The sequence below is a fragment of the Phaseolus vulgaris genome, chromosome 5, assembly GCF_051622355.1.
Source record: "Phaseolus vulgaris cultivar YP4 chromosome 5, ASM5162235v1, whole genome shotgun sequence".
NCBI lineage: Eukaryota > Viridiplantae > Streptophyta > Magnoliopsida > Fabales > Fabaceae > Phaseolus > Phaseolus vulgaris.
In genome coordinates this window covers 4,074,510-4,141,584 of record NC_143502.1, presented here as the reverse complement: position 1 = coordinate 4,141,584, position 67,075 = coordinate 4,074,510, and the positions used below count along the sequence as shown (strand labels likewise).

The 67,075-nt window shown below is 33.6% G+C and overlaps 5 protein-coding genes and 3 non-coding genes across 11 annotated transcripts; 2 read left to right on the top strand and 6 right to left on the bottom strand.

Moving 5' to 3' along the window:
* Positions 1 to 6,773: 6,773 nt before the first annotated feature.
* On the bottom strand, positions 6,774 to 14,766 carry LOC137834904 (proline-rich family protein). 2 transcript variants are annotated; one of them, XM_068643133.2, is made up of 7 exons: positions 14,193 to 14,766; positions 13,893 to 13,948; positions 13,751 to 13,796; positions 12,931 to 13,008; positions 9,361 to 9,474; positions 9,052 to 9,131; positions 6,774 to 7,288 (listed from the first exon to the last, which is right to left on the bottom strand). In XM_068643133.2, exons 1-7 carry the CDS (start codon positions 14,568 to 14,570, stop codon positions 7,183 to 7,185), a joined length of 858 nt encoding a protein of 285 aa, XP_068499234.1. In that variant the 5' UTR covers positions 14,571 to 14,766; the 3' UTR covers positions 6,774 to 7,182. The 2 variants fall into 2 exon arrangements, with proteins under 2 accessions (XP_068499234.1, XP_068499236.1); XM_068643135.2 differs by lacking the exon at positions 9,052 to 9,131 and having other exon boundaries at positions 6,940 to 7,288; positions 14,193 to 14,760.
* A 2,798-nt stretch (positions 14,767 to 17,564) lies between these two features.
* On the top strand, positions 17,565 to 22,882 carry LOC137834903 (structural maintenance of chromosomes domain protein). Its single transcript, XM_068643132.2, has 4 exons — positions 17,565 to 18,369; positions 18,859 to 19,022; positions 19,211 to 19,293; positions 22,596 to 22,882. Exons 1-4 carry the CDS (start codon positions 17,738 to 17,740, stop codon positions 22,686 to 22,688), a joined length of 972 nt encoding a protein of 323 aa, XP_068499233.2. The 5' UTR covers positions 17,565 to 17,737; the 3' UTR covers positions 22,689 to 22,882.
* A 4,309-nt stretch (positions 22,883 to 27,191) lies between these two features.
* Positions 27,192 to 29,292, bottom strand: LOC137836218 (polygalacturonase). Its single transcript, XM_068645062.2, has 4 exons — positions 29,108 to 29,292; positions 28,675 to 28,974; positions 27,658 to 28,182; positions 27,192 to 27,461 (listed from the first exon to the last, which is right to left on the bottom strand). The coding sequence occupies exons 1-4, from the start codon at positions 29,225 to 29,227 to the stop codon at positions 27,192 to 27,194; spliced, it is 1,215 nt and encodes a 404-aa protein (XP_068501163.1). The 5' UTR covers positions 29,228 to 29,292.
* Positions 29,293 to 34,353: 5,061 nt separating this feature from the next.
* Positions 34,354 to 34,433, bottom strand: TRNAL-UAG (transfer RNA leucine (anticodon UAG)). Its single transcript has one exon. It is a non-coding gene; the product is annotated as a tRNA-Leu (tRNA).
* Positions 34,434 to 41,081: 6,648 nt separating this feature from the next.
* TRNAL-UAG (transfer RNA leucine (anticodon UAG)) lies at positions 41,082 to 41,161 on the bottom strand. The gene has a single exon. It is a non-coding gene; the product is annotated as a tRNA-Leu (tRNA).
* A 3,425-nt stretch (positions 41,162 to 44,586) lies between these two features.
* Positions 44,587 to 44,666, bottom strand: TRNAL-UAG (transfer RNA leucine (anticodon UAG)). The gene has a single exon. It is a non-coding gene; the product is annotated as a tRNA-Leu (tRNA).
* A 3,745-nt stretch (positions 44,667 to 48,411) lies between these two features.
* LOC137834902 (protein N-terminal asparagine amidohydrolase family protein) lies at positions 48,412 to 53,980 on the bottom strand. Of its 3 annotated transcripts, none has more exons than XR_016521022.1 (9): positions 53,736 to 53,932; positions 52,220 to 52,396; positions 51,224 to 51,288; positions 51,025 to 51,124; positions 50,865 to 50,903; positions 50,576 to 50,767; positions 49,859 to 50,140; positions 49,556 to 49,675; positions 48,412 to 48,917 (listed from the first exon to the last, which is right to left on the bottom strand). XR_016521022.1 is itself a non-coding variant. In XM_068643131.2 (9 exons), exons 1-9 carry the CDS (start codon positions 53,793 to 53,795, stop codon positions 48,812 to 48,814), a joined length of 1,038 nt encoding a protein of 345 aa, XP_068499232.1. In that variant the 5' UTR covers positions 53,796 to 53,980; the 3' UTR covers positions 48,412 to 48,811. The 3 variants fall into 3 exon arrangements, 2 of the variants coding, with proteins under 2 accessions (XP_068499232.1, XP_090158580.1); XM_068643131.2 differs by having other exon boundaries at positions 49,962 to 50,140; positions 53,736 to 53,980; XM_090302454.1 differs by lacking the exon at positions 53,736 to 53,932 and adding an exon at positions 52,041 to 52,062 and having other exon boundaries at positions 49,962 to 50,140; positions 52,220 to 52,359.
* Positions 53,981 to 58,631: 4,651 nt separating this feature from the next.
* LOC137836148 (uncharacterized) lies at positions 58,632 to 59,123 on the top strand. The gene has a single exon (XM_068645003.2). It carries the CDS (start codon positions 58,632 to 58,634, stop codon positions 59,121 to 59,123), a length of 492 nt encoding a protein of 163 aa, XP_068501104.2.
* Positions 59,124 to 67,075: the final 7,952 nt, after the last annotated feature.

Here is a 67,075-nt window from a genome sequence, read left to right as displayed (position 1 = left end):
ATGCATCACTTCAAAAAATTAAAGAAATAGACACTCACCTCATTGTGTTTTCATTAGCTGCAAAATCAAATTACTTTTCATAATTGGTATAATCCTTTAAGGAAAGAAAACTAAAATAATTTTGTTATAAATTAAAATTAATTTATATAGAAGATTATTTATATATTTAATATCATCTAAAAATATTAAAAATAAGTTGTTTACAAGTATTATTTTATAAAAAATTTCCTAAAACTTCCTAGAACTTTTCTCTAGGACAGGTTCATATTTTTACTTGCAAAATATATATATATATATATATATATGGAAAAGAGTGATGTGTTTTATTAGGAATGGCAAAGCAGGACCTGTTGAGAAAAAATACATGATGAGTTGTATATTTCAACTTGTTGATTCATTTAGACACGCCCCGTATAACCTGCAGTCCACACAGGGTGGGTGGGGCGAGCTAGTCCAGATAACCCTTATATTTTATCTTTTAAACATTTTCATGGAGGTGTATGAAGAAACTATAAAGTGCAGAAAGTATTTGTTTGATTTAGATTGCTCTATTTATATAATCAAATATCAAACTATTATTATATATTTTAGGAACTTTCTTTTAGCACCCTCGTACTTTCTTCTTAAACCTGCATAGTGTAGGAAAAGTCCAAATTGTCCATGGATTAAAAATATTTTGGATTACATAATCTGAAAATTTATTTTAGATTATACAACTTGAAATATAAAATGTGTTCTGAATTGCATGATCCAAAAACATATTTTGAATTGCATAATCCATAATATGTTTTGAAATTATGTATTTAAAAATATATTTTTGGATTAAATAATCCAAAAATATATTCTACATTCTACAATAAAAAAATACATTTATGAATGTATTCTAGATTACATAAACTAGAAATTCAGAATATATTTATGAATCTATAATGTATTCCACAATCAATAATGTACTTTTGGACCTGTAAATATATTCTATATTGTGTAATCCAAAATATTTTTCAAATTCCACAATCTGAAAATCTAGAAAATTAATATTTTAACTTTTTCAACACCTCATGAAGGTGTATCTAAAAATAATATCGGCGGAGGAAGAAATAACCTATATTTTAAAGGCCAAAAACTAGCACCACTTGACCATACCTTTTAAGCAAAACAAATAAGGCTTGTACTTCTTGCACTATACTACTAACGTGAAATAACGAAAATATCCTTAGTTGTTTTTAAAATAAATTTAGGGATTTAACTCTTCTCTGTTTGTGTCTTTTTTTTTTTTACCATTTTGAGTGTTTTGTGGGAGGCATGAGTGTGGTTGGTTCTTGTTAGGTCCATTTGCAATCGTTGTCCAATGCTTTTTTGGTGTTTGGTTGTTGCTTTCATCAAAGAAGAAAGAAATGTGAGTTTGTGGTTTATTTTCAATTCTAAAATTTGATTTCCATAATGGGGTTTAGGGTGCATGTGAAGAAAACCATTCCGAAAAGGTAATTCTGGAATAAGAATAATAACTTTTGGAAAAGGAATTCCGGAATGTATCTGTTCTAAAAGTCATTATTCTTATTCTAAAATTGTCTTTCCAAAATGGATTTTGCATTTCCCAATTTAACATTGAAATTTTAATTTTGGAATGCACTAAAATAATTGAATGATTGCTTATTCCAAAAAGTCTTTTTGCAAGACGATTTCCAAAAATCTATCTCTTGCCATTTAACCCCATAATTACATCTTTTTACCTGAATTAGCTAGCCCAAGCTTCTAAACACCACCATGACCTCTATCACACCTCTCCACCACCACTAGAAAACACCAACAGCCAACACCTGCACATTTGCACTCATTCCTTTCAAATCAAACGTGCAAGGGAAATTGTGTAACATCCCAAAAATGAATATCTAACCAGATATAAATTTTATTAATTCACTTAATATATGTATAAATTTACTTACTTACAGAAGAAGGAAATAAAAAAATCATTATTTCTATATTTCTCTCCAAATCCGCTCCTGCACCTATATATGCTCATGTACATAATATAATCATTGCAGTTCGTACAAAAATAAACAAAGAGTGAGATTTACCACCGTCTCACTCCTTCCAATACCACAGGTTAAGGATTCATCCTCATCCTTATGAAAGATAAGAATAACCCAATCAAGCGCAAACTTCCTTAACATTAGTTACAATACCCAATGCTACCTCTTTACTATTTTTGTCAAACTGAGATCTCTCACCCAATTATCTGCATAACTTTAATCCTATCATTCCTTTTCAAAGGTAGAATGTGTGTATTCTTTATTACTCACACTAAATCATGTTTCTTTGCTACACGTGACGAGTTGGTGATAAAACCTATGCAAATTTTATTCCACTTCCGTCTTGGGAATATCAAACTATGTTAACATACTTCCTAGTCGTTATTTGTTTGACCTTCGATTTTTTACAAGATAAACTAGTAACTACATACTTGACTATATTTTCCTTTGTACCATGTCACCAATTAAACTTCTAAAAATCTTGATACCCTTGGGTCATAGTTAGATGTAAACTGAGTTGACTTTCATGACTCTTAGATAACTCATTTGCTTCAATTTACCATTCTCTAACACACATATTTTGTTTCTAAATTTCAAGATATCATTCACCTCCCATGTAGAAATCTTTAATTTTACCAATATTTAATAATTTTAGAATATTATTCAAATTCAATTTCACAAATTTCTTTTCTCTCACTTTTTTCTAGAAACTCATTAGTTATAACAAATGTACAACAACTTCCAAATTCAAATTGTTGAAACTTCCACTTAAATCCAACCATCTAATCTTAAGTGTTGATACTTATATTTTCTTGTGACTCTAAACATTTGTTGCAAAAACATTTCCTTTCCTAGGATAGTTCTTCAACTAAAGATCATAATCTTGCAAAACTCCATTCATCTTCTCCGAAAGCAATTATGCATCATTCATTACTCGATCTACCACAATCCAGATTCCATTAGGTACTCTCGTTATTTGTGGAAAAGAATCACATAACAATATTACTTCACTTCTACTTAGCTACGTCCAATTGTTATAACATTATCTCAAATTTTTGATACTCCACTTTAGTCTCTAACAAGTTATATAGACAAGGACTCATTGAGCCACTTCCTCCTTCTGTTAAACCATCAAAAGAACTTCTTCAGATATTACCTTACTTATGTATGGTGCCCATAAAATCATTTTTATAACTTTTATGCTATACTATATTTTCTAACTTTTGCTTGCAAGTACAAAATCTTATCCTAAACTTGGAAATCCCCATTTACTTCCATTATGAAAACTCTAAGTCCACTTAGTGTTAGACACTCCACTAACATGAGTGATTAACCATTACATCTGACATTTGAAATGTATCCTTGCTCGTGACATTTTTAACCTGATTTGCCCTCCTAGAAGATAAATAAACTTGAAATCTTAACCCTTTAACAAATACACCAACCTTTCTTGTCTCGTGTCTATTCACTTCTGATCAAACAAGTACTTATGATTCTTATGATATTAAATATGTCAAACTAAATACTATCGAGTCAGTGGCTCTATATCCTCATGACAACACCAATACCATCCTTTTCGTGTCAAGAGTAGAGTAATTCTTCTCATGAACGTTTAGTTCTCTCCAAACACAATCTAAATTCTTCATCATTCTTCTTTACCAACAATATTGATATTCCTCATGGTAACATACTCGACTCAATAATCTATTTTCTCCATTCAATCGCCAATTTAATTTTTTCAACTTTACTACTCAAATGAAAACATTCTATAAAATGTCATTAACGCCTACCCTGCCCAAGCACCAGACCAAAGAAAATTCAATTTTTATCTTTGAAAACAATCTTGACACTTGTTCTGGTACCAGAATTGTAACACCCTAAAGATGAACGTCAAACCAGATATAAACTTTATTAATTCACTTAATATATGTATAAATTCACCTATTTATAAAAGAAAATGAAAAAAAAAATCATTACTATATTTCTCTCAAAATCTCACTCCTACACCTATACAAATATTTGCTCATGTACATAGTACAATCACTGCAGTTCACACACAAACAAACACATGTCAGGGTAAGCTATCAAAATAAAGTTTTGACATAAAAAAATATAAGTAAAATAACTAATTTGATTAATAATTCATAATTAATTTAGTTTTCTTTTTACTCGAACACAATCATACAAATTCCAAATATCAATCACAATAATTCGATTTCATTTCAATCCGCAGTACTTTGATTTCATTACAATCATACTGACTTAACATAGATTCGTTTGCTTCACAGTACCTTAATTTTCTTTCAACCCTCGGTACCTTTGATTTCATGCTAATCATAGTGATTGCAAATGAATCTATTGTCTTTCGAAAAACTCATTAATCATATTTTGACCACATAAATCCATTTGTTTCACGGTACCTTGATTTTCTTTCAATTCCTAGTACCCTTTTGATTTCATTTCAATCAGTAATGGCATATGGATTTATTTTCTTCCAAAAGACTCATTAAGTATGCCCCTACCAGAGACTAACGGCTAATCCACTCCAATCAGATCTAGGTAAGTCCAAATATTCATATCGTGTGACTACAAGTGGTCATGGTGTGTATGAACTCTCCTTCAACTTTTCACCAACTAGTACCTTAGTTTATGTGACTTAGATCATCAGTGAAGGCAAAGGATCTCTGCTCATAGGTTTTTCATACTTAATATACCAAAACACAATACTTAATATACCAAAACACAACATCTCATACATTACCCCGAATGTATGACATCAAGTTCATACAAGCTTTCATCAATCACATACAACACATATCATTAACATACAATGCAAATCAATCACTCATACATCATTTAAGATCTCAAATCAATTACATATATATCCCAAATTCATACATACAAATTCATAATCAAATTCAACTTAACTATATTTATAACCTAACATGCATACAATTACTAGATTAATTTATTATTTAAATCAATTATATAAAGTTCTGTTAAAAAAATATAAATAACACATTGACATTTCAAAAAAATGGTATAATGCAGGTCACAAATGATATAGTGCAAGAAACAAAAGCAAACAAAATAATTATTCTTACACGGTATAATTTTATAATTTTTTGTACTTTTGTTTTCTGCACCCTCATAATTGCTAACTACACCCTAGGGTTAGAGAAAAAGACCAAACTACCTTTGTCACTGCTTTCTGTTGTTGTTTTTGCAAGAGAAAAGTAAAATTTATATTTTTAAATTCTGAATTAGTTATTATGGAAAATTCTTAGATTGATTATTTTGGAAGCATCCCAAATTTCTATTTCCCAAATGGGTGTGTAGTTATTTTTTTGGATTGGTCATTACACCTTTCTTAGAACATATTTTGGGATTAATCATTCAATAAACAAGTTCCTTTTTATTCCACCAGTGAGCCTCGTTGAAGTTCAAGGATCCTCGACCCTCATACATCTCGGCCCTACATCACATAACACAATAAAATTGCTCTTCAAGCTTCAATTTTTCACCATACACAAAAAAGGGGCAAAAGTGACAAATGGGGAAACAAAAACCCAATTCTGATTTACGTGTGTATGGAGTGTGAAAAAAAGAGATTTAGATAAGGGGTGGAATACCAAACTATGAAGGATTGCCACCAACCTCAATATCTGTGTCTTTAAAGGTAAAATCATTTGCTTGAAAAATTTGCCACATATAACCGAAAAAGGGGGTCAGAACAAGTAGCGTGTGAAGAGAAGAGAAAACACCCTTCAATGAGAACAAGAAGAAAAAACTCACATTGATAGAAATTCAGACTAAAAAATTAAGGGTATGTGTTTTCCTCGACAAACAATAACAACAAGAGGAAAAAATCACAAATCTTTTTCTCTATTTTTCGGGAGAGTTTCTAAAGTAGTTATTCTGGAACATTAATATTACTACTTCAGAATGTGCTTTTTCGAAGTCAAAAATAACCTTCTAAGCAAATTTCTTTTAATAAATACTTTCTAGAATGTCGGAAACCTCTAATTTGAAATCGATGATCCAGAAAACCTGGTGCAGCCATTACAACAAACAAAAACTCCCATCATACTCATTCACAGCTTTTCCACTTACCAAAGGCTACCCAACTTTAAATCACCACCAAAACTCGTCGGAATGGTTGTATTTCAAACTACAATTATGGGATACAAAAACAAAAGCCTTTTCTATCTTATAATAGAATATCTCTAAATTACAATGGACTCTTTCTTCCTACGCTTTAGGATTCTCGACCTTTACCTCCAAAAATATGAAGTGGCTACTAAGTACTTAAACTCAAACCAACCTTACAAAAGTTTCACTTGCTCCCAAAAAATAATTTTCATAAGAATTCAACAATCCTTTCGGAAGTATCACTCCGAAAAGTCCTAAAACAAGTAAGAGAACGGAAAATCTTAACCTATACTTATAATTTGTGAGGTTGAAATTTTAAAAAAATATAAAAGGTTGGAATTAATAAAAAAAATATGGAGATGTAGGAAAATTTCACTACCAATTCATCCAAAGCCCAACATTGGGAAGCTCATTTTCTGTTTGTCCTATTTCGATAAAAAAAAATGTGAAAAGCATTATGCTTTTAACCAAACCATAAAATGCAAATATCTGATGGAAATTTAATCACTTAAATAATTTGAGACTTGGAGCCAGGCATTAAATGCTTATATTACATATCTGGCAACCGATTAATTAAGACTGTTTTTCGAATTAAAAGAATCCGGCTATTAAAATTATTTTTCTTCAAAAACAAGTTAATCCAAATGCATTATCTTCCAAAAAAAATAACTTATAATCTTCCTAGGAGATAGGGACAAGTCATACCTACCCTTAATAGGTTGGTCAAACTATCAGCCCACAAGAACAAACGGAGGTCTAAGCAGACAGTGACTTCTGAGTCATCGCTATTCATTCAACCTCTAACTATTGCAAATTTTCTGGTCAAAGACCACCCAAAGTAGAAATTGTGTAGAAAAGCTGAAAAATCTGTCCATTTTCAGTTAGTTTTATACATTTGCTACTATAAGGAATACGTTTTCAATGAACCACAAATACAATATTGAATCAAGTTCGGTCTGTTAGAGTCCTGCAAACCTTGATGTCTGTAAAGTCAGCAAGGTCAGTTCCCAGCAGCCGGGTCATTTCTACACTGTTCAGTGGCAGGAAGCAAAAGCCTAAGCCTACTTCTGTACTTTGTGATACGGTGTAACCGTTCTTCCCTTAATCTATGTGCAGCAAAAGGAAAGTAATAACATTGTTAATATTTTTATCTCACCCTAAAGCAAAGCATGGTATATCACAAAAAAGAAAAAGAAAAGAAAATAGTTCCATGCTATCCACAAATTGTAAGCCACATGATTGAACTACATTAAATAAGGAGACGTGATATCATTTGGATGGAAAATACCTCACCAATATTTCTCAATATTAAATATTGATTTTATCTCTTATTACTAGATTTCTTCTTCATTATAATATACATTAATTATCGTGTTTATCCAACACACGAAATTTATTATTTTCATTCTCGGGGTTGCTCTCTTCTGAACATGGTACATGAGTCGTATCATCCACCGGGACTTGTTTTATCACTCATCCTTTCAAACATGCAATCAGAATCTAACGAGAAGAAACCCAAATGTGTTTTGCCTATTCCCACTACTTATAAGAGTAAACTTTCTAGAAACCCATGTACGTTTTTCAATTTTTGTTTATTTCCTGCCATCATTATTCACTGCAATCGTAACAGTTCGCTATTATTATGAATGTTTTATTTATTTGCATATTATATCTTAGAAAATACCAAATCTCCTATATTTATTATATTGATTTTTTTTTCTTGATATAAATACAGCACTTGCATTGTCTCAAAAATACAAAATTTTAGTTTAATGTTTCTCTCTTTCCCAAAGTTTAACACTAATAATCCACTATTTACAATACACACATACGTATATATAAAGACTAGCATAACTTGGTACCAAAGTCATGCAAGGTGTAAGGGTCATTGTACCCAACCTTACCTTTGCATATGCAAAATAGTTGTTTCGTAGCTTGAACCCATGAGAAATTAGTTACCAAGGTGTGTGACTTTACCATTAAACCATGGCTTGCCCTCAAGTATAATAATGTGAAAGTGTATTATAATTTAAAAATAGAATAACTCGAGTATGTAATATCAATAATTTAGATACTTATCTTGTAGTATTGTGTCATTAATATCTTAACTCTATTTCATATTTGATAAAGATTATGGATAGAAAAACTATACAAGAGGGGGCTAAAAAAGAAACCAAAATCAGAGATTATTTCAAAATGCCCAGAACAAGCCATTGTGGATTTTAAAAACAACCAAAACACAAACAAAGTGATCTTAGAGACAAGGTTACAGAAAAGAAAAAGAAACAAGACAGAAATGTCGAAAATGGGGGAAAATGAAAAATTGAAACGACGGGTGCCATACAAAGAACAGCGAAGGGTTTGTGGAGTATGGGATAGGAAAGGTGTCACAAGTCAACTGAGTGGGATAAAAGAGGCTTCTCTTGAAAATAAGAGTTAATGGAAAAAACTAATGAAATAGATTTTTTGTACATTGGGATGTGCAACCTGACCTGCAAATTCTGGGTCTTCAACTTGTTAGAACATGACAATCTCCAAAGGCTAGCGCATTTCCCTATGGTCCGACACAGCTATCCTATGCTAAATAAAGCATTGGAAGCCACCCCCAACTCGTAGGATCCAACAATCTTACGAGTAATATCACAATTCTACAACCTTGTTGTCAACTTAGTCTTCCAATGTTCTGACAACAAATCATATGGACTCACAAATTCAAAAGGTGTTTGACCACAAATCTACTATATTGGGTTGTATGCTACAGTTTATAATGCATTATCAACTAGACATGTACTGTTCTTGCCACAACTCAAACATAGATGATGAATAAATAAACCAGAAGGTGAAAGGGAGGGCTACAAGTTAAACATACCGCAATTTAACCTTTTTGGCCCGTTTAATATGTCTCTTTAATAAATCTTGTGGTAACAAGTTCTCAACAGATTGTTCATTCTGAAAGCAAATATGATATGATTAATGGGATAGAAATCTTGACCTAGAATTGAAGTGAAAGAACAAAAATGTCAATAGAAACATCTGCTTGAGAGCAATACTATTCTGCAAAGCTTATGCAACAACACAACTTGTGTCAACAAAATAACTATTTTGGATGAAAATAAAGATTTCAGTTTCGCAAATTTGATTGCTTTAAAATAGGAAGTTAACTAGAAGAAAAGCTAACCTCTTCCGGCTCATCTTCAATTTTTTCATCTTCTTTCTTGTTTGATATATAACCAGCCACCATATATGCAGGCAATGGTTTAGGAAGTGCCTTAATTACATCTTTTTGTTGCGGCTGCCAATACAATGAAACATAAGATAAATAAATAAATAGCACATTGAAATAAATAAATGCATAAAATATTCATCTTCCAAAAGTAAGTCATTGATAGTAAAATCCAGTAAATTCCTGCATATTTGTCACACTATTTGTAACCAATTTTAAGACCACGGGTAAGCATACAAGTCATCCCCACTGTTAGAATATTGTAAGTATGTTAAAATCTCATAGATATAGTAATTGATGATATTAGGATCAATTGATGATATTGGGATCAATGAGATTGATTCGATATTTATGTTATTAGCCTAAACTAGGAAAACTCTGTAATTATGTTCGGTCCCTGTAAATTGATTATCTCTATTGTAGTCTAAACATAAGGATATGCCTTCTCGGTTTCTCTCTTCTCAATATGGTATCAAGAACCTAACAAGAAACGAAGCCTAATTTGTGTTTTGCCTATGGGCCCATTGCTCATAAGTTCAATTTAGAGAAACCATGTACTTTTTTCATTGTTCATTGTTTCATTGTTAACCACCGCTAGTGTAATTGTTCACCACCGCTAGTGTCATTGTTCACTGCGACAACTATGTGAGCTTTTTCCTGTTGACAACCACCCCAGGAACATCACCCTGTTGTGCAACGACCAACCCTGATAATCACTATTCCATTTGACAACTAACACACCCAAACGCTGCTCCTGATTTTTCACTTTCACCATGCATGATGACATATTTGGTGAGTTTTCTAGTAGATCATTTTGCGATCAGACTAACCCTATAGTTTTGGTTTTGGATTTGTGGTCCTTCCATTCTAACCCTATTTGGCTGGCTATTTTGTATTTGGCTAGTTATTTTGTGTTTCACTATTTTTCACAAACTATGACAACCACCCCTCGGTCGCTTGTCGTGCAACGACCAACCCCGATAATCACTACTCTATTTGACAACTCACGCACCCAAACCCTGCTCTTGATTTTTCACTGCCACCATGCATGGTATGGCATGTTTGGTGAGTTTTCCAATAGACCATTTTGCAATCAAACTGACCCTATAGTGTTGGTTTTGGATTTGTGGTCTTTCTTCCATTCCAACCTTGTTTGGCAAGCTATTTTGTATTTGGCTAGTTATTTTGTGTTTTGCTATTTTTCACCAACTATGACTCCCTGCTATCTACAAGTTTGATGGTATTAACGGATTCTTTGGGCCTTAGACATCAAACATTGCCTCAAGCCACATCACTACTAAAGAAATTGCAGCTGAAATTTATCAGCATAAGTGGAGTAAAATTGATGCCCAGTTGTGTATTCATCCTCTGGAAAACAAATTGATGCTCCCATGACACATGTCAACTGGTTTGGACATGCACCAAATTTATTTACACTAATGACCAAGGTTGTCAAACTCGCGAGTCTACGTAGACTCGTGAGAACTTCGTAAACTCGACTTGTAAACTCGCAAGAGTTTACTTTTCATATTAAAAAAAAATTAATAGTAAATAACTACATTTAGTCCTGAATGAACCCGCAATCACCGCAGCCACCGCACGAACCACCTGCAATATCCTTTGAACTGTTATACATGCTCCAATATCCTTTGAAGTCCCTGCTAGATGGTGTTTTAATCTATAAACCCCTCTTGTTAATACATTCTCACAATATTTATATTTTACGTTCCTTGTTTTCCCATCAATAGAAATACGATGTTTCCACACAGGATTCGCAAGCACAATCAAAAACAATAAAATGAAACAAGAGAGAGGAACAACGACAACGGAAGAAGAGAGAGGAACAACAACAACGAGCAACAGAAATCGCGACGGCGAGTGGCGAGCGCGACCTCGAACAACAACAAGCAACAAGCGATGCCAAGCGTGAGCGCAACCGCATGCAATGGCGAATAGGAGTAGCACTGAGAGCAATCTACGAAGAGAACAACCAACAGTGAGCACTATTCGAGAGGCGAGTGGTAGCGATTTATGTGGATGTGGTTCGTTTCAGAGTTGGTTTTTAGGGTTTTGATCTGATTTGCTGCCTACTGCCCCTAGCAAAAGAAGAAACATGTATTGGGCATTTAGAACATTAGGTAAGTTTTTTTTTAATCCCGAGTAACGGATCGTGACAGCCATCGATCCTTCGATCTACTTGCATACTTGCTCTAATCCGCACGGTTGATGATTCGCCATGCGAGTTAGCTCGCTCTCTTCTCCAAAATCGCTTAATTATACAAGTATGCGAGTATACTCACAATTTTCACAACATTATTGTTGACATATTGACCTTCGTTATCCATTTGAAGCGTTAGATCTTTCCTCTTGTTTTGCAAAGAACTAACCCCAAAAGGTTAGCTCAACCAATTGAAAAGAACAAGAGGGTTGGATAGAGCTTTAAATTGCGTTGAAAACGTTTTTGTAAGACACTTGTGAGGATCTAGGGGGATTGTCTACTAATTAAAAAAAACAATTTTTGAAAATTTTTCAAAAGACTTGTGAACATAACAGACACCATCTACTGCAACAATCTCAGTACTATGGCTCTTGCTCATAATCCTTCTTTGCATGCTCACACCAAACACATGGAACGTGACCTTTCTTTGTTCGAGAAAATACCCTTAGCAAACAACTTCAAGCACTACATATCCCTACAGCACATTAGTGTGCTTACATTCTCAAGAACGCCCTCTCCCCCAATAGGTTTGTTGTGTTGAGAACCTAGCTCCCTGTAGCTGATCCTGCTGTCTCCCCCACCCCTTCAGAGCTTGTGGAAGGTATTCTTTACTTTACTGTATTTGTCTACTTTCTCTATTAAGCCTTGGGCCCTTATCAGTCTTTGTGTTCAGATAGTCTATTGAACCTCTGTTTGATAGTTTATCTATATATAGTGGACTCTCTTTTTCTAAAGATGATTAAGATAAAATAATTCAATTACATTACTTAAATTCAGTTCCATTCTCTCTCTTACTCTTTGATTTTCAATAATGCAGAACCCACAGGAAAAGCATAAATGATTACAAACTTCTACTAAAAAACCATTCAATCATTTATCATTCCAAAGATGCTAAATGATAGAAGATATCATGCTTCTTCGTAGAATTAAGATCAATTAATTATTCTGATCAGCTTTTAAAAATCAAAATATTTCATTCAAATTCGACAGAAAAAACTTAACTGTAGTGAGAATCACTTATATTTAGTTTCAAATTAAATATTTGCTATACATGTGAAAAGTTACAACCAAAAATATTCATTCTCAAGTCAACCTTAGTTAAAATGGAAGTTGAATTAAAGTAAAAGTCCAGCAAAAGTTGACGTGGAATATGTAAATTATCAAAGTACACATACATGCATTTAGTATCATTTCTTTAACAACAAGACAGAATTACACGAGAATATTTTCCAGTCTTCATCACACGCTTGAAATCAGTAGCAGATTACAAATCTTAAAAAGGGGGAGTACAAATATATTATTCAAACCTGGCTTTCTTCATTTACACCATTTCGCAACCATGATCTACAAAGTGCATATAGAGAAGCATCCTCTGTTATTCTTACCTAAAAAATGAAATATAAAATAATTACCACAACTAAAAAAAGCTCCAGGGATAAAGCTAAGATATTAACATTAACTACTGCAGTAAAAATAACGAAAGTAAAGTAATCCTTGTATAGCTAGTAATATTATCAAATTTCAATAAACTACACAAGTAAATAGCCAATTCTATTATAGGTTAAGCTCTAAGGAAGAGAGAATGCTGAAACCATGTGTTTCTGAGATAGCTAAAACAAGTTGTATGAGAGAAAGCAGCCAATAATTTTAAATCTGAAGTTTCTAAGCCAAAGTTCTCTAATAAAGAATAGAGAATGAATTTGAGAGTAAATTTCCCTTTCTTAGAATCTCATTTATAATAACTTTGGAGACATATGTATGAGAGGGAACAGAAGAGAATATGAAAAGATATATCTAGGAACTAGTTTCCAAAGACGACTTTAATTCATAAAGAAATTAAAACAATAAAATCAGGATAAGTGTAGGACTTGTATCGATATGGTTAGAACTCACAAGCACATCATATGCTAGAGATGTAATGAAACTGTAAAAGATACTGTTGTAGGCAAAAGACAAAGTGCAGATTCCAATGTATTTAAAGAAGATTAAAAGCACCTACCTTTCTCAGAATGTAACTAAACACACATAATTTAATTTAACTACAACAAATCAATGGATTCATTATAAACAAAAATGTAAGACGTTTACATTGCAAAGGATGTAAACAAAAGAGAAAAAGAGACTCACTTTTCGATCTCTAACAACAATGTAGGTATCCTCTCTGATTTTTTCCCTGAGAAACCAATCAGAGATATCATCAATCCCAGCTCCATAACCAATAAAAAAACACAACAATATATACACCACGTGTTAATGAAAAAAAATTCACCTGGTACTCGAATCTTTACCGCCATTGATATCAGAAACCGCAGACCGAGACGCCGCCTAAAGCCAAACGAAAAGCAACCAAAAAAACAAAGGAACAATTAGAAATCCAGCATAATTTTATTACCACCAAAGATACACTTCAATTCAAACCAATTTGAATCCAATTATTACTATCATTTAACCAGGACAAAATCTGGAGCTCAAAAAAAAGGAAAAAACATAACCAACATTTATTCACTCTAATACACATCACTCGTTCACAAAATTCACAAAAACGCAAAGAGGGCTTCAGATTGGAAACCTTTTTAACGGGAGGCGATGCAGTGGGTGTGGCAGCAGCGTTACCCACGTGCCCGAACGGCACGTGAGGCAGTGGCCTGGTCACGTGCAAGGCATGACTGAGGTAATCCAAGTGCATGCCGCGATTCACGCCGTACACCATAGCCGGAGGCGCGAACGCGCCACCGGCGACCCCGTGGTCAACGGCGGGGTGGCCTCTGACGCCTTTGGGCGCGAACGGGTAGGCAAAGTGCGGTTCGTGGGGTTTGGCCGAGAGAGGGTTCGCTGGAGCGCGAATTGGAAGGGTTTGTTGATGCGGAGAGTAATGGTGGTGCGGCTGAGGGAGAGGCGACACAGGCCGCGATGCAGTGGTTGTAGCAGCGGCGGGATCGAGAGGCATGGTGATAGTGGTGGTGGCGGCGGTGGTGGTGGCGGCGGTGATCTTTGAAGAGTTGTGGGAGTGGATGGGAAAAGGAAGCTGCGAAGTGTGGCGGAAGTTTGGGTTTTTGTTTGGAGAGAGGAAAAAGGGAGGGAAAGGAAATTGTTAATTATTGTGGAAGAAAAGGGGAAAGAAAAATTAATAACAGCTCAGTTTCAATTTGGTATATCATGTGGATTCTTTATGGAAAGAAAAAATAAATAAATATATATATATATATTATTGTTTTTTATAATCAATTTTTTATAACTCCTATCTTCTTTTTTTATTTGACTTTTTACACATGATGTTGTTAGTTGACTTACTACATTTTTAAACATGAGTATGAAGTGTCATTATAGCTTAATTAATCAATATGGTTAGATGGTAATATGGTTAGATGGTCTATATAAGTTGAAAATGTGATGATTTAAAGTACATGAGCACGTTTATATAACATAAATGAGTTTATACATATCGATGGTGTCATCGTGTGCATAGTTTTTCCCACATTCTATAAAGTTTGGGCACTTAAAAGGTTCACCCACCTCCTAGTGTTTCAACACACTGGTAGTTAAGTTCATAATCTACTTTGTAACAAGCCGACCTCCCCACCTAACCTCCATCACATTGGTCAACATCCGTAAAGAAAAAGGTGAGTCACTCTGAGCGTTCATGAAATATTTGGAAATGAGACTCTTAACGCCAACAACTCTTTTTTCGACGGTGTCAAGGAAATGTTAACACCCTTGACAATCTTGAAATTGCTCCCAAGGATTGCAATAGCCGAGTTTGGCCCGACCCTCGTTGGAAAAGGTTGCGATCTCTTCGGCGACCTTTTTAGCGGTCTTAAAGCTCTTCCAAACTTCTCTCTTTGATTATTCTTCTTTTTATCCCCAATAGAAGGAGCATAAGGTCAAGTACCGGTATCGAGACTCACCTCGGATCGATCAACTCTTGCTTGGGAGTTCCGGAACCCTCCCCACCTTTCTTGTTGATGTTATTACAAAGTTGTTTCAATACAAGCTTCACATCAAGTGCAACAAAGTTAAAACCGAATAGTAACCAATGCAAAACAACTACACATATCGTTAAGATCCATCCATCGGTGGGGAGAATTATATGGCAAAGATCTTTTAGGTGGGCAACTTCATCGGTAGTTGATCCCATACCTTAAATACCTCCCGGTCCTCGACAATCATGGATGACCTTGACATGATTGCTAACTGACAAGTTTTTGTGTCCAATAAAAGGGAAATTTCGACTTATTATTGGAATCAAAGAAAAAAATGAAAAATTATTGGTTCTATAATCACTTAAAAAAAATATACCTTTATAAATTCTTATAAGATGAAGTTAATGACGAGAACAAGCAATACCCCAAATGACCAATAAGAGAAAGTCACCCTATTGGGTCGATCAACCGAGAGCTATAGTAGTGAAGAAAACCCTAAGGGTTCAACCTTAACAAGTCGCACACGTGGAACAACATTAAGTATCTACAAAACACCCATAATAAAGTCATAGAAAAGGAAACAAATATGAAGGTGAGAGAAATTAACACATACAAAGAAGAAATCAGACTCAACACCCTTAGAGCCATGGTAACCGTTGTGAATTGTACAACATCTATCGGTCGAGATGATGTCGATTTCAACATTCAGACTCAACATGGGTGCACTCTTCACAACCGACTTAACCATTGACGACCACTTATGCTGAGAAAAGAGCTCGATCACCTTGTTATCTACCCACTTAGCCCTGTTAGGAGCATGAACCCGACACAATCCCATCCTTTACACCCCACTACCTTTGGCCATTGATGATTCCCCAAAACCTACCGAGGACTACCAACTCAAAAAATTCGAAAAACTGATGGAGGAAGACATTACTAACCTGAAGGGTAGGGAAATTCTTGGCATATATCCACTAATTGGATGCAGAATATTGGAGAAAAGTAAAGTGATCCCCTATTTTAAACCCCACTATTTATAGAAAATGAAGAAAGATGGAAACCCAACAATCGTCAATCTACAACAGTAAGATGCTTTCCTATCTAAGGTCATGATAACACATACTAAATCCCAAAACGTTCAAATTCCACCAAAAATAATGGAAGCTTTTAGACTCTTTAGGACTCTGTCCTTCGAACCTGGGGACTAGGTAAGTAACTGAGTATACCTTGACATCCGAGATAATTACCCAAACAATAAGGTAAAATTTTATTGCAAAACTACTAACGACTCAGGAACACCCACAAACACAAAACGACTCTTAGAAAAGTTTGAGGGGCTAATGTAGCGTACATGGCCGTCAACACCTTAACATCCATGACCGAAACCTTATCAGTAACCTAACTGAGCACGTCTTAGAGGAACAAGTTAAACCACCACCTAGACTCTCATTAGCGTAACCCGAATGTACAAAATCATTTCTTAATATTGAGATTAATCTTATAATTTGTGTCAGGACCCACTACTACAAAGACCCACTTTAACCCTATAAATGCATACTCCAAGACAAGGCAAAAGTTGCATTTAATAAAAAATCATTCCTCAAACCACCAATACTAAGTAGTACCGTCTTAAACATCACATAACCTTTAACAGGTACCCCTCTTAACCAAAATCAATGATTAAAGACCTACGAAAAAATGTTATTCCTTTTACAAGATCATTAAACAACAAATGAACACTCTTTTTATAAAGAGATTTTTGGTTAATTTGTTTCCAAATAATTTTATAAATTTGAAAAAGTTGTTCATAATAATTTTAATTTATTCTGGAAAGCTAATTTTGTGATGATTATCTTTATAACGACATAAATGATTAAAATAAAAGGTTGGTTAATACTTAAGTTCTTTGTAGGTAAAAGATGAATTATTTTATTTTGATAGTTCCAGTTAAGAGAAAATGAAATAATTTTAAATGTATTAACTATTAATTAATATTAATATTAATGTATCGTCAATGGAGTGATTTCATTAGAAACTCCCTTTTGTAAGCAATGACGACGTCGTTTCGCATACCCTAGCGCATACTCCCTCCAAATGCTGGTGTTTCCACTATTCTAAGATTGAACTTACCCACGTTCGCAATTTCACTCACTTTCCCTTCTTTCCCTTTTCTTCCACTGTTATTAGTTAAACGATGTCGGGCAGAAACCGCGGGCAACCCCTTCCTCCTCCGCATGCGGTGGGGCTATCGCCGCCGATTCACGATCACCCGTTGTTCGGCGCGCGAGCCCATCACCATCTAGTGGGATCCATTGTCCCGCCCCATCCCCACCCCGCGCTTCTGGAAGACCTCCGGGACTCGCAGCTAGGGCTTGGCCCGCGCGGGCCCATCCAGCTGCACCCAGCGGCGATCATCGAGGAGCGTCTCGCGGCCCAGCACCAGGACATTCAGGCCCTTCTGGGCGACAACCAGAGGCTCGCCGCCACCCACGTGGCCCTCAAGCAGGAGTTAGAGGCAGCGCAGCACGAGCTCCAGCGCGTGGCGCATTTCCGTGACTCGCTCCGGGCAGATACCGAGGCCCGCATGAGGGAGCTCTATGACAAGTCGGCCCAGCTGGAGGCCGAGCTCCGCGGCACCGAGGCCGCCCGGGCCGAGCTCCTCCAGGTCCACGCTGACATCAAGGAGCACACAGCCGTCCGTCAGGACCTGTCCGGACAGGTGCAGGCCATGACACAGGACTTGGCCCACATGACCGCCGATGCCAAACGGCTGCCGGCGCTCAGGGCCGATGTGGAGGCCATGAAACAGGAGTTGCAATGTGCAAGGTAGTGGCTTTATCTCAATCTAGGGCAATGTTGTGGATTGTGCTTAATTTGTGATCAAGGTTTTAAATTACTCGCAGAAAACCTTAGCTGTGGTTATTTTCTAAAGACTTGTGTGTTATTTTTACATAAAATTGTACAACAATTTTTTGACAATAGTGAGAGAGAATGTGAGAAATGAGAAAGGAGATATGAAAGTAGGAGAGGAGATGAATGATGTGATGGACAGTTAGGGATAAAATCAGTTGTTGTTGCATGAATAAGACAACCCTGATTTTGAATTATGTAGCTATTCATTAGAGTTTGTAGTAAAAGTTCAATCCTTTATGTGGCAGTTGACAATACACCGTAATTTTATGAAATGAATATTTTTTTATGATTATAGAATATGGGTTGAATGGTGGATATATGCTAGTGGCGTTAAAGAGAGGTACTGGGATGCTGACCTGTTGATCATGTTGTTATTGTTTATAATTGTCTATTGGCTTTTAGGGCTGCCATTGAGTATGAGAAGAAGGGATTCGCAGAAAACTATGAGCATGGTCAAGTGATGGAGAAGAAGTTAGTTGCCATGGCTCGAGAGATGGAGAAGCTTCGTGCAGAAATTGCAAATGCAGAGAAAAGAGCACGGGCTGCTGCCGCAGCTGGGAATCCAGGTATGCATTTTTTTTGCGTGATGTAGTCTTGATGAGTTAACTGACTGCAATTTGTGACATATAATGGTGTTGGGGCTAGGTCTGGTTCCATTCTTTTGTGACACTTTTGTTTTCGTGTCTCAAGATATCATTGTTTTTGGCCTACTAATGCTCTTCTTTGTTTTCTGTCCTTTGCTTTGATTTTCTAGGTTCAGGGTATAATGCAAATTATGGCAATGCTGATGCTGGATATGTCGGAAACCCTTACCCTGGAATTTATGGCATGAACCCAGTAAGTTTGTTGCATCTCAAATGTGTCTTACCTGAGTGGACCAGTCTGAATTAAAAAGGGTTTTCATTTCTCAGTAAAATCACTTCCATAGTTCCATTTGTGGTTTCTTGGGAAATCTGTATGTTGTTTGTTTGGTGCTTTAGTTGGATTATATTAATGGACATTCGTAACTATTAGTGAAACCTTGAATAAGTTGATTCTTACTCACATGTAGAGGTCGTGCCCATTATCATTGAACATTATGATATTTTAATTAGGTACGTAGTTATCAATCCAGGACAGTGGAGTTGGAGGGGCTGATCCCAAAAATGCTCTTGTAGGATAGGATCTTACCAATCCTTGCTATTGTAGGATAGCAAATGTAGGGTTTTTCCAGCCGGGTCGCACAACCCAATTTGTTTTGGAGCGTGACCTGTGCCCTCTTCCACCCGCAATTCAGTGCACTGAATCAAACCAGAACTGCGATTCATGTGGTTCTGAAATTGATTTGAATTATATAAGATTGAATGGGAAAGGAAAAGGAGTCTTGCAGAGTGATTTGTATCCTTCGATAGTTTAGTTTATGGTTGAACTCTAGTTGTGCTAGATTCATTCAAGCAAAATAGCTAAGCTTACTTCAGTCTAAGGTTGTACTCTAGCTGTGCTAGAGTCATTCAAGTAGAATGGTCAACTTTAGTTTAGTCTAAGACTAGAATGTAGTTGTGCTAAAGCTATTCAATTAAAATGGTTAACCTTAGTTCAGTCTAAAGCTAGACTCTAGACGTGCTAAAGCTGTTCAAGTATAATGGTTTATTCTAAGATTCCTTTGTAGCATCGCAGAAGAAACATTAGGATTAGCAGCACACCATGCAATCACAAGTTGTGACAGTGGAACACCACGCTCATCCAAAATTGGCTTCAATCCATCAACCTTCCTAAGCACATCATCAACCAATGATCGCGTTGCTAGATTTTTTGTAATTTTCTGAAGCAAATCTACTATCTGGTGGTATAACTCCTTATATTTTCCAATGAGCACTCTAGAGGCAAGAGAACTTCATGCAGTGAGATTCATGGAACGCACGATTTCCTCAATGGGTGTGGAGGTGTCGGGGCGGTGGCATAGATAATGTCGATGTAGTCCATGTGGATGTGCTTGAGTGAAGCCTCAATGCCCTCCACTATGTGCTTGTGCGGAAGGCCCTTGTTGTTGGGCCCTAGCCTCCCAAACGATGATATGATTTTGAATTAGACATCACATTTTTTTATTTAAGATTATCACTTGTATTAGGTTAATTGAATTCAACTATGGTTGGAACTCGATGAAGATCGTCACTGGACACGAATTTAACCAAAGAAGTTATATAAGTGTGAAGGATCTCTTTAAGGAGTGTAAAGTAAAAAGAAAATTCACACACAATGATGATGAAAAGAGGATAATAGAATTAAAGAAGCAAAGAGAAGAAGAACCAACACAAGCTAAGAGTAAAATATAAAAGAGAAGATGACTTATGAAAAAGGAAGAACTCGGTGGAGAATAATGTTGATGGAGGAGCCACACCACTTGGCAGGAGTGATGAAGATTCGCCACTTGAAGCTCACACTCAAGATAAGACTCAGAGAAATTCTAGAGAACTCAACCTCATAGAAATAAAACAAAGTTTCTTTACTAAAAAATCAAGCGTGTCTACAAGAGGGGAAAACCACCTATTTATAGTGATAGGTGTCGTGTGATTAAGGTAAGGAGGGAATTTCAAATTCAAACTAAACAAGGTTAACTCCCTAATTATGCACTCATAATCATGGATCTAGAAGGGAGTTACACTTTTCACATTCAAGCATGTGCTCAATGTGGAAAAGGTGACTACTAGGCGTGCTCTACATCTAGGTTTCTAGAAGAAGTGTTTCGCTACACTACATGGGCCAAGTGGAAGCCTAAATTATTACATTTAAACCTTATTTTACAAAAAAGACTAAAGGGAGAATAGTTGGTGCTCTGGCCCTTGTTGTTGTGCTCTTCTCCTAGTGATCCTTTGAGGAATGGTAGGGATTGAGTCACTAGCTACCTGAGATGTTTGGCCTCCTAACCTAGGGTCTTGTGTCATGCTCTTGGTTATCCTCTTGGAAGATTTAGCTAGCTCATAAGGTGTTCTCTTATTCATGATTTCATTAGAAGATCTTGGTCGAAACGATGATGTTCGAGCGCTTCCACTCGAGCTCCCAAATCGCGTGTCCCATGTTCTCCTCGACATGGCCGTTTGCGTAGACCTTGACATTGTCGAAGAAGATCACATCATGGTCGCGACCACACAAGAGTGACGCCTTTGCCTCCTTCACGTCTAATTGGTTCCCGAAGCTCTCTCGCATGTATGCCAACTGGCTCACCTTCAGCTTCAATCACCTTAAGTTCTTGTACTGTGTTGTGCTGGATTCTCTATGGAGTGAGAGACAATCTAGAGATAGAGAGAAATCTAGAAAGAGAAAGAGACAAGAGAGTGATTGGTCTTGAGATTCCTCATCTAGATGAGAGTAGATTGGGTAACAAAAAGTTGGTGGTGGGAAAAGTTTTACCTTGCCTCACAGTGGGTGTCGATGTTCTAGTTCAAAGCTTAAGTGTCCTCAAGCTAGAACGTTCAGAAAATTCAGTCCCATTGTTCATAGTGAGAGATGTATTTTATAAGCCTTAATTAGTTGTATGTTATCTCTAAATCTTATCTAATATTTTCTAATCCTTAAAGTTTTTATCTTCAACCGATTTCAAGTACCACAAGCAGATAGTCCTTTATTTTTTGCCAAGATTCATAGTAGTTTTGTTGAATCTATGTTTGAATGATTAATAAACCCTGTAACTGACTCTTTAAATAAGTTGCATTCTCTTTAATAAGAAATCAGACGAACTAACTGTACAAATATATTTTCTAATTTATCTTAAAAAATATATTAAATTAAACAAAAAATAAGATATTTTTAAAAGTTGAAAAATATTGGTTTTCTGAATGGGTTTAGGTTGTTTTGGTCAGTTCATAACTAGTTCTCACTGTTTTCGAGATGATCCGGTTTTGGGTGTTAATAGACTGGTCACTAGACTGGTTTTCAGTTGAATTGGCTAGTCCGGTTTAGTCTTTAAGTCAGTGGGTGATGGAGTTGTACTGTATAACTTGCAAATTGCTTGGTTTGTAAATTTGCCCAAAATGTATTTGATCGTATGTGTATGTTATATTGTATATGGTGGAAATTACTGTCTGGAGTATGTTTATTTAATACTCTTTACAACCTTTCCGTTGAGTTGGATATTGTTCTTTGCTAAAACTGGCAAATTTCAGGTACAGTCTGGAGGTGAGAATTTTTCTCAGTATGGACCAGGGCCTGCTGCTTGGGGTGCATATGACATGCAGCGAGCACAAGGACACAGATAGATCCCTGTTTTAAGTAATCTTATAACTGGTATCTTGGGTTGCAGCTTTCTAGATGATTGGTTCAGGGTTTAGGAATCATCTACTCATGAATGTCATGGGAAGTTGTACATTCTTTAAAAAGCTCACATGTAGGTTGATGATGCAGTGGATGATGTTTGTGTATGGTGTCAAATAAGGGACATTTTGTTTTATCATTTTTTTTGTGGTGTGGCTCTCATGTTAATCTTGGTTCTTTAAATTATGTCTTTTTCATGGTTTCTTTTATTTCTATTTGCTCTAGTTAATGGAAGGGTGCTCTTTGTCAAAATTATGCAACTATTATTGGATTTTATGTAAATATTAGCTTATTGCTAGCCATCACCACCTCCTAGGGCAAGGAAAAGATAAGTTGTTTTCTATCCCTTCTTTGCACTTAATTTATATTCTAGTTAGTGGTTTGAATTTGCTCATGGAGTCAAGGTATACGATCTCTGTTGGAGCTGTTAAAAAAATCTGAAAATAGTGGGTTTTATTTAAGTATGAGCTTCTCTGTGATCATCACCAGCCCAGAAGAAAACTATAGTTGCTGTGTAATTGGCTTTCTAAGAAGCAGTATAGAATTGCTCAAGATATAAAATATCTGTTGGACCTCTTGTCAGTAAACTGAAAATATTTGCTAGGTTGTACCATTCCTCCACATACAAAAGAAGATTTTATATTTTTACATTTATATTCTTTGTAACTATATGATATATATGAACTATAGTCTTAGAAATGCTTTTCTAACACTTGCTTTAGCATTTTGAGAAGGATTTGAAGAAGATTTCTCTTTTATTCATTTTTTCCCTGCATTTATCTACCCCTACCCTCTTACTCAAAACCCCAACGAAGAAGGTCAATTCAAATGCAGTGAGCATTAAGCTAACCCTCTATGCAAGTAGGATGACTTGTGTAGCCCTATTACTTTGCCATTCACCTTTTCATGCATTAATCCATGTTAGGTTACAGAATTTCTATTAATCTCCAAGCAAACATTCAAGTCCTCTATAGCATTCATTCACGATTACAAGGGTAAAATGAGTAAAAAACAACTTTATTAAAGGAATGAAGGTTTTTTATGCTAATATCTTTATTTAACTGCAATATATCAGAATAATAATTTACTAGGTAGAGGGAGGCACTCCATGCCTATCTGCAATATATAGAATGTCCTCTTTTTCTCTTACAAACATTTTTTTTTACATATACCTCTGGTGAAAGGATAAAAATAAGTCACAAACCTTTGGTACCATGTTGAGAAGAGAAAATCTGAGAAGAAATATAATGAATTTAATGTGTGGGTATACATACCAGTATTCTTATCTAAAATGAAGAAGATATACAATAATAAAGAATAAAGTAATATTAAATAATGATAAATATCTGATTAAAATACCACATCACATCATTTCTCCCTATTTAATGTTATCGAATCATATTTTTAACATAACCAACTCATTTCTAAAACTCCTCCTGAAGTTAAAACATATGTATCGTATGAGACAAGCTTGTTAATCATTAACCCAAGAGTTCTTGAGAGACTTAGTAAACATGTTAAGTCAATTGATTGTTAAAGTTGACAAAGTAACGATAAACCTAGTTGATATTTCCTCGACAAAACTTTCTCTATGTCAATGTGATAATCAATCTTCAATATGATCCATCCTTTCAAATCATACTTTTAACACTCTCTCTCAAGTTTGAACATGTGTATCATATGAGTCAAGCTTGTTATAATTGGTTAAGGTCTATAGAATTAACATAGAGCTAAAAAAAAATGGTAAAACGATTAGAGGACAAGAAAAACATCGAAAAACAAAAATGTTTAGACGAAGTGAAATAGGACGTGTGGTGGTAGCTCAATTAAATGTTAAGTTTGTCTCAAGTTTTGTCATACAACTCTCACTCTCTATAGCCACTTTAATCCTCAATTTTAATCATCTCTTTATGATATGAAGTCATCTTTATCCATAAACTAAACTTATCCCATGCACGAATTAAAAATAATCTTTTTAGAGAAATTTATATGAAGAACTCCCACAAATTAATTTATTCTTTAGCTAATTTTAGTTTATGAAGAAACCCACCTTATTTTTCTTTCTTTTTGATATTTTTATGATTTTTTTCCTCTAACAGGCCCATAATATATATCTATATTAATACGTTCTGCAGTTCATTGTTCCAGCCTAAATTACTTGTGTCTTTTCGTTTATGTCAACAAAAGCTTTAGGAGATGTACTCATTTATGTTCACTCACTGAGCACAAACAATGAGAGAATGCCTTTGGGTGTAAACATACTCTTAACTAAACTAACAATCAATTTATGTCCGGAGTATATTAATTATTATGACAAGTATCATTCATTTTGCTGTTCTCAGTAAATTAAAATATTTCAATCATACTTTCTCATATTTTTTTTATGAGCAATAAATAAATAAAATAAAATAATTTTTTTATCCGTAATAAATAAATAAAATAAAATAAAATAAGAAGGTCAAACCTTTATATAGAAAATGGTTAATGCTAACTTACTTAATACCTAACTCTTATAAAAAATATTCAAAACTTTATTTTTATCGTAATAAATAAATAAAATAAAATAAGGAGGTCAAACCTTTATATACTCAAAACTTAACTTATAGATATTCATAAAGTCTACAAATTACTAAATCCTAAATACCCTAAATTCGGTCAACTTACTCAACACCTAACTTAAAATCAACACCTAACTTAAAAGATAAAGATAAACCACTTAACCAATCTTAAAAAATGAAAAGAAATGGTAGGTCATAACTCAAAAGAATTCAACTTCTATCCTATCCATACTTTCTTACATGTTGATGGTACAAGAAAAGATAAAGCTTACATAAGAGTGAAAAAGAACTCTAGTGGCCGAAGAGAACAAAATTATAGAGCAAAGAAAAGTAAAGAAGAAGTTCTCCTGTACCCCCAATAATTTCTAACTGCGCTATATAAGTTTTAAAATACCTATTTTATCTCTCGAAACATTTTATTTGAAAACTTCTTCTCCTTTGACACAGTGTTCTTCTGCTGCTGTTTTTCTCCATCGAGTTTCAAAGCAGAGTAGTTCGTCAAGCTGTGGTTTGAAGTACGAAAGCTCAGGTACTAGAAAAGGTATGAAGGGTACTTATGTTTTGCTTCATTTTGTTTTAATAGGTGAAGAATGGTCTATTGGATTTTGGATTCTAGTATTCTGAAATGTGATTTCTCAAAAAAATTGTCTTCTGTAAGTTTTAAGTTTTGAAAGCACGTTCTGGAAAACAGTGAAAATAGTGTAAAAAATGTATTCTAGATTGTTGTATCTAAATGATTTTTTTGTAAGTTTTGGAAGATCATTATGGAAGTGTTATATAACCGTTCCAAATTAAAGAATCCAAATTTTTTCTAGAACAATTCCAGATGGCATTTGTCAAGGCTATTGCAAAAAAGTATTCCAAAACAGTAATTTTAGGTTCCAAAACACGTAATATAGAAGGTGAGATATATATTTTAGATTGATTATTCTGGAATATATATTTTTAGTGGAAATTAAAAAATTATTGAATTTTGAGTTTTTTTACACTTTAATTTCATTTTTTAAGAGTTAAAAAGGATGAAGATTATGCAATATTTTTCTCAACAAAATCATAAAACCAAACGAATTAATAACCTCAACATACATAAGATAAGATGTATAAATTTTGCACAAAACAACCTATAAGAAACATTTAATGTAAGGGAAAATAACCTCCCAGCATACATAAAAGAGACCAATCTCCCCCTAACATATATATAACCTTATGTGTACATTTCATTTCTACCTAACTACATAACCATGTGTATCACATCTTTAACACTTAATATGTTCATGCCAATTTAATAAAAGGAATCAAATTACATATTTTTAAAAAAATTTAGAACAAAATTGATTTTTTTTAAAATCACATAGGGACAAAAAGATAATTAAGTCTAATATTTTTATAGTAGTTTCCTTTATTTAAATATTGTTATCTAGAATGTGAGTAGTTTTTAAGTTACAATACTCATTCCCATAAATTTTGATTCCTTCACTTACAACGTTTTATAATCTGTTTTAAACCACGTGTTTTTGTTCAAATAATTAAGTGATTAAATAGTGCCGTGATAATTTTGTTCATAGAAAATTACAACAGATCGTTGTATAGATTCTTATGAATCTTTCTAACAAAATAAAATAACGCTCTCACAAATATTACAAACATTTTGTGACAAATATTCCTCGTCATAAATATTGTTTTAAAGTAGTAATAGATTTATTTATTTTATATAAAAAAATAAATCTAATGCATTCAAATTAAGAATCCGATTAAATTACTAGTATAAAAGAAGAGCATAGAACAATTTATTTGCATTTGGACTTGGAACGTTTAATATTTTATTTATAAACATCCACCATCAACAAATATAGAACCAAATTTGTAACTAGTTTTATGTTTTCTACAACTCTAGTTTGGAAGAGGTGCTGAAACAAACCTATTACTAGCAACACAAGATGGTGGAATTTGTTTGCCAAAAGAAGAACCCTTCACATTAAAACAAAAATTACTTAGTTTTTGTCTTCCCTTCCCACCAGAACTCATCAAATCAATGTCTTCCACAGTTACATCTTGACATGGCACTTCCTTACTGCAATTAAAATTCACTGCAACATCAGTAGCACTGCTTCCTCTGATATTCTTGTACGAAACATTGCTGATTTGCACGCTGGAAGACTTCTGCAATAAATTAAATACCTATGTTAGGGCAACAATTAAAATCAAGAATGTTTCTTCTTAGTTTTGAGGAGATGATTTTTTGTGTGGTGTTTTCTTTAGTTATTATGTTGGTTCTGAGTTGACAGTTTTCGATGAATTATACGATCAGTAAAAGGGTTAAATCATATGAAGTGACGAAAGAGATCTATAAACGTACCGACAAGTCGCAATTATGTTCCGGACAATATTGTTGATTAATGAAAATGGGATTTTGCACATTGATCATGACAATGTCTTCATAGGTGAAATTTGAAACCTTCAAGGGTGTCTTCAATGGAAAGGGCCATGTTTTGATTTGGACACCATTGCTAGAGCCATTGAAGGTGCAGTTCATGACAACTATATCTTCCACAGGTAATTCCAAAGGGTTCCCACCACCGAGGCTTCCCACACTGATTCCATGACCAGGACCACAGAAAACATCTGTGATTCGAACGTTCTTGGCGCCAGAGATCATAGCAACACAGTCATCTCCAGTGGCAATTGTGACACTTGTGATGTTTATTCCATTTGTGTGAGATATTTTGATTCCATCTGTGTTTCTGTTGTTGGCAGGGCTTATTAAGGACAGCTTTGTGAAGGTCATGTTCGCACTTCCGAACACTATGAAGTGACCACCTTTGCTATCAAAAGAATGCAGGTTTTCAATGCGTCCGTTGGTGATGAAGTCAAGATCCATACTCTAAACCCAATCATTCAAACCAAACATGTTAGGTTAATCAGTGTAGGTTTACAACAAAACAAGAAAGAAAGAAGAAAAATGATATATTAACATTCTAACAATATTTTGTGCTGTTGATCGTGTTTCTCATTTCTTGCAGTTTAATGTGATAAATGCATCTGTCCAGGTTAAAGCGGTTTGGAGTAGCATCTAGAGCGGTTTGGAGTAGCATCTAGATTGTAGTAGTTAATGAAATCTAAAAGCACAAGAATAAGTATATTTTTCAAGGTGGAGTGATAGACCATTCAGAAATGTTTACTTTCTCAATTAAAGGTTTGGTCTTGGGTAAGATCTAAATCTTGTTCTGCTTGTTTTACTTATTTTGAGTGGTGTATTTGATCCTATGGCTTGTATGTTGTCAATTAAGTGAGATTATGCAAAGTTTATCTTAGATAAAAAAAAAACAATATTTTGTGCTCAAATATAGGTTTAATAAGAAAGAGAAGAATGTACCGTAAAAAGAATTTGACAGGAATTGTTTAGACATTTTTGGCGAGTGGCAGTTCCTTGACCATCCAAAGTGCCACCTCCATTGACAGTGAGCTTGTCAACATATCTGAAATTTATCCATTTTTGATCAGCAAGCAAAGCTGGATCCACTGGAGCCTTGAGAACACCATTGATTTGGAAGGTTATTGCACCATTGCAAGGACCATTAAATATCACAGATCTCAGCATGTAAGTTCCTTCTGGGATCACAACATTTGTATCTCCTTTCCACTTGCATGCATCACTCCATGCTTTCACAAATGCCTTTCACACAAATCAAAACCCTTTTGTTCAAGTTTTCATAAACTATCAAAATAATTCTTCATTGTAAACTATCAATATGGTTGAATAAAGTTGCAAGAGAAGAAGACAATGGAAAAGAAACTTAAATGCTCACCACACTGTTATCAGTGCTGCCATCTGCACTTGCTCCATAGTCTTTCACATTGAAAATCTTGGTTTGTGCTTCTGCAGAATATGCTAACAAACATAACATAAACAAATACTTTGCACACATTTTTCTTCTTCTTTCTTCTCTTTGTAAGCTTATCCTTTTTATGATTTTTCTTTTGATCCTAGTATACTCCCTTTACATATATATAATTGCTTGAGAAATCAAAATGAGTTTAAAAGATATATTTCTGTTTAAAATTATTCATTGCATTCATTAAATGTAATAAATAATAATGATAATAATAATTAAAAAAATAGTGGTGAATTCACCTGTACTTGATATTATTTGTGTAGTAAATAAATTTAATTGGTATACCTAATTTTCTTTTATTAAATAAATGATTTCCTTTTACACTCATATATGTTATAAACCCAGTATTAAAAAAAGGTGTTTATAATTTAATAATTAATTTCGTCATTAATATAATAAGTAATTAGACTCAATAATGGAAATATACATTTTCAATTCAGAATGTTAATAAATATAGTAATTGTGAAATATAGTATACTTATTTTAAAAATTCTAAATATAATTACTCTTGTAAAAAATGATTTTTTGTGAATATATTACAATACTTATGATAAGATTGAAAAGAAAAGCATAAAATTTAAAACAAGTAAAAAGGACTTTTTTTTAATGACAATATGAAATAAAGTTAAGTTAAATATATAATAAATTATGTCTAATCATCTCAAATTTTAAAAACTTTGCTTGTAAACAACTTTTAAACTCATATTATCCAAAAAAATTATTAAATAAAAATTAATTTAAGAGACAAAAAATAATTAGTTGGTATAATGAGCGACCATTTTAAAGGCTAAAATAATTTTTGGTTTCTAAATTAGTTTATAGTATCATTAAATAGTTTCTAAATTGATATCTAATTAGCTAACAACGTTTTAAGTACTAATTATTTAGATTCTAAATTTGGTAACAAAAATCTTGATACCTAATTAGATACCAATTTATAAACTATTTAACAATAATAAAAACTAATTTCGAAACAAACAAAAAAATTTAATTCCTAAAATGGTCTCTACAATTAGTTTCTATTTAATAATTTTTTTAGTGATTTTTTTATTAATATATGCAAACCAACAATAATTGAAATTGTTTGTCGTTTGCTCTCAAGCTAGATTCTCATATTTTCTTGTTGGCTTGCTTCAAATAATGAAATTTAAAAAATTGTGAAATAATTTATTGTAACATAAAAGAATGAAAGAAATTAATTTCAAGAATTGATAAGAATAGGATAAAGATCAAATACCAGTTTCTACTTTCAATGTCATTGGATTTAAGAAGTAAGAAACTGTAAATCTTCATTCTTTCGTTTATCTTTTTGACCGATTGGTTTTAGATTTAAAAGAAAAATAAATACCTAAAACCACATTATTGCAAAAATTTTAAAGCAAAAAAATAAAAAGACCTAAATAAATCATGTAAGTTTTCAACCTTGATAACAGAAAAAAATTGCTCAATTATAAGTTTTGAAAAGAAAATCACTATAAATTGTTTTCAATCTCAATTTATAATAGGGAATAATAATTAAATGTCAATTTATGATTTTAATTTTCTTCACAAATCACTCTAAAGTTTTAATTTCTTTCTTAGCTTGTGATGATATATGTCAGTTATTAACTTTCAATGTTGTTGATAGTGAAGAATGAGTGGAAATCTGTTTTTGATGATCAACACAACACTACAAGAAAAAATAATAAATATAAAATAATTTTAGAGAATAAAATAGACTAAAAAATTATTATCATCTAGAATAATTTTTATTATTAATAAAAAATTATAAAGTAATTTATAAATTGTTATCTAACATTATATACCAAGGTTTTAACTACTAGGTTTTAACTACTGACTATTTTATATTCTAAATTGGTTTTTATTAGTCTTTTAAAGACTAATTTAGAATCTAAAATATTAGTAGGTAAAACTTTGATAGTTAATATAAATACCAATTTAGAAACTATATAATTTTTTATTAATAATAGAAATCAATTTAGATACTAATAGTTTTTTAATATCTAAAATAGTGTTTAATTTAGTTAATATACTTAGTTAATATATTGACTAATTATTTTTTATCTCTAAATTTAGTTGTTATTTAATGATTTTATTCTAGTGCAAATACTTAAACTAGTAACATTGTTTTTAAATTTAATTATACATGATATATGTTATTAAGTTTTTCCTTGTTTCTTTTTCATCTTTTTCATCTGATAGATCATCTAATGTCTAGCTGGTGCACGTCTGATTATTTTGATAATCAATTAAGCTTTTAGTTATTTTGTTGTGTTGTAGCTATGTTAGTTATTATGTTATAAATTAACATATTTGTGTAAGTCATAGTTGATCATTCTTGCAATTCACTATTTTCAATTGGAATTTTTTTTATGGGTAGTTTGTAAAATTCTAATTATCTAAATTACACATGGAAGGTTGCTAATGAAGTAGAAAAAAAAGGAATTTAGCCAAGTTTATCTTTTACATTAAACTCGTCATGTCATGAATAATAATTAAGATAAAAATATTATTTTACTTTGTTTTTATTTAGGGGAATGAACTTTTGTGAGAAGAAGGATGTGAGACTATGAGTTTTATAATATGCATATTTTTCCAATAAATTTAACGAGACTCTAGATGGTCTTGTACTAATTTAATTGGTGTAAACCCATAGGTAGTTTCCTTTAAACACTTAGATAGGCTAAACATGTTTTACTCATGATTATTTTAACATGTGTTTTACACAAACTTTAATTATGTAGTTCGTTTGACTATATTACGAAATTCTCCTTGCAAGCATTATTTCCTCAAACCTAATTCATTTGCAAATAAAGTTTTCCAATGCGTCAAATGAAACTTTGAGTTCATTTTTCTTGCAATGTTTGTTAGACAAGCACATTAAACAAAGCCTTAGGTTTTTGTTTCTTTCAAAGTTCGATGAAGCCTTTAGTCATCAGTCCTTTAGAATTAGTCAGACAAAGTCTTTAGTTTGTTTGTCTTTTAGAGATCGTGAAATGAAGATTGTTAAATGAAACCTTGAGTTCATTTGTCCTTTAAAACTCTTTATATTGACGTGTATTATTGGTGTTGCTTAAAATCAGCATGAGTATAAAAACATTTGAATCATCTAAGAACAAGATGGTTTAAAATATTGTATATTTTTTTATAAATTTGGGATGTTACATTCAATAAATGGATTTTGTGTTTTCCTATGTGATGCTTTAGTGTAATAAAAATATGAGGCAAAATTCACAGTATTTATGTCTTGTATTGAGTTAGAATATCATTCCTTACTTGAGTTAGAAAGTCTCCTACCTGAATACGAAATTCATGTCAAATTAACCATAGTCTCTATGAATTTTTTGATGAGCAGTCTACTATTAACTGGCTCAAACCCAACTTATCACAAATGTTCCAAACGTAGTGATATTGATTATCACTTCATTCATGAATTAATTCAATCCAAAATCATCAAGTTGATTCTTGTAGAGTCTCAATGTCAACTTACATATGCTTCTACCAAATTTTGTTTAAGGTTTCATTTAATATTTGTACTGGTAAGTTCAGAAAGAACCATTAACACTTATTCTATTGTAACAATTAGTTGAGATAAATTTTCAGTCAGTCACAGTTAGTTCATATATATTTTGAAAAGTTTCTAGAAATTCTATTATGAAAAGTTTGTTTTGAAACACATTTTATGTGACTTAGAAAACTTGTTGAGGAAAGCTTTTCATAAAAGTTTTATTTCGGAAAGCTCGTTCAATAATGTATTTCATATGTAGTGTGTTCCAGAAATTTTGTTATGGAAATTATATTGTAGAAATTATGTTCTGGAATTTCTAAAAAGCTTGTTCTAGAATATTTTTGAAACACATAATCCAGAAGTCACTTTTACAAAGAGTAAAATGATATTTTAACAATTTTGGAGGTACAATTAGAAATTATGAAGGTGCAAAAAGAAAAAAAAAACTTATTTTAATTCATTGATGAGATTCCTTTTTTAAAATCTACATCGTTTCGTTTTAAAGACAATGATGATTTTTAAATAAGATAATGGTTTAAAATATGTGTAAAATCAAAATGAAGTATATATATATATATATATATATATATATATATATATATTTATCTTTTAAAATTGTTCACAAAATTTGGAACCTAGTTAGTAGGTGATCTAATCTAGAACAAATTGAATGAATTTCTTAACAAAATAATTTAGAAGTGACAAAAAGTAATACAATATTGGTGAAGAGCCCTAAATAAAAAGGGAACAAGAAGCATCAATATATCAACCATGAGAAAGTATATACACTATCATGCATGACTCAAAATAAGTCTTTGCACAATTTATTTTTCCATATATATTCATACAAACTCACCTTGTAATGATTAAGCGGGTTGACTTGTCCCGTTTTGACTTGTTCTATATTTGACTTATAAAAAGTTGGTCGACCTGGCTCGTCCTGCATAAGAATTGTGGGTTAGTTTCGTTAGCATATCCCACATAATGATTAACATGTGAACCTCCAGACTATTCCACATAAACAAAATCTTAAAAAAATTACATATATTGTTGCAACAATAATTTTATTTTAATGTTTCACATATTTGTTGTACCCCATAAGTTTATCATTGACAATAAAATTCAAATAAGCTAAATAAATATAAGATTAACATTTACATTAAATAAATATGTCAAAGTTAAATCTTTCCTGAACAAGAAAATATAAAAATAAATTATTTTTTCATCTACGAAAAAAATATAGTAATTAATTATCATCTTGTTTTGATTTCAAATGCATCATTATTATTGTTCAAGTTCAATAATATGTAAATATAATACATTTTTTGTGTGCAAATTAGGCATGTTATTCTCGTTCTTGACTCCTGCGAGCTACGAGCCTCAACCTACAAGTTAAAATAATCAGTCCATTTTATGTTTTTTTTTATAAATTAGTAGACCAAAATCGTATTAGTGAAATTTTTCACTTTAAACTATCATCAACTTTTATTATCAAACTCACCTAAAATATATTATCCTCTAATATAATTATGCCATTAAAATTAAAGATTATATAAGATGATCCTAAACATTTATCATTATTATTAAAAGTACGCTATTTTATTTTTTAAAAAATTACAAACTTTCTAAAAAAATAAAAGAATTTAAGAAATGACAGCTGTGGGATTTGAACCCACGCCCTTTCGGACCAGAGCCTAAATCTGGCGCCTTAGACCACTCGGCCAAACTGTCTTATGATATTCACATTTTCTTAGTTATATATTAAAACAAATTATTTAACAAGTATGTATTATAAATTATGCTTTAGTAAGAAACAGAAAAAAACTTAACGGAAATAGTTAAAAATATTTAGAAAAAGAAAGAAAGAAAAGGTTTACATGTTGCATATCTGCAAGATTATTGGGTTTTAATAATATGAAGAAAATGTTACCATATACAACAGTATCAAATGCAGTGTAAAATTTAAAGAGTTTTAACAGCATTCTTAACATATCATTAATAACATTTAAGAAAAGGTGTTACCTACCTCTAGATAAGACTACAACTGGTTGTGTATAAGTTAGCATCATAAACTTATCAATTCAAAACTTAATTCAAAACTTACTTAATGACCAAAAGTTACATTTAAATTTATAGATCTTTATTATGGTTACAAATATTTCTCTTTTTGATCAAAATCAATTCATTTATTTCTTCATGACACTCTTATTTGTCATTAACTCATCCACTAACTAGACATAAAATATATTTTCTTGTCAACCTGCATATGTTTCTACTAAATCTTTGTTTAATATTTCATTTAATACTTGTATTGATAAGTTAAAAAAAATTATTAACACTTATTCTATTGTAATAATTAGTTGAGATAATTTTTGGATTTGTCATTGTATATTAAATATTTGTTTCATCAATAAAATTCAATATTTTTTTGTTTCTCACTTCAATACAGAATAAGCTCACATGTAGCCAGAAATCTCTATGCTATGAAAAAGGCTGAAATTTTGATCCTAGTAAAAAACTTTATATTTGAATCTTTGAAATAGGATCTTGGTCAATGCCACACACTCCAAAGTACCTTTGGATCAAATCCAAAAGTTTGAATTTCATTGTAATGAAAAATATAACGAAGGCATAAATGGAAGGAGTTAGAAGGTTTTAGGGTTGAAATTAAGGCTACTAAGGAAAAAAACAAACATTTTCACATTACAAAAAAACATGTTTATTAGCATGGGTCAAAAAGGGACACTAGCTATAATAAATGGACGCAAAAGTGTAGTTATCATTAAAATTTGGAAGCTAATATGCTGACATAAAAATAGTGGCGGGTGTATGGGATGGGACACAAGTGGTGTGTTTTTTGCGTAGGCCTAACATGCTCCCCACACAAAATTATATTTTATATTGTTTATTTAAAGAAGCATGAGTTTAGCCTACATGTTGGCCACATAATTTTTAAACAAGCGTGGACTTAGCCTACATGTTGCCTAAACAAAATTATATTTTATATTGTTTATTCAAAGAAACATGGGCTTAGTCAACGGATTGACCACACAATTTTTAAACAAGCGTGGGCTTAACCTTCATAATTTTATTACATATTTAAATTTAATTTAAATATATATATATATATATATATTATGTTTGCGTGGGCTTAACCTACAAAATTTTAAATTTTTATTATTATTTATTATTTATAGTTTCAGTTGTGACCATTTGACATACACAATTTTTTTATTTTATTTTTTAGTTTATGTTCATATAACTCACTCTTACCCACGCTTTATTTTTTTATTTTTTAATAATGAAGGCTTAGTGGATACTATTTAGGGTTCTTAGCATCACCTTCACTTTCTTTTACAGCTAATTTTACTTTTTGGTGTAGTGTCACTAGCATTACAATAATTTTTTGTATTTTTGTTTTCAGAAAAAAACTAAGAATAAATTAGATTGTTCATTTAGGTATCTAAAACTTTCTAAGAATCATTCTTCAAGAACATGTTAAAAAAAAGGTTTAATTACCTTTTTCGTCTCTATATTTATAACCAATAGTCAATTTGGTATAGTGGTTTTTAAAAAATTCAATTTGGTCCCTAAGTATTTTAAAATGTATTCAAAATGGTCATTTATGTTAAATATCACCAAACGGCGTTAAGTGGTGCTTATGTGGTAGACACGTGTAAGTTACGTGGATTGTGCTTACATTACTTTGGTGAATACTGAATTAGGGTTTAGGTTATTCAAATTGGGGATTTAGAATTTCTGATTTAGGGTTTCTGATACGAGGATTGCTCCCCTGGTTGGATTCTGTGGTGTGCTTCCCTGCTTCGATTCCATTCGGAGGTGTGCTCCCCTCATTCGATTTTGTGGTGTGATCGTGAGTTACGATGGTGAGCTGCGTTCCCATGGTCGATTTGGAGGAGCGATTATGTGGTGTGGTCCAAAGGTGGTGAAGGGGCAACGATTGTGATCCAGACTGTGGTGTCGTTTTGTGGTTGCTCCTTTATAAGGTTAGTAATTTTTGACTTAGTTTCAGAGTGGTTCTGTTTTTTATTACTTTTAGAGAACATATACAGAGTTGTTTATGATGTAGGGTCCACCATGTGCAACATTTTTTTATGTGTGGTCCAACATTTGGTCTCTGACATAATTTTGTGATGTGTGGTCCAACATTTAAGTGAAGGTTTGGTTTGTAATTTGTTTGTTATTTGTGGTCATATGTATATTTATATTTCACAAGAATACCTTTTATAAAGTTCATATCATGAAAGAAGGTCATTTTCAACTTGTGGTCCACCATAGTGGGATATTTTGTGATGCGAGATATGTTGGTGGTGATACATCAACATGGTCATGTGACAGTGATAGATGGAGTTACTTTGAAATAGTTGGCATCCTAAAGGAGATGGGGTTTATATCAGTACAGGAGATGTGCTATTCACGTGGAGGTTGTGAAGAGTTAGAAAATACATTAGAGGTTCTGGTTGATGGTGGTGGTGCAATAGAAATGCTGAAAATTGCAAATACACATGGTGAAGTTCATTTATTTTTAGTTCATGTTGCTTCAGATGCAAAAGTGATGTTGGTTTTAGGTGATGGAGTGGAAGCCGAAGGTGTTGAAGCTGATGTTGAGGATGGTGGTGGTCCCGAAGGTCTTGAACATAATGTTGAGTATGGTGGTGGTGTGGAACCCGAAGGTGTTGAACCTAATGTTGAAGATGGTGGTGGTGTGGACATTGGTGAGCATCATGGTACGGAAGGTGTGGGTGAGGAAGATGATGAGGAGGATGAAGGTCATGGTGCTGGGCATGCTTCAGAAGATTCTTCTTGGTTAAGGGAAGTTGAATTTATTGAATGTGAAATTGAAGTTCAGAGTGAGGGTACTAGAGATAAGGGTGAGGTTGACGGTGAGGGTGAGGGTGACAGTGAGTGTGAGGGTTCTACAGATAAGGGTGAGGGTACTATAATTAAAGGCGAGGTTAGGCATAGATGCCGAAGTAAAAGGCGAGCCAATAATCCTATTGAAGGTTTAGAACCAAATTGTACATATGATTTGCATGATTTGGGTGTTGATGACGATGAAAGTGAAGGAACCTTTGTGAATGATAGAGGGCTGTTAGATACAGAGTGGGAATCAGAAGAGTTAGCCAGCATGAGACATACCTCTACCATTGGAGAAAAGTATGCAGTTAACTTGGAGCTACATCAGTGCAGCTGTCGAAAATGGATGTTGACTGGAATACCATGTTGCCATGCACTTGCTGCCATGAAATTTCTGAATGTAGATCCAGTGAACTTCATTTCATTTTGGTACAAGAAGGAAACATATGCAGAGGTGTACAACACAATTATCTATCCAGTTAATGGTGAACAAGTATGGGAAAGAACTGAAATGTCAGATGTTGTGCCACCTCCCACAAAGAAGATGCCTGGAAGACCAAAAAAGAAGAGAAGGTTAGAGCCATGGGAGGTAATGAAGAACAAGACTCAGTTAGGCCAAACTGGGTTAAAGAAAAAATGTGGGATCTGTCATAAGCTTGGCCACAATAGAAAGTCTTGCATTGAAAAGCCATCTGAACAAGGTTCAAGTGCAAAACGACCATCTCACCCAAGGCCATCTCAGCAAGCTCCAAGTCAAGCAACTACAAGTGCACCAGGGCCACCTCAGGAAGCTCCAAATCAGGCAGCTATAAGTGTACCAGGGCCATCTCAGGCAGCTCGAAGGACAACAAGATCAACTGCAACATTTTCAAGACCCAACACGAGGCTTAAGTTACAGTCCATCAGAGGCCGTTTTTGGAAGCCATGAATGCTTTTGGAACTCACTCATTTCTAAACATATGTATTTTGAAAAACAATTATTATAGGACCAAACTGTGGTAGCTCTTATGGATTCATTAATGAAGAAAATTTGCTTGTGCTTTATCTTCTAATGTATTACATATCTTTTGTATTACTTTTACATACTTTACCTTTATATTATTATAACATCACAGTTTTCCTCCATTTATTTAGTCTTTGATGAGATTGGCCTCTGCTTGCTTTGAATTTTCTTGTTGTGTTGTCCAAATCAGAGTTTTTAATTGTTCATGATACTAATCAGTTTACTTCGCTCATTGCAACCATTGTGAAATTGTCCATTAGACCATTATGAGATGCATATCACCTTATTTAGACACAGGATAGCTGAACTTTATTGTCTCATAAAAAAGTAAAAGCTTAAGATGTATACTAGATGCAGTATTTAACATTAATGTTCAAGCTAAGCAAGTCTAACCCATGTTAGTTTATTCTGATACTAATTTCAAGAATGAATTTGCATCTTAATTTGGTTACACCATTCTTATTTTCCACAATGCCAACTTTTTCAACCCCAAAATTATGCAGCACCACAAAACAAGAAAATAGTACATAACTTCTATGCCAACCACTTGCTAAAATTCATTTTTCATTGATACAGATCTCAGGATACATATTACATACTAGACATAATCAACTCAACACACTAATACATATTACATTAATTCTTTCAATCATAATCCCAACCAAAACATACATTCAGACGTCACTCAAGGGAATTTTAAGAAAATAATCAACATAGCAAGGTTTATTACAACAACAACACACAACCCTACTAACAACATCTTTATCCACTTTCTTGACATCTTCAAACGCTTTTCCAAGCTACAAATCTTGTTTCTTTGTCTAGCAATAGTTCCATCTTTGTCATCCCTAATGTCTTCAATGCACTTGCACCATCTAAAAAAATTGCATCTCATGCTTACGCCACTCCTACTCTGTATTAGACAAAACCATAAGCAAAAAATCAATACCAATGCATTTTTTTTTCATAAGCCATAGTAACCGCAAATTCCCCACAATCGCAAATGGGAGCAACAAAAGTCGTCCTACTCCCACCACCATGGCTAGAATTCGATCGTTGTTGTTGCACTTCCATTCGGTTACAACTACATGATGATACAGATGCAGATCTATACACACACATTTCCACCACAAACGGAACTATACCCACGAACGAATCACAAACCACAAGATGGCACCACAGAATCGAATGAGGGGAGCACACCTCCGAATGGAATCGAAGCAGGGAAGTGCACCACAGAATCCAACCAGGGGAGCAATCCTCGTATTAGAAACCCTAAATCAGAAATTTGAAATCCCCAATTTGAATAACCTAAACCCTAATTCAGTATTCACTAAAGTAATGTAAGCACCATCCACGTAACTTACACGTGTCTGCCACGTAAGCACCACTTAACGTCGTTTGGTGATATTTAACAGAAAGGACCATTTTGAATACATTTTAAAAAACTTAGGGATCAAATTGAATTTTTTAAAAACCAGTGTACCAAATTGACTATTGGATATAAATATAAGGACGAAAAGGTAATTAAACCTAAAAAAAAATGAATGTAGACATTGTTCGATATCCTACTTTTGAAGACAAACAAAACAAAAATATTTTCTTGGTACCAGATAAGGTTTTGTAGGATACAAAATAACTATTGATTTTGCTGATAAGAAAAGAAGAAGGTATGTTGATTAAAAAAACTGAATCATCAAGAATTATTCAAAATAAGTAGGTTTTACTGATTTTATTTCAAGGCTTTTCCTTTTTGCATTTCTATTATTACTAACTGCACAACTATACTAATTAAAAAGATAAAAAATACTCATTTTCATTTCACAACATTACTATTGCCATAGTTGTGTCATTATCACTACACTTTCGTTTTCCGACTCTTTGAGAGAAAGAAGAAAAAGAAGAAGAAGAAGAAGAAGAAAGAAAAAGAAGAAGAAGAAAGAAAAAGAAGAAGAAGAAGAAGAAGAAAGAAAAAGAAGAAGAAAGAGATTGTTTTAGGGAAAAAAACTCATTTAAAAAATTATGATATATGTTTTTGAAAAGTTTATTCTGGAGATTCTATTATGGAAAGCTTGTTCTGAAACGTATTTCATGTATGATGAAAGCTTGTTCAAAAAGATTTTTGAAACACAGAATTTGGAAGTCACTTTTAGGAAGGGTGAAATGGCATTTTAAAATTATGGGAGTACAATTAAAAATTATGGTGGTACAGAAAGAAAAAAATAATCTTATTTTAGTTCATTGATGAGAATCCTTTTTTAAAATCTACATCGTTTTAAAGGTTATGATAAATTTTTAAATAAGATAATGATTTGAAATATATAAAATCAAAATGAAATATATATATATATAATAATAAAAATATAATTATAATATAATTTGCAATCAAAACTAAAATAATAACATGATGGTAAGCATTTATCAATATTATTTATTTTTTTCTTAACATATTGTAATTTCTCTCTGCAAAGCCTTTTTTTAAAAAAATAAAAAATAAATGACAGCTGTGGGATTTGAACCCACGCCCTTTCGGACCAGAGCCTAAATCTGGCGCCTTAGACCACTCGGCCAAACAGTCTTATTGTTTATATTTTACTTAGGCTTTAATTACAAATAATTAATAAATAAGTATCTATTAACAAAAATAGTTGAAAATGTTTAAAAAAGAAAGAAAGAAAAGGTTTTAAGTCTTTTCATTTGATAACATTTAAAAAATTGTAATTAGTTCATAATTCTCAATCAAAACGTTATTTATACTTTTTAAATATTTAAAATATTCTTCTTATTGAAGATGAATGATATGTTCTTTCGAAGTGTTGTAAGAGTATAATTTAATTTTTGAACTATTCGACTAAGTGGTAGTACACTCGCATAAGATTCTCTAACGCTCAAGTCAGTAAGAATAGAGAAAATACGAGTAAATAAATGAGTATGAGATTCAAAAGTACTTTATGAAGAAATGATGTTATTTATAGCCATTGGGCCTTGATAGATGTTCAACAGAGTGACTTTTTTCACGTAACCGCTATGCGACATTGTATGATGTGTGACCTATATTTTAGGTTATCCTTTAGGAACTTAACTCTATAAGTCGAGTTATGAGGTGACGTGGGTGATTGACACCGAGTTATAAGGTTAACATGAGTTGTTAATACCTATTACTAGTTGAGTTGCAAAATATTTGCATGTGATTTTTGTCCCCTAACGATTAATGAATATTTAATAATAAATGTCTAATAACTATATATCTACTAAATACATAATACAAATAAAATTTTAGATACTCGTTTAAAGATATAAAATACAATTATGAAATTAATTGAATTCATTTTTTAATTGTATAAATTTAATTTATAAGTTGTAACACTAAACATATTATTAAAGAGTTGATCATATAGTTTTTTAACATTAAAAAATATTAAATTACACATTATCATACATAAAAAGTATTGTGTACATTAACAAAGTGACTAGTCATGGCCAATTATAAAAATTATCTCATAATTTTCCTATAACAAAATACCAAATGTTTATTTAATCAAATGTTTCTACCTTTTTCTCATGTCTCCGCATTTTAATAAAATATTTAATGGTTACCAGACAAACTATATCCTTATTATTGGATGAGAAATTAATAATTAAGTTTCAGCGTACTTATAAATTTGAATATTTTTTAATTAACTCTCAATTAAATTTGTTGGTTTATTAAGTATTTAGTTTTATATTTTTCAATTGAGTTCTTATTTTTTATTTTTTCATTAATTAGGTGTCGTAATTGTTATTTCATTAAAATATACCAGTTTTATGGCTAATATAAAAAGATATTACCGTTAATGTAAAATTACAAGTGACTTAAATTTATTGTCTTTATTATGGCTACATTAATGTGTTGGATAACAAGAGATTTTCATCATCACCGTATATTTTATTATTATTATTTATCTTCTTCCTAATTCTTCTTTATTTCCTCATGGGATTCTATGCATATCCTTAAGTCTCTACATGAAGTCATTATTGATTTCTAATGGCAACTTATGATGTTGTAAGAAAGAACTTCATTATAACATTGTGATACTTGAGAACTTTTTCTCCTATCTCTAGATAATACTACTATTGGTTTTTGTTAGGTGTATACCATCAAAGTTAGCATGTGAGATAAACTTGATCAATTCAAAACTTACTTAATGACTAAAAGTTACACTTAGATTTATGGTCTTTATTATGGCTACATTTTTTTCCTTTTGGTCAAAATCATTTCATTTCTTTCTTCATGTGACTGTCATTTGCCACTAATCAGACACTCTAGCCTTTCACTAGCATTTCTAATATCACACTATGGTGGATTGAGGGCATCATCAAATTGATTCTCCTACGACAGTTTGTTAGCTTCTTAACTGAAATTGATTTGATTAACATGTGAGACGAGTTGTCATCTATATGAACATTTTCTAGTTGCAACTCTCCATCCTCCAAAGCAATTTCAAAAACTATCATATATGTTTGGAATAGTTTGTTCTAGAAATTCTATTATGGAAAACTTATTTTGAAACACATATGTGTTCTTCAAAACTTGTTCCGGAAAGCTTGTTATAAAAATTTTGTTCTAAAGAGCTCGTTCAAGAATGTATTTCATGTGTTAACGTGTTCCAAAAATTTTGTTATGGAAATTTTTCTTTAGAAATCATGTTCTAGAATTTATAGAAAGCTTGTTCGAAAAGATTTCTAAAACACATAAATAATTTCTACGAAGGGTAAAACAATATTTTAAAAATTAGGAAAGTACAATTAGAAATTATGAAGGTGCAAAAAGAAAAAGTTATTTTAATTCATTGATTATATTCCTTTTTAAAAATTTACAATGTTTTAAAGGCAATGATGAACTTTTAAATAAGATAATAGCTTAAAATTTATAAAATCAAAATGAAGTATATATATATATATATTTACCTTTTAAAATTATTCACAAAGTTTGGAACCTCAATTACTTTGTTAGGAGGTGATATGATCTAGAATGGATAGGGAGAATATTCAAATCAAAATAATTCAAAGTTGAGAAAGTAATATGATATTGGTGAAGAACCTTAAATAAGAAGGGAAGAAGAAGCATCAATATATTAATCATGGAAAAAGTATATCACCATCATGCATGATTCAAAATAAGGTTTTTCACAATTTATTTTTTCGCATATATTCATACAAACTCACCTTGTAATGACAATGCAGGTTGACTTGTCCCATTTTAGCCAATTGTATATTTGACCCGTAAAATGTTGATCGAGTTGGCCCGTCCTACATAAAAATTATGGGTTATTTTGTCGGCATGCCCCACATAATGATTACCTCATGAATCTCAGACGAGTCCACATAAATAAAATCTTAAAAAAAATTACATATAAATGTTGCAACAAACCCACAAGTTTATCATTGACAACACAATTCAAATAGGCTAAAAAAATATAAGATTAACATTTACATTAAATAAATACATCAAAGTTACATCTTTCACGAACAAGAAAACATAAAAAAGTATAGTAATTAATTATCATCTCGTTTTGACTTCAAATGCATCACTATTATTGTTCAAGTTCAATAATATGTAAATATAATACATTTTTTTTGTAAATTAGGCGGATTAATCCTGTCATTAAATTGTTCGAACTACGAGTTACGCACGACGAGCCTCAACGAAGCAATAAGTTAAATATTCAACTCACTTTGTGTTTTTCCTACAAGCTAGTAGACTAGGATCACATTGACGAAGTTTCTCACATTTAGACGATCATAAACTTTTGTTATCAAAGTCACCTAAAAGACATGATATAAACAACTATAATATAATTATGCAATCAAAATTAAAGATAATAACAAGATGGGTAAACATTTATCAATATTATTAGACATTATGTTTCTTTTTAGTTTCTCTCTACAAAGCATGTCCATTTAAAAAAAAAAAAAAAATTACAAGCTTTTCACAATTTTACATTAATTTTAAAATTTATGAAATGACAGCTGTGGGATTTGAACCCACGCCCTTTCGGACCAGAGCCTAAATCTGGCGCCTTAGACCACTCGGCCAAACTGTCTTATGTTTATTATATTTTAATTTAGCTAATTATCCACAATTACTTAATAAGTATCTATTATAAATTATGCCATTAGTGAGAAAGAAACAAAACTTAACGGAAATAGTTGAAAATATTAAAAAAAAAAAGGGTTTACATATTCCATATCTTCAAGATTATTGGCTTTTAACAATATGAAGATAATGTTACCACATACAACATCAGCACTTTTACAAATGCAGTGTAAAATATGTGGTTAAAGGCTTTTAACAACATTCTTAACATATCATTAATACAATTTAAGAAAAATTACTAACTTGTTACTTTTGTAAAATCTTAAAAAGTGAATTTAACATCATTTTAACACATTATCAACATTTCAAAAATGTTTTTAGTCTATTCCTATGATAACATTAAAAAAAATGTATTCAATTGATAATTGTCTACCATTAAAAGAAAACGTTATTTTTTTAACATTTAAAGTATTATTTTAGATATTCGTTTAAAGATATAAAATACAATTATGAAATTAGTTTAATTCATTTTTAATTAGATAAATGTAATATATAAGTTGTAACACTAAACATGTTATTAAATAGTTGATCATATAATTTTTGAAACATTAAAAAATATTAAATTACACAATCGTTTAAAGATATAAAAATACTTAAGAACATAAAAAAAAAACCGCACCAGTATATTAATTATCATTCATCAAAACTATTAAGTACATTAACAAAGGAACTATGCATAGTCCAAGTATAACAATTATCTCTTAATTTTTCCAAAAAAAAAAATACCAAATGTTTTTTTTAATCACATGTTTCTAGCCTTGCAAATCCCTTATTAATATATATTATCAGAAAAACCAAATGTATCCTTAATATTGATTGAGAACTTAGTAATTAAGTTTGAACTTTCTTATAAATTTAAATATTTTTAATTAAGTTTTTATTAATTTTTTTGGTTTATTGAATATTGAATATTGAATATTTATGTTTTTTAATTGAGTTTCTAACATTTAATTTTTTGTTAACTAGGTGTCGTGATTTTATTCATCTTATCATTTTGTTTATTGGTTTTCATGTGTTAAAAAAAATATAAAGTTTATTGGTTAATATAAAACAATATTGCACTTAATCTAAATTGACAAGTGACTTTTATTACTCTCATTGAAAATGTATTAGATAATAAGAGATTATTCTCATCACCACATATTTTTCTATCACTATTTATCTCCTTCCTAATTCTTCTTTATTTTCTCATGGGATTCTATGTATATCCATAAGTTTGTAGGTGAAGTCATTAGTTATTTCTAATGATAATTTACGATGTTGTAAGAAATAACTTCCTTATCAACATGTGATACTTGAGAACTTGTTTCCCCTCCTCCATATAAGATTACAATTGGTGTTCGTTAGGTGTATACCATTAAAGTGGACATGTAAGGTAAACTTCATCAATTCAAAATTTACTTAATGACAAAAGAATATACTTAGATTTATTGTCCTTATTATAACTACAGTTTTTCCTTTTGACCAAAATCAGGTTATTTTTTTCTTCATGTGATTGTTATTTGCCACTAGCACAACCATTAACCAGACAAAAGGACTATTTTCATAGATGGTGATTTGAAAAAAAAAATATGTCTTAGTATTTATGATTTATTGTTTCTTGTGAATTCGACTTATCTTGTCTTCTATGCTTTCTACATGGTGTATATAAATTTCCTTTTACTTTATTTGATTTTTTTAACTCAGGTTTCTATAATTTCTTTTTAATCTTCATATGACATTTGTATTTATCTTATAGCTAATATTGATCACATAATTATTGGGATTTGTTTCCTTATAATTAACTCTATATTTCCTAAAATAACCAAGAGGTTCATGTATTTATAGGTTTAATGATATCATTATTGTTATACAAAAAAAATGGCATCAAAGTCATCCAAAACCTATCTTAATCAAGTTCTTTAGAGGTATTTTCCACCATTATCGGACTACTGTTTGACCGTTCAAGATATTCATTACTTGACATGATGAGGTATTTTGGAAATCTCACATTGATTATATATATATATATATATATATATATATATATATATATATATATATATATATAAGTGTCATGAAATCCTCACCTTACATAGGTTGAGTTTTACGGTATCAAAGCTTTTGATCTTTAGGAGTCTTTGATTGTGCTATCAACCCTAAAATCTAGCCTTCATTGATGTGCCACTCTAATTACTATTGTAACCCTTACTATGCATAACCCACCATGCTGGAGAATTGTCGAATGTCCAGCCCACAGGTATGTGCTCTCAATGCTTCAAGTACACATTTTTCTCACTATTAGATACTAGACTCTAGAGCCATTGACCATATGACCCATACCCAAATACTTCTCCACATATTCTTCATGTCCTAACAACAAGAAATTTTTCACTTATAACAACAAGAAAAAGAGAGGTCCAAATAAGCTCGTCCATAACCTTAAAAGTTTCATTCATGTCCCTAAATTGTCCATTAATCTGATTTCTATACAAAAACTTACAAAAATCTTTCATGTAATGCTGTTTTTTCAAGGTAATTTTTGTATTTGAGAGGACAAGAATTCAGGGAGAATAATTGGACATACTAGAGAATGGAATAAACTTTATCACATGGAGGAATCTAATAATCTTATCAATAGTCACTCTCTCATACTTAAAACTACCATGACTAGTAAAGAGAAAACTCAATTATACAATTTTCGACTAGGACATCTTTCACTTCAAGGGGTAAAATTGATTTTATCTTCCTTCTTTAAGAATTTAAAGGCGGAAACTCAATGGAGACTCCAAACTAACACAAGATCAAATTATATTTTTGAAATTTTAGTCTATTTTACATAGAATGTCTCATACATTTATTCTCACCCGCTAGACATCAACATTCAAATATATCTTGGAAGATGAGGTAAAGCTATATAACCAACCAACTCTCTTTGACACAACTACTTTTAAATTTTGGTTTAGCTACTTATCCTATACAATGTGCACTTTTACCATGTGTTGGTAGATAACACTCTCCTACCAAGAGAAGTATCTACTTCCACTCATCCAAGAGATTGTGTAAAGAAGAAGATCATATCATTTCTTGTGTACATTAACAAAGGGACTACTTGGTCCAAGTATAATAATTATCTCGTAATTTTCCCACAACAAAAAAATACCAAATGTTTTCTTTAATCACATGTTTCTAGCTTTTTCTTGTGAACACCTTTTTAATAAAATATCTAATCACATTATATCCAGTCTAATTATCCATTAACAAAACAAACAACAATATAGATTGTCATTTTGTTTAAGAAAGGTACTCCTAAAGAAATCTCCCTTCACTTTGTTAGTTTCATTGATCAACTAATATTCATTTTCACGGAATCTCTTTAAGAGTTGTCAAACAGATTATATTTGCAACAAGCTTATCTCATATAACACATGCTCCAACAACTTAATGAAGAGTGCTCTTATTAGATATTTGTAGAAAGTTGTAATTAGGATATTTTTCAAATCTTCTTTTATTTCTTATTTTCTTTTGATTATAAAAAAAAATTATTGAATGCGTGTAACAATCACAATTTCTATAATCCTCTCTTTTTACACATACCCTATAATTTTAGAAATAATATTACACAACAAAAAACAGAAGGGGTAGATGATGATGGGAAAGACCAATGCTTATTTGCACAATACTATTGGAAAAAGAAAGATAACAACATAACCTTTGAAACACAATTCTCAAAACATTCTTGTTTGTTTCAATCAACAGGAAACGGTGTATTTTAAAGAATGTATTAAAGAACCTGTTTTTCTTACCATATCCTAAGCTTACGATAGAGCTTCACAAATAATGGCTAATCTTCACCCCATTTCTGTTCCATTTATCAGTTTCTCGGATTTTCTGGCATAATCATATTCCGAATGTTGTCCTTAGCAGAAATTCTTCTCGAAACAATGCTAATTAGATACTATATTTATTAGTTTAAAACTAAGACACCATAAACCATTTGACTGCAATTGATAACTTACATGAATGACAAATAAAACGTCCAATGAGAGATGAGCATCATAACAAGCTAATATAATTATTAAAAGGATTAGCCAAAGCCACCTTGGAATGTCATTAAGACCTTATCCACCTTTCATCAGAACTTCTAGCAAAAATGCGAGGCTGCTTCTTGGGAAAGGTTTCTGTCCAGTGTGGATGCTCGATCAAATAACTCCACTGCCTGAATATGTGATTATTATTACTATTATCTCGTGATGTTTATACATATATGAAAGTCTAGGAAATAATATAGGCTGCAGATAGATTTAGATATGAATCTAATAATTTTACTATATTTGCATAGAAAAGTGCAGATAATTATAATCTTATAAAAACTCTGCACAGAAGAGAATACACCAGAGAAGAGAATAAGATCCAAAAGTTTGAATTTCATAATCTCCGAAGACAAATGAGGATTAACCAAGGCAAATAAATAAAATATTTTGAAGTTTTACAGTTGATTTTTAGGGTAATGAAGCTTTCCAGTTGAGGCCATAAGATTTTTTTTTTAAATTTCTTTTATCAGAAAAACTTAGACTGTTCATTTAAGTATATAAATTGAAGAAAATCTTTCAAGAACATCATACAAAAACTATGATTCAAAAAACTGTAAAATCCATCATCTGAAGACAACAACGACCATATTTTCATCCGACTAGGTGAGCTTGCCTATATTGATTGGATGATGCCATTGAACTTGGTTAAAAACTGAATTATCAAGAATATTATTTTCCATGAGATTCTTTTTAAGAAATGATGGATTTTAAAATAAGACAATAGCTTGAAATATATAAAATTAGAATCAAACATATGTTTTACCTTCTTAAGTTATCCACAAAGTCTGGCGCCTCAGCAGTAGGTGAAGTTGAGCACATTGAAAGAATTTCCGAATCAGAATAGTTCAGAAGTGACAGAGCAATATGAAATTGACGAAGAGTCCTAGATAAGAAGAGATCAAGAAGCATCAGTATATCAGAATGGAAGAGAAAGGATTTTGTGAATCAATATCAGATCTAACCAGAGAAAATATTTAATTCATTACTTCCCAATAAGAAAACAATTTTAACTATCATGAATGGCCTAGGACAATTTATTTGTCTATATATGTTAATACATGCTCACTTTACAGGAGTTTCTTCCTATATCATTTTATTTCTGCATTGGCTTCACAAGTGTTTTCCACGAGCAAGATTTGAAAATGAATTCACGAAATTTCAGTTGTTACCAGCGACAAGGAGCAATTTTGAAACAGTCAGAGCCACAATCATATGTTTCTAGTAACTTCCCATTCCAATTGGCATCTTCATAAGAAGCAGATACTCGTATTCTTCTAACAAGCTCATCTGGACATCTAGAAGTTCCATCAAAAATAGCTGGGAAGACAATACCTGATGCAGTCTCCACCTGAAATAATGCATAGAATAGAAGATGTCAAAGATCCCATCTAAAAGTTTGAACATATATGTAATTATTCACTAAAAGAGTGCACAGCTTTTACAATATCTTTAGAATATTATTAAAAACTCACTTAGTTAGTTAAGGAAGTGATTTAAGCAGTGATTTCTTATTTAATTAGAGTTATTAGGTTATTAGTTTCACTGTTAGTAAGCTTAGGCTTAAGGCATTGTAACACCCTAAGATAACTGTACTTAATTATTTTTTATAATAGGAGAATTAGGTTATGGCATTGTTACCAGTATCCATATCTCTTTTCTTTATAATTCTGTTTAATTAGAATTCTTTAACAAAGTAAATATGCTTTTGTAATGATGGTAAGATGTTTATCACATACTGTAAATGAACCAGACGTAATGACAATATTTTAAAGCAGAAGCTGACCACAAATCCATTGAAAAAGGGGTATGTATTTCCATCAGAATCTCTTCTGGTATTATGTCCAAGAACACAGAACGTTCGGATGTGAAACTTCTCATCTCTTGACCTTAAAGTATCAACAATCTTTGAACACAGAGGAAAGGAATAACCATCCAAATATGCAGGGCTTTCTGATATTGCGCTACCATTTTCATGCTGCACAAAAGTTCAACCGATCCAGCTACAATTATACTGTCTGAGTGGAAACTAAAAATTGAAAATTCACTAACAAAGCAGAAGACCCTGGTCAGACTTGCAGTGACACGTCTTCAAACCCCCCTATGAGATGCACCTACAGTTGGGACAAAGCAACTTTTATTTCAGAAGATAATCTAAGTAAAAAAGTAGTCACTGAACAGATTGATGACATAAAACTGTTATAGAAAGTAGAAAATAAAGAGAAGGAAAAGCACATCCAACTCGGTCTCCAAACTGTTCGCAACAAGTGATGATAACATTTGGGAAAGGCCCATTTCTACAATTTTTGGCGAATCCAAATGAGCAACTGATGTCCTGCATTAAAAATAATAAAATATAAATTGAACAACTGGTAGAAGGAATATTTGTGAAACTTAATATACAGTAATCTAGCCACAAATTCTTACTCCTTACATTCCATTTTTTTGGTTCCGGATAACAAGGCCAACACACGTTGTTGCTTCATCAGTGCCAACAAACTAGTGATATGGGAGGAAAAAGAAGCACACGAATAACATTTTTAAACAAGAATAGAAAAATTCAGTAAAATGAATTGAAATATAAATTGCCAGTCATACAGGCAAATTTGATGATTCCTCAGATTACTCGGAATAATCTATGAAGATCAAAGAAAATGATGGAAAATAATCCATAGACATAAAAAATTGCAGGCAAATTAGCAGAAGTCACATAGCAATATATATATATATATATAGACATAAAAAATTAAGTTGTAAGCAAATAAAAATAAAAGGTATAAAGAATAACACAACATTAATTCAAAGTTCAATTGGACGAAGACTCATCAGAAATGAATGACAAGAGGATGCAGGATGAGTGTCACAGCCAAGAAACACATTGGCCACAATAGCAGACAGAGCCACAATTGCAGATCCAAGAAATTCCACAATGCAATAGCGCTAAGGCACCACTATAACAGCTATTTAACATCATTGAGATTACTAAAGCACTATAGGCCTAGGTTTATTGAGTTAATATAAAGTTTAAAACATTAATTAAAGCATCATATTTTAAAGTGAATCTACATGCCTTTTGGTCCTATTTTCTTTATCGGTTTCTCTAACATAAAGGAAGGCCAACAGGGGCCAAATAAAAGAAAAAAGATCAAAGAAATACACAAGGCAAAAATGGACAAAATGGGATGCAATGCAAGGCAGAACTCAGAATATTCAGGATTGGAAAAAGAAATTCCACAGATGATGTTACTTACAGTTCAATTAAGTATGAATGGCCTGCATGCAAAAGATTATTAGTGGCATAAAACAATGGACTATGAACTGGTATAAAATTAAATTTACAATTTTACTCGTCACTAAAGTAAAAGGGTAACGGTTGCGTTTAAAGTAATCTATATTATCTTAATGACACTACAGAGGGTTAAAAAGTTACATCAACGAGGGCAGGGTCAACTGTAGCATATTCTTTCTGGAATATATAAACCCATTTTGATCTCTCTGAACCAGGCTCATCAGATGCAATGAACTTCCTCTCTGGATTAGCTTTAAAAGAGCTTGAGGCTGATATCAGATTGGGATTTTCCAGCAAAGCAAGTAGAATATCATTTCCCTGTTCATAAGCACAGAATGCAAGTCTTCACATGCTTATGAAATGATACTAAAATCATATTTATACTTGCATCACAAACCTTGTAACTTCCAATCATGCAAACAACAACTCAATATGTCATGCATTTTTTCAGGAGCTATGCATTAAAACATAGCCTAAGAAATAATAAGCTATATCATTACATCTTTCTATAATTCCTTGCCTTTGAGGTGTAAGTTACCATAATTTATTTAGTGAAGAACATGGCAATTTGTAGACAAGAGGTCCTATGTAAGTATAGAAGGTCAAGTGATAAGTCTATGCACACAAAATTGCTATATCCATGTGTTAGCAAGCCCAATGACGAGGCAGACAGGCCCAAATGAAGTGTCAAAAAGCCCTCTTGGCTAAAGTCCTTCATCCAGTAGGAATCAGGCTTTTACAGGTCTAGGACTAAAAATAAAAGGACTGTTAGGTCTCTCTTGTTACAACAAAACCTACGACGTCTGTATGGTGAACTCGAATGAAATACAACTTTAGCCTGTTTCTTATACTTTGACCCTATTTTATCTATCACCATGCCTTCAGTTTTCTTAATCTTAGATGCCTTCAATTTTCTCCATCTTAGATTTTGTTCTCAGGAAAACTAATGAATGAATCACACCATTAAATAAGTGGTCCAAGTATCATTTAAAAGAAAGCCACAAACTTAACCCAATTGTCCAGTAAACAATACAGACAACTGCTACTGCTGCTACCACCACAGCAGTCACTGCAACCACCCTTGCCACCGTCAGCATCATAACCACCGGCACCACTACCGTCATCATTGTTGTAGCCATTACTACTACAGCCGCCACCTCAAGCACCACCGCTACCAACCCACCACTCCAACGCCACCCCCACTATGGCCACGTCAATCTCCACCAATTAACTCCGAATTACAAATCGTGACTGATTTGTGTGCTTTGGATTTCACATTTAAAAACTAAAACTCCCACAAAAAAAAACTGATCCTAAATTACAAAACTAAAAAAATCGAAACCCAATACTGACAACACTCGGAAGAGGTCCTAGAGAAATGGGTCTCACTTACATTTTCCTAGTTTTCTTCTATGATTGTGCTTCTTCTAAATCAAGTAAACTGTATCAGAAGAACAAGTCAACAAGAATGCGTAATCCAAATAGAACATGCCCATCAGAGAATTCCACCAATTAATTAAAAAGTAATAATATTTGTGACATATATAGCCAGAAGAAAAGTGAATAACGCATGATGCAGTGAAAATAGTTAGTTTTTTCACTTCGTTATCACGAACAGGGAAATGGGTGAGAGAGAGAGAGAGGAAGAAAGGGGTACCTGAGGTTGAGACGGTGAGGATGAATGGGTAGAGAATGGATGGCCATCAATGAATATCATGGCTTCTGGGTATTGATACGAATTCACCAACGACTCAACGAACAGAAGAAAGCGTGCTTTGGTTGGCGTTCAAAACAAGCTGTTTTGCTCACTGGGTCATATGTTCATGTATGTCTAAAATTTTTTAAATTCGTTTTAGTTTGTTTTTTAAAAAATGTTTTATTGTAATACTCTAATTTTGAAATATATCATTTTTCGAGAGAAGTGATTTAAATAACATTTGAACGACCAAAATTAATATAATTTAGAATGAGATGACTAAAAGCATGTGTCTGACTTAAAAAAATAATTAAATTTGAAATATTTTAAGAAACATGTGTTACTCATTCTTATTTTTAAGTTTGTTGGAGAATAATATTTTATTTTATTATTCTAATTAAAATGTCTTGGGCTAAAACATTCAAGCGTTTCTCTGTTGAAATGTATATCTCCTTCCTTAAGATTGAAACTCACTTATAAATAAAAGGTTACTGTTTCCTTATGTCTCACGTAATTAATATATTTGTTTTTTTTTTCTTTTACTAATCCAACATTAAGATATTTATATTATGTTAATCCGATATGTTCTGGTTATATAAGGAAAGATTTCACATATTTCAAAAAATTAATAAGTTACACATGAGTGAAAGTCTCAGCATCCAGTCAGGATCGACCGACACGACTAAATTTATTATGCCTAAATAGAAGTGTTGGAGATCCCACATCGACTAGAGATTATAGCCTTTTATTGTATATAAGTGGGTGCAAACCTCAACCCTATGAGCCGGTTTTATGGGGTTGAGTTAGGCTTAAAGTCCACTTCTTAATAAGAAGATTAACAAGACTAATTAGTTATCAAGTATTAGGTAATACAGTTTTAATCATGATCCAAAACCTTAATCCGAATACCAAAATCTCACTTGAGCATCGGAGGTCTTTTGCAGGTACCATCCGAACTTGGAGTTTACAAGGACGAGAGGCAGAGTAGTGAAATGAAAGGAGAGTTAGACCGATCGACCGAGAATGAAGACAATCGTTCTCTTGGTTCCAACCTTGTTTGATAAACATTATTCTTTTAATAAAAATGTTTATTGTTATTATTAGAAAATTTAGATAATTTCATTTATACTCTAGAAAAATTTCATCTAAAATATGATATAACTTGTTCATTAAAAATCTAACTTGCTCATTAAAGAGTATAAAAGTTTCATATGACAAATCTAAAAGTAAAAGTAAAGGTGATAATGCGGGTTAATTCGTCCCACATAGATCCATTTCGTATTTGGTCTGCAAATGTAGGTCGGATTGGCCCGCCCCGCATAAAAAATGTGGATTGATTTTATTGGTCTATCCTGCATAAGAATTGGTTCGCGGGCCTACGAGTCAGCCCGCAAATTTTTATTTTTTTTAAATTAATGAAAAATAATTTTTTAGATATAAATTTTGAATATTTTTTTTTTATTTAGACGAATTAGGTAAATGTCTCATAGTATTATTCTCACGACATATGCATAATAAGATACGGGTAAAAGTTTCAAAATGTTTTTTCTTTAGTTCCGAGACGTGGAATTCAGAGACTTCCAGGTTTATAAAATTTGGAAGTTGAAATTTGTGTTCCATTGTACAATATTATATAATGCATAATACAAATTTGTATTATAGATTGTAGAGTTTTTAATGGATCATTTACAAATTTTGAGAATATGAGACTGCATGAAGAAATTATGGGGATGTAAAAACTTTTCTAAATTTTTAACCTATGCGGGTTATGTGCTCAAAACATATAAGTATAAACATGGTCATGTTTTGTGAGTAAGATGATATATTAGTTTAAACATTAGATCATGTGAGACACAAGTGTTTTGTTTGACAAACGATACAACGTTATGTAATCTTATCTTTATATCTAATAAGCATAGTTGATACTTATATGCATTACCACAAAAATTACTTTAGGTAACAACATAAAAGTGTGGCCTAAACTTTAGGCAACGATTTGACAATTATGGAATATGTTCTCCTGAATATTACTTAAATACAACGATTTTTATCATATGACCACATTTACTTGTCAATTGTTGCTATTCATATGTCACAACTTTTCCCATTCAATTTTATTCAGCCATTTTACAATCATAATTTTCATTTTTCACACCTTTGTAACAAAATGACAATGTTTTATAAAAAAAAAACTTTGTTTTAAAAAAATCATTATTATTAAGAATAATAATATGTGATTCACGATTGTCGTATTTTTTTTGAACCTTTTTTATTTAATTAATACAAGTAAACAAAATTTATCTTATTAAAATAAATTTACTAATTAAATATACATATTAAAAAGAATATTTTAATAATGTGATAAATTTCAAATAATTTATGTAGAAAAAAACCATACACCAAAAAAAGTTTAAATAATTTTAAAACTATATTAATTTAAAATTTATTCCTCAAAATATATTTTATATGATATAATAATTACAAAATAATATTTTCTAACAAAAATTAATTTTGAATTAAATAATTATATTTTATTTAAAATCACTTTAAAATAGAAATTCAATATATTATATTAATGTATATCTAACATTTTTAAAAAATAATATAAACTAATTTTTAGAAATAAAATTTAAAATGGGCAATTTTTTAGAATTAGACATGCGTTATCTTAAATTTTTTATTTTTTAAGGATAAAATAACAATAAATAAATAATTTAATAAAATTAATTAAATAGATATGTATCTATTATAACTTTAACTGTTTTACATTTTATTTATTTAATACACTTAATAAGATTTATAAGTGAATAGAATTTATTTTATTTAAACTAAATTCATCCGTTAAATATATAAATGAGAAAAAAAATAACAATGTGATCAAATTTAAAAAAAACATATTTTAAATGATTTATGTAGAAAAAAACATACATGTACCGAGAAAAGTTTAAATAATTTTAAAACTATATTAGATTAAATTTTATTCCTCTAAAATATGTTGTATGAAATATAGTAATTACAAAAGAATCTTTTTCTAACAAATTAATTCTGAATTAAATAATTATATTTTATTTAAAATCAGTCTTAAACAGAAATTCAGTTAACATATAGTATATTAATTATATCTAACATTTTTAAAAAATAATATAAACTAATTTTTTGAAATAAAATTTGGAATGGAAATTTTTTAGTTTATACCTAGACATGTCACTTTTATCTTAAATTTTTTATTTTTCCGAAAATAAAATAACACTAAATAAAGAATTTCATAAAATTAATTAAATAGATATGTATCTATTATAACTTTAATTGTTTTACATTTTATTTATTTAATACATTTAATAAGATTTATAAGTAAAAAAAATTATTCTATTAACACTAAATCCATCCATTAAATATCCAAATCAGAAATAATTTTTTAATAATGTGATAAAATTTATTCTACATGCATACTTGGTTAAAAATGTTAATAAATATTAATTTGAAATTTCAATTTAAATATAATAGCAAATTTTATTTGAACATTTATATGTATTTTAAATGTTAAGAACCTCCAAAATTTATGTTTTATTTAAGTTTTTAATATTATAAAATTGTGATATTATGTTTATAATATTTTTTATATGTTATTCCGTTGTTCTAATAATTTTAAGAATAGTGTTTCAAGCATAATTGAAGTGAAATTTTAAAAACATAAGTTGTTATTATTATCATTATTATTGTACCGGTACTGGGCGAGACTGGGACCCACCTGGCTGCCCGATGCCCAGTCAATCTGACCGAGGGACCGAAAGGCCGATACCCCTTGAAGACTTGGCCGAGAGACCGAGAGGCCGAGACCTTTTGGAGACTTGGCCGAGCGACCGAGACCGTTGGAGACTCAACTGAGACGGCCGAAGGCCACGGGTATTTGGCCGATGGCCAGCCCTCACCACGGGTATTTGGCCGGCCGAACCCCATTACAATTAACGCTCAAACCGAGATCAGTGAAGCTAATCCATCATCAAGAATTAGGTAATGCAACCCTAAGCGGTATCCACCTCGATAAGCGGGCCCAACAAGGTAGGCCCACTAGAATAATATAAATAGCACGCATTTCAAGGAGTAAGGTATGTCATTATTACTGTTCACCTACCTGAGAGCTAACCACCCGCTTTACTGACTTGAGCGTCGGAGTGCCTTCGCAGGTACCCCCACCATCCGGTGTTCACCCGACGACCGAGTCCCGCGTGCCAAAGGATAAGCAGGAGGACGAGAAGAATCCCAGCTCATCACATAGTCATCTGCCCGACCGAAGGAAGAAGAAGAAGACTTCAACAGTTCTCTAGGTCCCATCTCCCTAGCAGGAACAATTGGCGCCCACCGTGGGGCCGAGGGAAACTAGCTGAAGGAAAAAAGTAGATGGTTTAAACAAGAAGCATGGAAAGAATGACTGAAGCCGACCAAACAATGCTGCTGTTGTCTCTCCAGAGGGAGATGGCCGAGGAGGCCGCTCAGAAAAATGAGCAAGAGCTGCAAGTTCTCCGCAGGGAGAACGAAGATATGAGAAAGAAGCTGGGGGAGGGAGGACCCTCTGTCATACCGACGAACGTGGTCGGCAAGTCCTACACCTCTCCCCCCAACCCGGATGTGGCCGAGGGGACGAGAGGCCGACCCCCTCCCCGCGAGACTGAAATGGGCGACGAGTCGTGCCTAATCAGATCCACCCGGACGACCCTGACGGCCGACCCGAACCACCGTCACCCCTTTACAAACAACATCATCGAAGTCCCACTTCCTGAGAAGTGGAAGGGCTTCAACTGAGACCGATACGACGGGTCGACCGACCCGGACGAGCATACGGACGCCTACACCACCCATATGAGTCTCTACACCTCGGACGACGCCGTCTTGTGCCGAGTGTTCCCCACATCCCTGAAGGGTGCAGCCCTTAGTTGGTTCACCAAGCTCTCACCCAACACCATCGACAGCTTTGCCACGCTCGTCGCAAAGTTCGAAACACAGTTCGCGACCAGCCGGCCGCACCATCTGACCTCAATCGCCCTGGTAGGCATCCGCCAGGAGAAGGGAGAGTCCCTGAGAGCCTTCGTGGATAGGTTCAGTAAAGTGGTGATGAGCATCCGAAATCTGAGTCCGGATGTCGCCATGCACCACATGCTGACAGCCCTGCGCCCGGGGCCCTTTGCCGACAACCTATGCATGCAGCCGGCCGACAGCCTGGACGAGCTGAGAAAGAGAGCCGCTAAGTACATGCAGCTGGAGGAACTAAGAGAGTTCCGCAACCAGGCCCGTGCCGAGGCCGACGAAGAGAGGAAGGAAGAAAAGGACCGCCAGGCGCGGCCGAAACAGTGAACTGACCGGCGACGGGAGAATCGAGACCGACCAATTCGATTCTCGAGATACACGCCGTTGACGGCTGAAAGAGGGAGGATCTTGGACGAGGCCCTCAACGCCGAGTTGATCCCTCCCCCAAGGAAGGTGGCCAGCCCAAATAATGCCGACCGGAGGAAGCAGTGTCGGTACCACCAAAACACCGGACACTCGACCGACGAGTGTCAGGCCCTTAAGGATAAGATCGAGGAACTTATCCAGGCTGGGCATCTCCGCCGTTTCGTCAGGAATGGTCGAGACCCACCCGGCCGGGCGAATCCACCCAGGCGGACGAGGTCACTCCAGCGCGGCCGAGAAAACCAAAATAACAGAGACGACCGGCAACCCACAAGGGTCGATCCCCCTCGAAGAGATGATCCCCCCAGGGAGGGCGATAGGAGAGGTAACCGAGAGGTTATCAACACTATAGCCGACGGTTTCGCCGGGGGAGGAAGCACAAACAACGCCCGGAAGAAGCACCTCCGGGCGGTACACCAGGTAAACGCCGTGGCGTTCCGACCAAGGATGCCACCCATCACTTTCACGGTCGAAGACTTTAAAGGCGTAGACTACCGCCAGCAGGACGACCCGATGGTGATAGCGGTCGACATAGATCGATTCACCATAAGGAAGACCCTCGTGGACCAAGGAAGTTCGGTAGATATCCACTACTGGAAAACTTTCAAGGCCATGAGAATGACCGAGGCCGAGATGATGCCATACGACGACCACGTGGTAGGATTCTCGGGCGAAAGGGTGGGTACCAAGGGGTATATCGACTTGTACACCACCTTCGGAGAGGGGAAGAACACCAGGACCATCAAAATTCGGTACCTGGTCATCGACGCCAACACCTCCTACAACATCCTCCTCGGCCGACCATCCATCAACCGGCTGATGGCCATAGTATCAACCCCTCACCTCGCAATGAAGTTCCCTTAAAAAACAGGGGACATTCTCACGGTCCACGTGGACCAAAAAGAAGCACGAGAGTGCTACGCCGAGAGCCTCCGGGTGGAACCTTTAAGGGCCGACACCTCTCCCCTCAGAGCAAGGAAGTCTTCCCGAAAAGACCGCTCTCCCAGGAAGGACCGACCAAGGGAAATCAAGCCAACCGTGGCGTTGGTAGACCTCGACCCCCGGGCGACCGAAGACAGACTGGAGGCGAGAGAAGAGCTAAGGAGAGTCCCCCTCCTCGACGAAGAACACAGCACAGCTGTAGGAACAACCTTGGCAGCGGCCGAGGCCGAGATCATGCATGCCGCGCTAAAAAAGAATATCGACATGTTCGCTTGGACGCCGGCCGATATGCCAGGTGTGAGCCCCGATGTCATCACCCATCGGTTGTCAATATTCAAGGAAGCCCGCCCGATCTCCCAAAAAAAGAGGAACTTGGGCAACGAAAAGCGACTCGCGGCGAAGGAGGAAGCCAGCAAACTCCTGTCGGCCGGTTTCATAAGGGAGACCCGATACACGACATGGCCAGCCAACGTCGTCATGGTCACCAAGCCTAACGGCAACTGGAGGATGTGCGTCGACTACAGAAACATCAACGGCGCATGTCCGAAGGACACCTACCCCCTCCCGAACATTGACCGCCTGGTGGATGGGGCGGCCGACCACAAAATTATGAGCTTCCTGGACGCTTACTCTGGCTACGATCAGATAAGCATGCACCCGAGGGACAAGGAGAAGACGGCCTTCATGACGGCTGACGCCAACTACTACTATGAGGTCATGCCGTTCGGCCTCAAGAACATAGGGGCGACCTACCAGCGTCTCATGGACAAAGTTTTCAAGGGTCTGATAGGCCGGGCGGTAGAAGTCTACGTGGATGACATAGTCGTGAAGTTCGACTCGTTCGAGCAACATCTGAAAGACCTGGACGAGGTCTTCAGGGCTCTAAGAGGAGTCAACATGAAGCTCAACCCCGAGAAATGTACTTTCGGGGTGGAAGGAGGAAATTTCCTGGGCTTCATGCTCACCCACCGAGGGATAGAGGCCAACCCCGACAAATGCCAGGCCATACTCAACATGAGAAGTCCGAACACCGTGAAGGAGGTACAACAACTCATTGGGCGGCTGACCGCCCTCTCTCGGTTTGTCCCCCGCCTGGCCGAGAGGACGAGGCCGATCGTTCAGTTGCTCCGAAAGGGCAAAAAATTCATCTGGGACGACCAATGTGAGGAAATCTTCAAACAATTCAAGGAGTTCCTCACATCCCCGGCCGTCATCCAGAAGCCGAGGCCCGACATCCCAATCCTGGTATATCTAGCAGTCTCGGAAGAAGCAGTCAGCGCTGCCCTAGTGCAGGAAGCCGAGGGCGAGGAGCGACCCATATACTTTGTCAGCCGAACCCTCCACTCGGCCGAAACCCGATATCAGATGATTGAGAAGGTGGCTCTCGCACTCGTCCTCACGGCAAGGCGGATGCGCCCCTACTTCCAAAATCACTCCATAACTGTAAGAACCGACTACCCTATTTTTAAAATTTTATCTAAACCGAACCTCGCAGGGAGGATGATAGGATGGTCGGTCGAACTCTCCGAGTTCGACATACACTATGAGCCGAGGGGCGCCATCAAGTCTCAATGCCTGGCCGACTTCTCAGCCGAGCTGACACCGCTACCGACCCTCTCGGGCGGGTGGACTCTCTATGTGGACGGCTCCTCAAATAAAACAGCCTGTGGAGCGGGAGTCGTCCTGGAGGGGCCGGGCGACCTCTTCTTGGAACAAGCCCTCCAATTCGGATTTCGGGCGACCAGCAACCAGGCCGAGTATGAGGCCTTGCTGGCCAGGCTGAACCTAGCCCACGACATGGGAGCGCGCGAGGTCACATGCAAAAGCGACTCCCAGGTGATGGTCGGCCAAGTCAATGGAGATTTCGAGGTTAAAGAGCCTCTGCTGCAGCGGTACTACCACGCGGCCAAAAACAGCCTCGCCCGCTTCAGCAAAGCACCCTTGCAACACATACCAAGGGAGGACAACAAAAGGGCCGACATCCTATCAAAGCTCTCGGTCACAAAAAAGAAGAGCCATCAGAGATCAGTCATACAAATATGGCTGAGACACCCTAGTGTGACGGAGGCCGAAGCCGAGTGTCTGGCCGTAGAAGAGGAAGAGGCCGAGGCTGACAACTGGATGACACCCGTCATCCGATACCTAACGGACGGCACATGCAAGGCCGACCAAGAGAAGGCGATGAAGCAACAATGCACCCGGTACACCATGATCAACGAAGATTTGTACCGGAGAGGCTACTTGACCCCCTTGCTAAAGTGCATCACCAATAAAAGGGCCGAGTACATTCTGACCGAGATCCATGAGGGAATCTGCGGAAATCACGTCGGGGCGAGGACGATGGCCGCCAAGGTCTTGAGAGCCGGCTACTACTGGCCGACCATACAGGGCGACTGTGCCGAATACATGAAGAAATGCGTCAAGTGCCAAGAGTTCGGCCCCCTCCACCACACCAGGCCGGAAGAACTGCACAACATCATCTCCCCGTGGCCGTTCGCCATGTGGGGGATGGACATTATCGGTCCATTCTCCCCAGGGAAGGGGCAGACCAAATTCCTCTTGGTGGGAGTCGACTACTTCACAAAATGGATCGAGGCCGAGCCCCTCGCCTCCATCTCGGCGAAGAATGTACAAAACTTCGTATGGAGGAGCATAGTTTGCCGATTCGGTGTCCCACACACAATAGTAACTGACAATGGCGCCCACCGTGGGGCCGAAGAGGCTCCTTCGCCCCTCAACTAGGGGGATCCACTCCCCTTAGACCTCGACTGGAGGGTTTGTTCCCGTATGCCAATACAGTCCCACATCGCTCAGGAATCGAGGCCAAGGGCAGTTTATATACTCCATCCTCCCTTCACCCTTCGAGGCGCCTTTTAAGGACAAAACCGTGACGGAGCACCGCCCTCCAAAGCGGACAATACCTTGAATGTGGTGATTGACCCTAGCGATGCTGCCCAACGACTTGAGGTTGGAACAATTATTTAAAGTAATAAAAGAATTATAGATGAGATGGAAAGAAACATATTTTTTTTAAATCAACATTTAATTCAGTTATTTTTTTAATAAAATCAAATAAATAATTGTTCAATACTCAATACTAGTTACCTTAAGTAAAAAAATATAACATTATTTTAAAATAAATATTTATAAAAGCTTTCAAAATCAATCAATTACTTTTGACGTAATAAAAATAAGGTTAAATGTTGTCTTTATTCATTAATATTTTATATTTTGATGTTTCGAGATGTAGGTACCTTAAGTTTAAACACGCACAACTTGATATTTTTATTTATTTTATTTTAATAACTATTAGTGTCATTATTAATGTTACATCCAAGTAAATATATCAATCATTGCATCACTAGCTAGTAACCATCACTTTCCTCTACATAAAAGAGCAAAAGAGAAAAAATAAATAAATAAACCCCTCTTGTTTTCATCTTCTTCTTTATGTTTTCTCCTCTACGTCTTCTTTAACTATTTCGATTAATGACTTGTACATATTTGTATCTAAGAAGCCGGAGAACAAAACAAAAATATGTAAATAAATTTAAGGAAGTTACATTTGGATTTTAGAGGATAGAATTAGAAAAATAAAAGTAAATATCACAAAAGGAAATTATGGGAATATCCAAGATAACAATAAAATGACAAAAAGCCTCTTATTATATATTTCTAAAATAATAAAATAAAACATTGGTATAAGGATAAAATGGAAAAGTAAATGTGTACACCAAAAAAGCGGTTACGAGGAGAATCCTTTTTATATATAGTTATAAATGTTATTATTACTATTATTAACAATATGTTATTAGATGAAATCGAACTCGGTTCTCATATGCAAACATAAAATCTATAAGTACTGTAGAGAGAAACTTGTTGTGATAGTACGATTATTATTATTAGTAGTAATAATATTATTATGGATATGGTTACTAATAATATTATTATTAAGAATATTAATAATAATATTAATAATTTCAATTTCAATTTTAGGAATATGGTTTGATTTGGATTTTAATTTGTAAATCAGTGGAAGCATGTGATTTAGATTTGGGAATATTTTGGAGAAGGGAAAACAAAACAAAACGTATTGTATATTTGGAATTCAAAGGTAGAACTTTTTATTTTATTAATGAATTAATTAATTGTGGTTGAAAATATGTAAAATTTTAAAAATATGGGCTAAAGTAATCGTGTTTTAATAATTGTTGTCTATATTAAAGATAATTTTAATTAAATAAGGTTTAAAATATCCAAATATAACTCGAAAAAATATGTTCTATAGTGATTCATAAGTCACATTTGTAAAAGTGTTACCTTTTTCACTTTTAGGCCACATTTATATGGCTTAGACCATTTTTAGGCTACAATTTCATTATTTACCCCACACATTATAAATGCAACAAATAAAAGATGTGCTATATATAATCAATGGTTTTATAAACGTGGTCTTTGGTAGTTCTTAAACCACATTGGTGAAACTATTTCCTTTTCTATGTTTAAGCAAGGATTATATACATGAGACATAGTGTTGCCTAAAATAAAAAATGGTGTAGGGATGATAGACACATAAGCTAACCTTGTACCTTTTGAACATATATGGTTATTCAATGTTTTAAGTACTGTTCATTACTCCTGTCTGCCAAGGAGATTTGTTTGAAATCATAAATCACATCAAATGATTGACAACTATAAGACTATCTGCTTCGCATGACTATGCACTTTAGACAAAGTCAAGCAAAAACACACTTCCCAAAAATAGATAAGTATATCCAACTTTTGGGAGATTACGTAAAAAAATAGAATGACATTTAATGCTGCACGAAATGCATTTAATGCATCATCAATGTTCAAGCTCATCAAATAAAAGAAAGAACATATAGAAAAGCTAAAGTTGCTTAATGGGAAAAAACAAATTTACAACAACTACTTTCTTTGAGCTTATATAAAGCAACTCAAGAAGAAGGAAGTGAGATACTATGTTGTATTGTGTTGAAACTCTTCTCTTAAAAAGATTTATAAGAACATTGTTTGTATTCACTAGAGAAAGTCTAAACTTTATATGCATCAAAAGATATTACCATCTCTAGTGAACACAAAATGTGATCTTTATCATAAAGACATTTTGTTTTTTTTTATCTCAAACCAGGAATGACTTCTTATTGAGGGAATACTCGCCTTGAGCCAGGACTGGTAGAAAGAATACTTGGGTTAAGCCATTAGTGACTTGTGAAAGAATTTGGTTAAGCCAAAAGTGTGACTTGTGGGTTGGTATCAAACTTAATTAATTAAGTATATATATTTATATCAATTGAAAACATTTGTGATCAGTACGATCTTTATGATATTTCAACTGGAAGCACTACATTGGTGTCATATGTTAGAATCACAGGCCTTAAACAAAAGGGGGTGTGAATTGTTTATGAAAGATTTTCGCAAATGTTGAAGGTAGATTGAAAGCCAATGAGGAATCAATGAAGTAGAAATTAATTCAGCCAAGTTCAAATCTGTTTTTAATGTGATTCCATAAAATCAATCGGTTGTTTTTGCGAAAGAATCAGTTGTTTTTATCAGCAATGTTAAAAACAAAGCAAAAACAGATTTAAAAGAGAGTAGGGATAGAAAGATCAACACAAAGAGTTTATACTAGTTCACTCTTTACCAAGAGCTACATCCAGTCCTCAAAAACTTATGAGAATTCACTAAGCAATCAAACACCTTGATCACCCAACACACACCAAAGAGGTGATCTTGAACCCTTCAAGAACAGACACCACCTTTGGCAAAACACCACAGATTTCATAACAACCTCTGAATCTGCACAACACCAGTCTTTACAGAAATACAGTAGTCAAGAGAGAAAGAAATGAGTACACCTGGGTACAATCTCAGATTGAAGTAAAAAGAATACAATGCAATCATATTCCACTCTTAGAAAAAAGATCCAAAGCTTGAAGCAATCTTGGAAAAACTATTTTGAAAGTGTTATCTTGAATCAATAACAACCAAGAGCATATAACCACTTATTTATACTCCAAACAGTTGTTAAAAGCATTTACTGTAAGAGCCAACACAGTTTTAAATCAATTAAATTAGATCAAATCAACTTAACAAAATTTTGTTAAGATTTTAAAAAAATGAACCGATTGAAAACATGAAATAATCAGTTGAATTGGCTTAACAACAAAGTCAACCAATTTCAAGTTTTTTCAAATCCTTTTCAAAATAATCTAAGTGTAAAACAACCAGTTGAATCGAAATTTCAACATGTTGATTTTCCACTTTGTTTAGAAAACGTTTCTTTTTCAAAAGAAGTTGAATCAAACAACCTTGGATCATAACTTTGAGTAAATTAACAAATTCAAACTACATAAGACACATACACACAACCAAAAACAAAGTCTTCAAGTAATCCACTTGGATTTGGAGACATCAAAGCCTATAATCCTAACATCATATACCAAACAAAAGGGGATCTCATGTGTGGATGTCTGAAGGGTAGTGGGTATGACCATAATACATGAGATATTGCGTTGGTCCACTAAGTTTTAGATTCATTTAGTTTCCACTTCAAACCGCACAAATGACTTTATTAATTACCTATATCCGCCCATTAATTTAAGGGTGCTTTACCAAAGTGAAGATTAAAAACCCTAAAATGTTATAGTACCACTTGCACGATGTATTTAAGTTTTGAGCTTTTTTTTGTAACTTGAATTTGTACTCAAGGTTGGTAACAAACTTAATTAAGTATGTATTTACATAAATTGGAATCATTTGTGCTCAATACAATGGTTCTAATATTTCATTGGAAAGAATTGCATTGATGTCATATATCGAACAAAAGAGAATTTCGCCTCTGGATGATTAAGGGGTAGTGGGTAGGACCATAACACAAGTATTATGTCAGT

Coding starts and splice junctions, on each gene's coding strand:
- LOC137834904 (XM_068643133.2), bottom strand. CDS start 14,570: ATGCCTCTCGATCCCGCCGCTGCTACAACCACTGCATCGCGGCCTGTG. Junction 13,949..14,192: donor CATCGCCTCCCGTTAAAAAG/GTTTCCAATCTG, acceptor GTTTGGCTTTAG/GCGGCGTCTCGGTCTGCGGT. Junction 13,009..13,750: donor TTGTTGTTAGAGATCGAAAA/GTGAGTCTCTTT, acceptor TTCATTTTTTAG/GTAAGAATAACAGAGGATGC.
- LOC137834903 (XM_068643132.2), top strand. CDS start 17,738: ATGTCGGGCAGAAACCGCGGGCAACCCCTTCCTCCTCCGCATGCGGTG. Junction 19,023..19,210: donor TGCCGCAGCTGGGAATCCAG/GTATGCATTTTT, acceptor TTGATTTTCTAG/GTTCAGGGTATAATGCAAAT. Junction 19,294..22,595: donor GAATTTATGGCATGAACCCA/GTAAGTTTGTTG, acceptor GGCAAATTTCAG/GTACAGTCTGGAGGTGAGAA.
- LOC137836218 (XM_068645062.2), bottom strand. CDS start 29,227: ATGTGTGCAAAGTATTTGTTTATGTTATGTTTGTTAGCATATTCTGCA. Junction 28,975..29,107: donor GCAGCACTGATAACAGTGTG/GTGAGCATTTAA, acceptor TTTGTGTGAAAG/GCATTTGTGAAAGCATGGAG. Junction 27,462..27,657: donor AACATAATTGCGACTTGTCG/GTACGTTTATAG, acceptor AATTTATTGCAG/AAGTCTTCCAGCGTGCAAAT.
- LOC137834902 (XM_068643131.2), bottom strand. CDS start 53,795: ATGATATTCATTGATGGCCATCCATTCTCTACCCATTCATCCTCACCG. Junction 50,141..50,575: donor CCTTTTTCAATGGATTTGTG/GTCAGCTTCTGC, acceptor GCATTATTTCAG/GTGGAGACTGCATCAGGTAT. Junction 48,918..49,555: donor TTTGTGGATAACTTAAGAAG/GTAAAACATATG, acceptor TCACATATTCAG/GCAGTGGAGTTATTTGATCG.
- LOC137836148 (XM_068645003.2), top strand. CDS start 58,632: ATGAGTCTCTACACCTCGGACGACGCCGTCTTGTGCCGAGTGTTCCCC.